Source organism: Prionailurus bengalensis, chromosome D1, assembly GCF_016509475.1.
Source record: "Prionailurus bengalensis isolate Pbe53 chromosome D1, Fcat_Pben_1.1_paternal_pri, whole genome shotgun sequence".
Taxonomy (NCBI): domain Eukaryota; kingdom Metazoa; phylum Chordata; class Mammalia; order Carnivora; family Felidae; genus Prionailurus; species Prionailurus bengalensis.
In genome coordinates this window covers 89,051,334-89,123,422 of record NC_057346.1, presented here as the reverse complement: position 1 = coordinate 89,123,422, position 72,089 = coordinate 89,051,334, and the positions used below count along the sequence as shown (strand labels likewise).

General features: G+C 44.6%; 1 protein-coding gene across 2 annotated transcripts; it reads right to left on the bottom strand.

Moving 5' to 3' along the window:
* Positions 1 to 27,179: 27,179 nt before the first annotated feature.
* EHF (ETS homologous factor) lies at positions 27,180 to 69,297 on the bottom strand. Of its 2 annotated transcripts, none has more exons than XM_043580923.1 (9): positions 69,136 to 69,297; positions 48,169 to 48,268; positions 44,182 to 44,427; positions 41,676 to 41,738; positions 38,973 to 39,041; positions 38,787 to 38,855; positions 33,162 to 33,224; positions 31,720 to 31,915; positions 27,180 to 31,630 (listed from the first exon to the last, which is right to left on the bottom strand). In XM_043580923.1, exons 2-9 carry the CDS (start codon positions 48,263 to 48,265, stop codon positions 31,531 to 31,533), a joined length of 903 nt encoding a protein of 300 aa, XP_043436858.1. In that variant the 5' UTR covers positions 48,266 to 48,268; positions 69,136 to 69,297; the 3' UTR covers positions 27,180 to 31,530. The 2 variants fall into 2 exon arrangements, with proteins under 2 accessions (XP_043436858.1, XP_043436859.1); XM_043580924.1 differs by having other exon boundaries at positions 33,162 to 33,221.
* Between the last annotated feature and the right edge of the window lie 2,792 nt (positions 69,298 to 72,089).

Genomic DNA, 72,089 nt, shown 5'->3' with positions numbered 1-72,089 from the left:
TCACGCGTTTCTTTTTTTTTTTACTTTTTAAAAATGTTTATTTATTTTTGAGAGAGACAGAGAGACAGAGAGAGGGAGACACAGAATCCGAAGCTGGATCCAGTCTCCGGGCTGTCAACAGCGAGCTGGACACGGGGCTCGAACTCACAAACTGCGAGATCATAACCTGAGCCGAAGTCAGACGCTTAACCGATTGAGCCACCCAGGCGTGCTCACCCATCATATTTTTAATATTCAATTTTTATTCTATATCTGTGAGGCAAGTAGTTTCATTCTTTGTGGATCTATCCCACCTTTATTGTGGCTTGTTTTCTCATGTACATTGGGATTTTATTTATATGAGCATAAAAACATTACCTATGGGTATTCTTTGTGGTTGGGTTTAAATGGCAATCCACCAGAGAGGATTAGTATTTGCTCCTGCCAGTTACTTGAGAGAACTAACTCGGGAACTACTTGTGATATTTGTTTGAGGTATTTTGTACCACATAGGGAGTATGAATTTGAGTCCAATTTCATATGAGGACTTGCTTATAGATACGAACTCTTAAGCAATTTTTCTCTCTACTCAAAGCCAAAACAGACACACCTCCTTCCTCACCAACCCTCTTACTTACTGAGTGGATTTTGTTTTCCTAGACATTGTTTAACTGACAGAATAGCTTTCGCAGGGTCTTAATTTTATGTACGAATCTCTGTTTTGACTTCCACCTTAAGCATTCTCAAGTCCTGTCCCTATCTTCAGATGTTACAAGTGCAGCTGTTAAAAACATAAAATAAGGGGCACCTGGGTGGCTCAGTGGGTTAAGTTTCTGACTTTGGCTCAGGTCATGATCTCATGGCTTGTGAGTTTGAGCCCCACATGGGGCTCTGTGCCGACTGCTCAGAGCCTGGAGCCTGCTTCGGATTCTGTGTCTCCCTCTCTCTCTGCACCAACCCCCCCCCCCCCCCGCTGGTGCTCTCTCTCTCAAAAATAAATAAACATTAAATTTAAAAAAACACAAAATAAAATAAGACAGAACATCAAGAGTGTCGATTATTGGAGAGGCTGCCATGCTTACTTCTGTCTGTGGGTTTGCAGTCCAACTTTAGATTTAGAATCTGAGAGGTTCTCTTCTTACAGTATCAGCTAGGCTCCTTAAAAGATTTGTTCTTTATAGCTTATCTAACATTTAAAATTTTCTCCTTTTTTTTAAGGAATATTTTACACTATTCCGTTCTCTGTATTGCTGGAAATCTAATATTTCTATAATGTCCTTCCCCCAGCTTTTCTCACCTAGAAACCCTCATTCATCCTTCAATTACTCACTGAGATGTCAGTTCTTCTGGGGAGGATTCACTGTCCCACTCACCTGCCAAAGCAGAATAAATGAGTCCATTGTCTTGTGTTCTCATATACTTGGAACATACCTCTAATAAAGATCTCCCACATTTTTATTATAGGTATTTTCTTATCTGCTTCCTCCTACTGTTCTGCAAGATCCTGGCAGAGTGTTTTAATCATCATTTTATGTTCCCTATTTAACACAGTGTCTAACACAAAATAAACAGTTAAATGGGTATTTATTCGAGTTTGAGTACGGAAATGAATAAGACATCATTGTTTATCAAATGAAGTCCAAACTCATTAGCATTCAGGTATTTCTACAATCTAACGGCAACCTCCTCTTCTAGCCTTATTGATCAATGCACTGTTAATTAATACACCAGTTATCTGTTGTCACTCATACATTTATTTGTTATGCAAGTATTTTTTGAGTGTCTATTATGTTGAAGACTCTATGCCGAATAGTGGAAATATCCCCATGAATAAGACAAATGTAATCTATGCCTTCATGAAATATGTTAGCAAAGGGGGGGGGGAGAGCGCAAATATTAAGTAATTATATGATTATTTAATTATATTATGATACGTGTTATGAAGGAAAGACAGAAGCCTTATGAGATGCTCTGCAAACTGTTGTGGTGTGCTGATGGGAACAGCATCCAGGGCATGTGGAACAACTCATCCTCTCATTTATTCTGTACAACAGTAGGGAACCAATCATTGTCCCCTGAACATGTCCACGATGATGCCCAGGCTCAACCAGTTTTCTCTGTCTGATCTCCACTTATCACTACTCGGCTATCCTCCACCACTTCTGTCTGTCAAAATGTCAAGATCCCACTTCTTTTCCAAAGGTTTGTCCATGAAGTCTCCCTTGGGCTGGAATTTATACTACTGCCTCCTCCCCCTCCCCCCCCCCCCCCCCCCGCCAACTTGGGATCTCATAATTCCACTGTCTGTGTATGTGAACTACGTGAAGGCAAGGGATATATTTTATTCAGCTTGGTAAGTTTCTGCTATGTAGAATCTCACTTTGGCCACAGTTTACTTCTGTGGCAAAGTTACAACCAGATTGTGCCAGACCAGAAACCGCAATGACGTCAGAAAAGAATTTCAAACTGGTTTACCAAGAGAAGAATTTTTGAAAAATCAATCATGCCAAACCACAGGTTCACAGGGTTTTGGACAGGTAGCCAAGACTCAGGACCTTAAGCTTCCCTAACGCTGTTAACCCACTGATTTGGCACAAAATAAAAAGCCCTGAACTACAAAACTTGATTTAGCCTTGTTGGGTAACACAAACTGTCTAAACTTTGCAGGTAGGGAGTTAGTATGGTATGGTTAACCCCTTCCCTGCTCTCTCTGTAAGGAATGGATCCCCAGGACTATCTGCTCCAAATCATGTTGGGTGTTTGGAGTGAAACACTCAGGTAGCTCAAAGCAAGAGTGAAAACGAAGACCCGCATACCATATTCCCAAATATTTAAAGTGTGTAAATTAAGTTCATATATATAGTTAAAAAATATGTTCCACTCTACTACCTTGACAAATATACCTTGAAAATAACATAGAAGACCAGGTTTTAATTTAGAATTCTCTAGCACATTGCAAGACGGTGGCCCAAGAGGAATTAGCCTCCACCATTCTCCAAGAATGCTTCTCCTTCTCTTCCCTTCTCTGACTCTATCCTGCACCAAAAGTGTCCTTCATACATATATGGATATCCTGGCCCATCTCCCACAAATTTGTCCCCATTGGCTTCCTCTCCTAGAGACACATCCATCCTCAGGAGACTAGATCCAAGGAAGAGGTCTATGCAGGCCCCAGAAGGAAGTCCAAGATCATTTGAGTATAGTATTATTGGGTCTAGAAGCATGGTCTTGAGGGAAGGATATGAGCTTCAGGTGAGCCCTTTCCTTTGGTCCCCGTCACCTTACAGAGAGAGTGATAGCCAGAGAATGGCCAAAGCGGAGTCTTCAAAAAGGATAAGCCTGGGTCAAGAGCCCCTCTCACTTGCATCTGAAAACACTGTCATGGAAAGGAACTGTGGTTTGTGTACTAAATAATAGTAACAAAAAAGTAATGCAGCTTCCAGCACTTCTATATGATATCCTCTGATGGCATGTGATGAGAAATACACAAGAAAATAACCAAGTGATGATGGAGGCAGAGATTGGAGAGATGCATCTATAAGTCAAAGGATTTCCAAAGATTGCCAGGAACCATCAGAAAGTAGGAAGAGACAAGGAAAGATTTCTTCTTTAGAGCCTTCAGAGAGCATGGCTCAGTTGACACCTTGATTTCAGACTTCCAGCCTCTGGAGCTGTGGGACAATAAATTTTTGTTGTTTTAAGCCACACTGTTTATGGTACTTTGTTACAGCTGCCCTGGAAAGCTAATACAATCCTTACACATAATTTTGTTATTTATTATATAAAGTCTAAAAACTTTGTGTCAGTCATGTGTTGTTTGATTTTTTTCACGATTGCTTTAGATATTCTAAGTCATTTACATTTCTATATACATTTTAGAATTGCCTCGTCAATTTCCACACAAAAAAACATTTGCTGGGATTGTGACTGGGATTGTACAGAATCTACAGATCACTTTGGGGAGGATTGTCTTAACAATAATGAGATTCCAGTCCATGAACATGGTATATAATTTCATGTACTTAATTTTTTTCATTTCTCTCAGCAGTGTTACATAGTTTTAGATGTAGTGTTCTTGTACATCTTTTGTTAAATTCAGTTCTAAGAATTTTATGTTCATGTTATCATTAATAAATTTAAAAAATGTTATTATCCAACTGTTTGTTCTTACTATATAAAACACTTTTTGTTTGTTTGGTATATAAACCTAGTATCTTGTGACTTTGCTAATCTAAAATGCAGTTTTCACAACTTCCATCCACTCTGTGTGCTTTTTATTTCTTTTTGTTGCATGTTACTATCAGTACATGAGTTCTAGGTACAGAATTCATTCTCTCAGATCAATGTGTCATCTTGAAAAATGGTGAATCTTTATGAGCTTACTTGCCTTTCCTGATGTCCTAAGATTATGCAGAGGCAGACAGGGACCTCTTTTCTCATTGGTGTTTCACATAACTTTCCTGAGACTGTCTTACACTGACCCATTTTGCTTCTTCCTAAATTGAATCATCATAGTAAAAACATCCCAAGAATGTGTCTGCTCACGTCCTTTCTTCAGAATTGCTTATTCAGGGCAGGGGTAACATTTAGAATAATGCTGAGCTGTTCAGGAATTTTTCTTTCTTTTCTTGCCTCTACCTCTTACATTTTATAATGTACGTTTTCTAATATGATATTATATTCTTATTTATAACTACTGATTTTTTTTTTGCTTCTTTTAAATCTCCTTTGTATTCATTTTGTTAAGTAATGGGAAGAGGATGATATTGCTTCATTTTTCTATCTTTATCAAGAAGTTCCGTGCTTAGCCTTTAGGGAAGAGATCTTGAATTCAACTACTGGAGTATAAAAAATAGTGTATATAAAAGAAATGGCTGCATGGAGACTGTGGGGAATGGGAGGCCCAGCGTTTGTCTAGAGGAAGCAATTACTACCCTGTATGTTCCTGTGAAATGTTTCCATGGGGGCATGTGGCTAGATCTCAGAATTTTTTAAGAGAAGCTAGAAATCATATTTTTTAAATGCAAAATCTCTCTATTTTTAAATGTTGGCAAATAACTCAAATCAAAAAAGAAATTCTGAGGGCAAAGATAAATATTTGCAACGCAGATGTAGATGTCAGACCACCAGCTTCCTTTGGAGAATCACTTCATGGAGGGCTCATTGGTGCTATTGTAAGTCAGAATAGAATTTTGACTCGAGTCATTCTGATGCAGTTCCACAAATGAGCAAGTCACTAGAAATATTGATTCCAAAAGCATTATAGTAATCATTTCAACCTAATGAGGAAAAATAACTTTTATAACCAGTTAAGCAATTACATAGGAGTGAGGGCAAAATTAAGACTGTTCTTTTCAGTAGCTTTTAATATTTTTAGTTACCTCCAGTGTTATGAAATTTTACCACACGTTTTAGACATTAAAGTACCAAGAGAAATTACATCACAGACTCTAAGAACTATTAAAGGATATGTTTCAGTAAGAAGGTAAGCAAATCCATAAAGAAGATACGAGAGTGATGATGAACACAAGACTGTAAGATATGCCAATAAATTTAACTAGCTGTTATTTTAAAATTGTGTTTTGCAGGAAACCTAGGTGGTGCAGTCAGTTGAGTGTCCAACTCTTGAATTCAGCCCAGGGTCATGGGTTTGAGCCCTGCTTTCAGTTCTGCACAGAATGTGGAGCCTGCTTGGGATTCTCTCTCTGTCTCTGTCTTTCTCTCTCTGTCTCTCTCTCCATCTGTCTCTCTCCCCTGCTTGCTCTCTAAATAAATAAATAAATAAATGAATAAACAAATCAATAGAATTGCATTTTGTGTGTTTTAGCAGGCCAAAGTAAAATTCAGTGAACACAAACAAGATAAGGAATTTGCAATAAATAAGTTTAATATGTGCTAAATTCTGAATCTCATGTATGAAAGGGTAGACATACAGTGTGTTGACTAACTTTAGAATTTATTAGAAAAAAACCTATGGTTACATATGTGTGACATGTTCAAATCCTATTCAACATATTTTTTGCTTCTTGTGAAGTTGACTTCCTTTTGGAATAACAATACTTCTCTGAGTTGTTGACATTAGGCTTGGCTATTTGACTTCTTCAGTCTTTGAAATATAATTGGGAATAATAAGTGTTATGGTCAATTGGAAGCTTTCAGAGCCAGTGTGTACTTCACCAGGATCTTTTTTCCTTTGCTTCAAGACTAGGCTTGCCAGATAAAGTGCAGGATATGCAATTAAATTTGAATTTCAGATAAATAAGAAACCATGTTTAGTATAAATATGTCCCAGACAATATTTGTGACATACTTACCCTCAAACTATTGCTCATTGTTTACCTGAAATTCAAACTTAACAGAGATAAATACTTCTTAAAAAAATCATCTCAAAATTAATCACAGGCTTCAATATACAATGCAAAACTATTAACCTTTTACAAAATAGCATACAAGAAAACCTAGATGACCTTGAATATGACAATTACTTTTTAGAGCATCAAAGATGGAATCCAAGGAAGAAATAATTCATAAACTGAACTGTGTTAAAATTAAAAACTTCAGCTCTGCAAAAGACACTGTCAACAGAATGAGAAGACAAGCCATGGAGTGGGAGAAAATATTTGCAAACGACACATCTGATAAAGAACTGTTACCTAAAATATACAAACAACTCTTACAACTCAAAAATAAGAGAACAAATAACCTGATTTAAAAATGGTACAAAAACCTTAACAAATACACCAAGGAAGATATGGCAAATAAACATGTGATAAGATGCTCCATATCATATGTCATCAGGGAAATACAAATTAAAACAAGATACTACTATGCACCTATTAGAATGGCCAAAGTTCAGAACACTGACAACACCAAATGCTGGTGAAGATGTGGAGGAACAGGAACTCTCATTCATTGCCAGTGGGAATCCAAAATTGTATAGCCACTTTGGAGAAGAGTTTGGTGTTTTCTTACCAAACTCAACATACTCCTAGCATGTGATCTAATAATCATGACACCAAGAATAAACCTTAAGGTAAACTATAGGCTTTGGGTGGTGACAATGTGTCAATGTAGGTTCCTTAGTTGGAACAAATGTACCGCTCTGGTGGGTGATATTGGTAGTAGAGAAGGCTGTGCATGGGGGGTGGGCAGGAAGTAGATAAGAAAACTCTGTCTTTCCTCTCAAGTTTGCTGTGGACCTAAAGCTGCTCTAAAAAACTTTGGTCTTTATTTTTTAAAAAGGCAAGCCATCTACTAAGTGTAAAAACATGCAACGTATGTAGCCAAAAACAGTCCATATCCAGAGTATATTAAAAATTCAAACAAAGCGATAAGAAAAATAATCAATTCAATGAAATAAGTCAAGAATATTAACAGGCATTTTTTCCAAGAAAGAACAACTGGGAAGATAATAAATACACGAAAGTGTGCTCAACCTCATTAACTTTTGTGGAATGTAAATTATAATAATAATGAGATATGATCTCCTATCCATTACATTTACAAAAATTCAGAATTATGGCAATGCCAAGTATTTGTGAGGACATAGCGGTAACACTCACGCCGTCTGGTAGGAAGCTCACCTGATATCACTGCTTTGGGTAAACATTTCGGCATTAATCTAGGAACACAGAAGACACCCATACTCCTAGTATAGCATGCGGGAGAAATTCTAACATGTGCTTGAGGAGGTATGTGCAAGACTGGTGATGGCAACTTTTTCGTGGGAGCAACAGTTTGGGAAATATTTAAATAGCCATAGAAGCATAATGGGTAAATGGTGATCTATGTACATAATGGAACCCTAGTCAGCACTTAAAATGAAGATGAGTGAGCGACATTGACCCATATGGGCAAAACGTAAGTTACAAAATGATCCAGACAGAGTAAGGCCATGTGCACAAAGTTTTTAAATGTGCAAAACTGCTACTTCCAGCTTAGGAATAGATACACAGAGAGCAAGAGTATAAAATTGAGCATGGGAATTCTGGAGAGTACTTATCTCTCTGGAACCAAGAAAGAAAATAGGACTAGGGGTAGGGCACACAGGGGTCTCCAACTGTTATTTGTTGTTGTAATCTTTTATTCCCAGCCCCCCCAAAAAAAAACCAAAAAAAAAAAAAAACCCACAACACTCTACACAATTATTTTTAAAAGTCAGAAGGAAAAGTAAAATCAAGATTTTTAAAAAGTTTATTCATTTATTGGTGGTGGGGGGGGGAGAGACAGGGAGAGAAGGAGAGTCCCAAGCAGGCTCCCCACTGTCCACTCAGAGCCTGACGCAGAGCTCGATCTCACATGACCTGAGCTGAAACCAAGGGTTAGACGCTTAACTAAATGAGCCATCGGCCCCCTTAAGATCATGATTTTTAACAGTGATTATCTCTGGGTGTATGGATTTGTCTTGGTGGTGGTGTTCTAGAATTTCTTTTTCTTTTCTCCTTTTGTTGTTGTTCAGAAGGGCGGTCTTTTCCTGAATATGAAATAATTAGGCTTTTTCTCTGAGTGTGTTGGACGTGTGTGTCTGGGCGTGCATGTGTGATACAGCACACAGTGCTTTAGTAATAACAATGACAGTAACAACTGGAGAAATGTTTTCTCCATCAATCAACAAGGACGTTCGATGGAAAAGTGATTTTTCTGGACTTTGCAGATGGTAATCTGACAAATGTCTTGGCATGTGTGGAATGACCTCACCCACGGTGGTTTCCAGGGTTTGGATGGGAACCAGTTTCTGGCTATTTCACCACCTTAGGAGAAGAAGGGTGAGGTGTTACTGCAGGGGCACCCGGTCAGCACTGCATCTACTGAGAGGCCCTGCCCAGCCATGCAATCTTTTCTGAAACTAATGAGATCAGCAGCTTTTGACGAAACCATGAGTCATCCCTATTGGTGAGGATTTCCAGGAGCCTGAGGAGCGGCTTGAAGGGCAGGCTTCACCAGATGTGCTCCCTTCCCCTCATGTCGAGCATGGCCTCCGGCCCATTACCAACGGTCACAAGGTCACCAACAGCCAAAAACACTCCTGGGCTTCAGGTAAGGACCTGTAAAATTAATGCGATCCCAATTAAAACGCCAGTTGGATTGTTTTTCAGGAACTTGATGTTCTAACATTTACATTGGCTCACGACTTACCAAACCATCATTGATTTTAAGACATATTGGAAGACCAATAATAAAAATGTGTGGTATTGGTTTAGAAACAGACAGATCAGGCAATGGAAGAGAAGTTGATGTCTGATAAAGACAAATAATAGATGACAGACTTATCGACAGATTCATAGACAAAGACACTTGTTTAATAAGTGGCATTGAGAAACTACAAAACAGATTATTGTGGGAAGAAAACTGAAGCTAGATACCTCTCTAACTCCGCAAACAAGGGTAGATGCCACATGGACTGAAAAACCAAATGGGACCAGTAAAACTATACAAGAAATAGAAAACTATGCAGAATATCTTTGTAACCTAAAAGTTAGAGAATGATGGAAGGATGGCAGGCAATAAAACTTCCAGAGTACAGACGCTATGGGGGGGAAAAAAAAGATGGATTGACTATAACAAAATTTAGAATTATTGTTCATAGAAGGACGCCATGAACGAAAATAATAGTAAGTGATAGAACTTAGAGTCTCGGAAACCAATATCTAAAATTTTCAAGGAAATTCAATAAAAGACAAGAGCCCTAATAAAAAAAAAATAATAGGCTAAGGGTATTAAAAGGCAATTTACAGGAGAGGAAACATAAAAGGTTCCTTAGTATTTGAAAGACTCAACATTAGTCTTGAACATTAGTCTCAACATTAGTATTTGAAAGACTCAACATTAGTGACCAGAGAAAGCAATTCAAGGCAAGATATCACTTTACTTCAAATACTTATTCCCAAAGAATCGGGACATAATGGCAAGACTGGACAACGGCGGTCTTGGTGAGGCCCAGGAGCCACAAGAATTCTTTGCGCACTGTGCCATTTCTCCAGCAATTCCATTCCTAGGTATATATCTCAGACGAATTCTTTACCCAGGCCCGTAAGAGCCCAGGTATGATAATGTTCACTGCAGTGTGATTGCAGTGGTGGTAAAGCCTTGGAGACAACCAACACATCCATGAGTAGAAGAGGAGAGGAGGTCAGCCGACTGCCCCTGGGGCATTGTGTAGCAATGAGAGGCAATGGATTACGTGTAAATACGGTACCATGGAGAGGCTTTTTAAAAATGTTTTACCCAGGATTGCAAGGGGAAAAAAGCAAAAAATAGAATGAGATATACAATTTATACAACATCAAAAACATACCCACAAAAACATATAGTTGAGGAATGTATATTTAGAAAAGACTTAGAGGTGCCTGGGTGGCTCAGTTGGTTAAGCGGAAGACTTCGGCTCAGGTTATGATCTCGCGGTTCGTGGGTTCGAGCCCTGCATTCAGCTCTGTGCTGACAGCTCAGAGCCTGAAGCTTGCTTCACATTCTATGTCTCCCTCTCTCTCTCTCTCTCTCTGCCCTCCTCTGTTCTCAGTCTGTCTCTGTCTCTCTCGAAAATAAATAAATATTAAAAATATAAATAAATAAAAAAATAAAACCAAAAAAGACCTAAATGTGTACCACAGCAACAAACACATTGAATGGAGTAGAATGGTTGCCCATAAAAGTGGAAATGAAAATAAAACATTAATGGCACAGTTTATTCTGGAAATCTGAGCACACACTCCATGAGGCATCACATCACAGATGCGTATGTAGGCATTGATGGACATGCATTAAGGGCTCTGCCTTCACCGCCATTTTCATCAGCGCTTTGCACTACGCATTGATAACTGAGGGACAGAAAGAGGAACATATTTATTGTATATAATACCAAGAAGCCATCTGTTATGTATATCTGCCTATGTTTCTAGATTTTAAGATGACCCTGTAGAAGAACAAAGTGCTGGGGGAAGAAAGGAACACTTCCCTTCTGCCCTTTTTCCCCCCTTCCCTCAAATCCCTCCCTTGTCATCGTTGAAACACTAAAATAACAGGCATGCTCAGGGGACAATCCGGGGACAATCGAGTCAATCATTTCGCCCACCTGATAGACTCGTATAAAGTCGTGGCAATTATGTTGAAGGAGAAGAGGAAGACAGAGCACTACAGAGGACATTGATGCACCTCGGCTAGGAAAACGAGTTCACAATCCAGCTCCGTTTCCCCCCAGTGAGTTGTTTTGCTGGTATCCTAGAGATTTGTCTCATCTGCTTTGCAGGTAGCGTTTAATTTAACAAATTCCACACCTCTACTAACCCTTCGGGAGTTCAGAATGATCATGGCTGACCACGGCAGGTCACACTTGAATAAAAATATATAATAAAATATTTTCTCAAAATTGTTTGGGTGAGGGTGTAGAGATTTATAGAGGTATAGTGAGTAATCCTGGCATAATACAACTAAATTTCATCTATGCTAATTGATTGCAAAGTGCTCCATTATTTTATGTTTCATTAAGTAAGAAAAAACGCTGTCGATTAAACTATGACATAATGGCATCCTTTAAAAAAAAAAAAAGACAACAATATGTGTTCAGCAGCCTGGCAAGCCAGGGTTTATATCCCAGCTCCTTCGGGTCCAACCGTGTGCCCGTGAACAAATGAACTAACCTCTCTAAGCTTCAGTGTCGGCTTTTGTAATAGGAACACAGTAATAGTACCCACTAAACAGGATTTATGGGGGGGATTAAATGTGACTGTGAATGTTAAGTGTCCAGGATTCTATCTAGCACATGCTTGCCCTCAATACTTAAAATATATATTAGCAACTTCAGGATTAACAAAAGGTGTGTAATAACATGGAATGTTCTCATGGTATAAGGATAATAAAAAACCGAGATACAAAATTACTATTCTTTAATCTCAACTGTCTTCAAAAGAAGTAAGGCATGGAAGAAATGCCACAAAGAAACAGACCAAAATGTTAACACGTTATTAACATATGTAACACACATTTGGGGCACACCTATGGATTATTCTTTTCTCTTTTCTGATTTTTCTGGCTTCCTAACTTCTCTATAATAGTCGTTTTAATGGAGAAAAAATATTTGATTATTTTTTGATTTACTCCTAGATGCTTCTTTCACACTTGAAAGCTTCTTTTCACACATCTGCCAGTGAATGCATAAACAAATGTACCTATTGTGAAGCCAAAAAATGTGCCTACAAAGCCTCTGTCCTAGGACGTCTCATTCGAGCCACAGAAGGCCACTGCTAATCAAGCACGGCCTCCCGTGATTCTTCCCCTGAATCCTCCCGGAGATTATAATCCTTCCCAATACAATCATCCAGCTCTCTCTTTCTCGTCAACTAAAATAGTACAGTGGGTGAAGTGTATCTGTGGTCTCATGTGTCATTCTTCCCCAGGATATTTACATGTTAACTACAAGCATATTTCATTACTAGATCAGAACTTCAGGCGAAAGCCAAAAAAACCCAAGGTGGAATTTTAGGTGCCCAATATTTGGGAGGGGAGATTTGGAAAGAAGAGCTTTTCAATCCCAAGAATTTAATTTTCCTTTACCAAAAGATGGCAGAAGTAATGGCAGAGTTCTGTGTCTTAAACCTACGACACAATTCCGGAGTTTCCTAAACAGTCATTATGTTGAATATTCTGCTACTTGTGCTGGTTCAGGCAATGTGTTCCAACCTTGATTTTGCCTCCAAGGGCCCATCCCTTTCTGTATCCCAGGCATCTGGCTCTTCGCAGGTTCTAAATCAGCTGGTTGTCTAATGCTCAATTTCTCTTGGCAAAGAGAAGACCTGTTTCTTTCCCAACAAAGACACGAATTCTCCTTGCTTTCAGGCCTTGTTCCCCACCTCTTCAGATCTACTCTACCAGGACGGCACAGTGCAGGTGATTTGCGCATAAACTAGTCCTCGCAACCATGTCTGAAGAGCCAGCTTCCAGGAGACAGAACGGGTGGTCAGGGCCATGCCATGCCCAGGCTTTGGAAGTGACTGGTGGGTGAGTCACGCAGCTGTGTCACTGCGTTTGTTTACAGGGACCAAAGCTACATTTGTGTCCAAGCTCGTAGATCCAGAGAAGAAACAATCTCATGAAAAAAACAAAGGCTCCTATTACTCCAAATTACCTGTAAGAGAGCGACAGGCTACGTGCTGGGGGACGTGGCATAGCCCTTAAAACTCCATTGAAATTCAGCTGCAGGGTTTCGTTTCCAGTATAGTGGATAGTTCACAAGGAGATGTTTCCCTATGAAAAGGTTGAAGCAACGGGGAGACTTTTGTCCTTCTCTATCCCCGGAGTGGGGATGGGAAGCAGTTTCAGGATAGCCTTTGGAGTTGTTGGTTGGTATGGCGGAAGGAACATATGACTTGGTTTAAGAAAACCTGCATTCAAGGGGCACTTGGGTGGCTCAGTCGGTTAAGCGTCCGACTTCGGCTCAGGTCATGATCTCGCAGTTCGTGAGTTCAAGCCCCACGTCAGGCTCTGTGCTAACAGCTCAGAGCCTGGAGTCCACTTCGCATTCCGTATGTGTCTCTCTCTGCCCTTCCCCCCAGGTCATACTCTCTCTCTCTCTCTCTCTCTCTCTCTTTCTCTCTCTCAAAAATAAATAAACAGTAACATACTAAAAAAAAAAAAAAATGAAAACCTGCATTCAAGTTCCACTTCTGTCACCTAATGACAGTATGATCTTGGGTGAGTCTTAATTCCCCTGAGCCTCAGTTTTACCATCTGGAAAATGGTGACCACAATGACAGGGTGTTGATAGGACTGACTGAGATATGGATCTCCTGGCATGCAATAAATGCTCAGTGAACATTTCATTCCTTATCCAGTTTTGTGAGCTATGGAAACTAGGGCTTGGAGAGATGCTACAATTTGCCAAGGGTCTCCCACATCAATGGTGAATGATACACATTGTCCTCCATCTGGGAGGTGGGAGAATTGGGATTCGAGTCCAGTTAGCTTTCGGATTTCAAATCTTATTTTCTGAAAATTCTTTTTGCCTTCCTGTCTGTCAATGCCAGCTGGTGAGGACTTGGTTGGAACTGAGGCTAAGGAGGGGCCAAGAGGGGAGAAATCCTAATAGGATGAGCCCGGGAGCTCCGTGGCAGTGTGGCCTGCCTCAGCCAGACAGCCAGGTGGAGGCAGCACATGGGAAGGGACAGCCAGGACCATGGTGCGTGGGAGTTCACCGCAGTCATCTGGTGCTGCTGACCCAACACCATGTCACTATAAAGTAATAACCATATAATGACAGCTCCCACTAACTGATTGCTTCTCAGGTAGCCAGTCACAGGCCAAGTATTCCTACCTCACACAGTTACCATAAAGATACGATAACGTAAACTGTCTAAAACACTTAGCAGAGCTTGTGGCATACAGTAAGTGCTCAATAAATGGTAGTTGCTGACACTATATACAAGGTCTCATTTCATCTTTGCAACAACTTGAAGCGATTATTACTACCTCTCTCTCTGTTTTACTAGCCAGGGTATGAAGGCTTAGGGGGACAAAAGAACGTGGCCACTGTCAAACAGCTGCAAAGGAAATCGGGACTCAAACTAGATATGTTGAGTCCAAAGCCTGCACTTTCAGCCTTTAGGATATGCTGGCTGTCAGCCTGCTAGTGGAAGTTGTGACCTGCTAAATAGTTTCAGTTTAACGTTGTCCAGGGTTCCCCTTTCCCATGAGACCTGAGCCCTGAAACTGAGCACAGCAGGAGGGCATAGAGGCTGCATTGAGCCAAAGGAGGTCTGGCTTCATACTCTTCATTGCCAGAAGCCTGAGAAGGAAGGAACTGGAGTGGGTTTTTGTAGTAGGGACCTTAGAGGTTACTTAATTGTTAAGGTCAATGGAGCCATTTGTTCCGGGTGGACTTGGTTTGCTTTGGAAAGCTTTGCTCAAATGAAATTTTATAGAAAGGCCCAAAGTGTAAAGTCAGCAAAAGTACAACCGGTCTGTTGAAAATGAGTGGAAGGCCCAGAGCCTCACCTCCTCCAAGGAGCCCTGATATAGTCACCTCATAATTCAAGATGGCGGCCATGCAGCTGGTGACTAAAGAACTATGCCGTCGGTATGTGGATAGAGACACTATGGGCAGTGGAAAGTGCACGGGGCCCTGAAGTCCCTGGTTCATATCTCATCTCTGCCCTTTCTGACGTGTGTGGTTTGGGCAAAGGAAATAATCTTTCGGAGCATGTTTCCTCCTGTGTAAAACACAGCTCTGATCCAACCCAAGAAGGTCGGTGAGGGAGAAAAACGCAGCAATAGATGAAAATGGCCTCAGACAGTAAACCACACGCAGAACAAGAGAAACAACTACTAGGTCTCCAGTCTGAATTTTAGCTTTGGTTTGTTTTGGTGGTTTGTTTTGTTTTGTCTTGTGAAAAGAGGAAGACATTTTTAAGGGTTAAAATGAATAAAGAGAACATATCCTAAAACCAGCATACATAATCACCAAGGCTGAGAAATGCACATCCTTGCTTTCATTCAACATTTACCTTGTTCCTAGAAGTGGGTGGTATTGACATGGAATTAACACTGTGACTATTACCTTGCCCTGGAGGAGCTTATAGTCATGTGTATGTATAATTGTACACACACACACACACACACACAGGAAATTTCCAAACTCTTTTCAGTGTGGCAAATTATGACAACACAACAGCTTGAGTCCTAGACTCTGGGAATCCCTGTCCTGGTTCTTGTTGAAGCAAGAGAAACACCAGAGGCTTCTCATATAGCTCAGGCTTTGCTAAGATCTCAACAGGCCTGTGTTTTTCCTTCATCTGGTTTGACCCTGGGATTTATTATCAACCTCTGCCTTGATTTTGCCCACAGCCTGGTATAACGGGGTGACCTGAAAAGCCTTTTTTCTTTCCCACAAGTGCTTCTTCCACCCTAGCCTACCTTCTGGAAAGAAACATGAAGATAAGAATGGAATAATCTTAAAATAATTTCGGAGCTCAAACATAAGCTTTCTTCGTTAATGTGTTGACACTGAATGTAATGAAAACAAGCCTGGAGGTAAGTAAGTATTCCCATAGCTTCTGGATGCATAATAAGCTCAGAATTATTTTCTCTTAAGGAAAACAGGCCCAGTCACTGCAGTGGAGAAGGACCAACCCAAGTCAAGGGACCCATAGTCTAACCAGCTTGCCCCATCTGGCTGAAACCAGGGGAAATACCATGATCGAGAAGCAAAAGATGACTCATTGGAAAGAAAGAGGCAAGTGTAGGATCTTGGGAAGGTTACTTAGTACACTGAACTTAGGATGAGAAACCAAATACAGTTGCATTAAATTATTCCACAAATATTAGTAAGCACAGATAAGGTGTGTATTGGTATCCATTGCCGCATTATTCTAAAACTCAGCATCTTAAAATAAGAAGCGTTTATCTTCTCACACAGTTTCTGAGGACCAGGACTAAGAGCTGCTGAGTTGGGTAGGTCTGGCTCATAATCTGAAATCCTGACTGGGGCCAAAGGATTCACTTCCAAGCTCCTTGAGGTGGCCATTGTCTGGAGACCTTAGTTCCTCACCATGTGGGTCTCTCTGTGAAGCTGCTCATGACATGGCGGCTGACTCCTTTTAGGCTGACTAATCTGAAAGAGAAAGAAAGAGAATGCCCAAGATGGAAGGCTTGATGTCTTCTGTAGTCTAACGTTAGAAGTGACATGCCGTTACTCTGCCATCGTCTATTGCTTCCACAGACCAAACCTGGTACGTCGGTGGAGCAGAATGTGCAAAGATGTGAATCCTGGGGAGTAGGGATCACTGGGACGCCATCTTAGAGACTGGTTACCACCAGGTGATACAATCCTCAATGCCTTTGCCCTTAGGCAGTGAACCAGACTATTACCCTCCTAATTTAGACGCTGTAGAATTCTAAGACTTTTTCGTCTTAACAAAGAAACTTTTTTGTTATTGTTCATCCAACAAGAGCAGAAAGGTAAAGATTTTAGATTAAATCTTGTGACATTGCAAGTATCCCTTTCATTTAGTCAGTGGTCACTCTGTGTCCGGCAATGTGCAGACTTTATACAGATTATTACTGGGCTCCAAGCATCTCAAGATCAAGGAGTTTTGTGTTCCCAGAGACAGAGGAAAGGACTGGTCTTATCAGGTCCCTTCCAGACTAGGATAGTTTTCTTTCTTCCCAAAGAGCTCCTTTTAGTATTCATTTTACTGTAGGTTTGCCGGTAGCTAATTATATTTATTTTTCTTGGTGTGAAAAGTCATTATTTGGTCTTAACATTTGAAAGATGTTTTTGATGGGTACACAATTTTAATTGGGAATTTTTTTCAGAACTTTGTCGAAGTTATTCCATTGTCTTCTGGCTTCCATTATTTCTTTAGAAAAGTCACATACCTAATTTTTTTCTCTGCTTACTTTTAAGGTTTTCGCTTTGTCTCTTGTCTTTGTTTTTAGAGCGTAGCAATGAAAGCCTGAGTGTGGTTTTCTTCTGTTTCTGTTTCTTCTCAGAGTTCACAGGAATCACTGAACAGGTGGGTTTCGTCCATTTTGGAAAATTCTTGCCTGTTACCTCTTTAATGTTGCTTTGGCTCACTTTCTCTTCTCACACTCTGCCACTCCAATTATACAGTTTTTAGGCCTATTTACTGCATCCATATATATTTTCTTTTGTCTAGTTTTTTCTAGGTTTTCATTATTTGGTCCTTGTAATGTATTGAAATATGTGTAAAAAAACTGTCGAGATTTTGAATGGTGTTATCTTTCTCCTGAAAGGCTCTGCTTTTCAGAGCCTAGGTCTCTTGCCATAAACAGTTTCAGAGTTTGGCATGTCATGAGGGGTGAGGAATCTGATGGAATGTTGTGATCAGTTCTCTAGCCTTCTCTTCTCATTGTTATTCTGATTCCTTAAGCATCTGCTTTTTGTCTCACCAGCCCCACAAGACTTTCAAAACCTCTATAGTTTCTCTGCTTCTTGGCTGCCTCCTATCTGGGCTTTTTGCCTCAAATCCAAAATTGAAAAATGACTTGCGATTAAAAAATCACTCAAATTGTCAACTCACCTTGCATGATTCCCTCTTTCTTGGGATTTTGTCCCCTCAAGTCCTGGTTGCCTTCAGGTCTTCCAACCTTTCTAGTCCTTCTGGTGGGAGCTGCTGAATTATAGTTGAAAGTAGAAGCCTATAGTGTTATTAAAAATTTGAAGAGTTGGACCATAATTTTATTTTTTTAAATAATTTTATTTTTATGAAGGGTAAGGATAGAAATATGCAGCTAGAGTTTGATTTGTAGATCTAGTGGGAAGATTTTGAAGATGTTAATGCCCAGTGATGGCATGACTGGAGCTGCATATTATCTAGAGTTTCCTGACACAGTGTATGGGATCAAATAGAGGTGAGAGAGGCAGAAAATTAAGAAACTGGCAATTTTGCCCCACTTTGTGTCCCTGCCTGAGAAATGACTCAATCTTTTAGACTCCTGTTCCTTGCTCTAGAAAAATCAGAAAAAGGTGTTCTTCCTGCAACAGTGAGCTTATGGGTGACATCCCCTCACAGAAGTGATAAAAGGTAGTTGAGGGATAAAAATAGAGGCTTTGAAGCCAGATTGACTTTAGTTTAAACACTATCTCTGCCACTAACTAATTGTATGAATTTGGTAAGTTCACTACATTTCTTTTTTTTTTTTAATTTTTTTAATGTTTATTCATTTTTGAAAGAGAGAGACAGAGCACAAGCAGGGGTGAGGCAGAGAGAGAGGGGGACCCAGAATCCGAAGCAGACTCCAGGCTCCCAGCTGTCAGCACAGAGCCCGACGCGGGGCTCGAACTCACGAACCGCGAGATCATGACCTGAGCCGAAGTCAGACGTTCAACCGACTGAGCCACCCGGGCACCCTAGTTCGCAACATTTCTGAACCTCATTTTTTAATCTGTACAATGAGAACACTAATAGCACATAGAGTCATTTTATAGATGAAATGGAATTTCAGGATCGTGATTGAGCCAGGATTCAGACTCAAGCAATCTGACTCCGGAGCCAAGTGTTTAAGTACTACAATATATTGCCTCTCTAAGAATCAGAGACTGTTGTTGAGTTTCCCCAAGTCAAACATTTCCAAAGGCAATATTTTCCATTGCACAGGTGAATTTGGAGGCAGTAGAGATCCCTGCATGGTCACCCAAGTCCTGCAGTTGTCCTGGCTCACAGTTTCAACCAGATCAGAGATCACTGGCTCCAAAGTTGGACTCTTTCAGGAGGTTGCAAAAGAGGACTTTGACCCGTAGATAGAAAACTACAGTCAGAATTTCCGATAAAAAGTTGTCACCTTCATTAGTATGAGTTAAGGTTTCTCTTACTCAGGATTCTGTCTGTACTTGTCCCAGGACTGGACTGTAACCAATGCCTTAAAATATTCCACAAGAGAATGAAACGAGCTTCATCTAATTGCCCGGATGATTCCTTTCCCCAATTTCCCCATTCCCCCACCAAGTTCTTCTTGTCTCCTTTGCATTTTCCCAGCACCAGGTAAGACCTTCCTATGAAGAAATAACTTATACCGTGACAGGCAAGTTGTCACTCCAAGGTTCTACTCCTCTTTAACCAGAATAAGGATGCTTGTAACCGGAGGAAAAAACTAAACTCTCAAAGACTAAGTCACGTGCTGTCTGTTCTCTGGCCTCTTAAGCTTTGTTGATGTCATTGCCTCTACAGGAATCCTCTTTCCACTAGCCCTTGTCAGCAGCTACCTTCACAATTGCGTTAACTAGTACTCTTCATTTTATAGTTAATAGAAAACTCAGAAATCTAAAATAGGGACTTGTGGTTCTTGTAACTGAAGCCCGGTGGTCGGAGGGCTTCGGTTGCAACCTGATCCAGGGTACATGATGTCATCAGGGGTCCAGTGCAGTTCTCTGAAATTTGGCTTGCTCTGCCCCTCCTCAGTGTACTGACTTTATCCTCAGGCTAACTTCCCCAGTGGAAGCAAAAAGAAAAAGAAAAAGAAAGTTGCATTGGTTCTATCATTCACACCCTCGCGTCACACAATCCCGAGGAAGAGAATTCTAGGTCTTCACTTTCCCAGAAAAAAGTGAGCTGAGACTCATTCTGAGTACACCAGCCTAGGTCATAAAGATAACCCTCATCAAGGATAGAGAATGCTCTGATTTGCTCAGCCTGGGTCATGTGCTCCATACCTGGAGTTCGAGTAAGAGCTAGTTTCCTCAGAACTATGTGGATTCCCTAGAACTACTAGAGAGAAGAATGTTTTCACAGGAGGGACCTACTAGAGAGAGAGAAGAAGGTAGACACAGGAGGAATCAATGGGAACCCATTACATTATGAATCCGGACCTCTGAGAAGTGAATCCAAAGAAAGAAAGAAATACAAAATGAAGAACCAAGGTGGAAGGTCTGGTGGCAAACACTTAACACATTGAAATTTATATCTGAGACTAAACAACTTTGGAAGCTGGGTTTTGATTTTATCAAAAATGATAAAATGATTGAATCCTCATATTTTCATATTTTCAATGGGACTCAGCAAATGAGGAAGTGGAGTATGAGGGACAGCACATGTTAATTTTATCATCTTTCAGAACAAGGAGTCAGCCAATAGTGTCTTAAGTGGAAACATGTACCCTCAGAAAGCATAATCACCCCAATGTCAATATTCTTTATGGTCATGAACTTAGAAGTTTCTGGTTTGAACTAATATGTTTCATATTAAGGAAACATTTATTTGAATTCAGAGATCCCTTCCATTTCTTTTTCTTCAAGTTGAGTTCAAGTCAAATTGAATGGTATGTTTTCATTGTTAAGCAGTATTTAAGGTCACGGTTTTATAAAATTCTTTCTGTCTACACACCCATTTTTTACTGAGTAGCTAATACATTAATATGGTTCAGATATAAGGTTTTACAGTGAAATCTTGCTTTCACCCGTATTCTCCACCTTAGTTCCAGCTCTCAATCTATCTTTCTATTTATTTTTTATTTTTTTGTTAACTTGTTTTACTTTTCATTTGTTTAGATTTATATCCAAATTAGGTAGCATATAGTGCAACAATGATTTCAGGAGTAGATTCCTTAGTGCCCCTTATCCATTTAGCCCATCCCCCCTCCCACAATCCCTCCCGTAACCTTCTGTTTGTTCTCCATATTTATGAGTCTCTTCTGTTTTGTCCCCCTCCCTGTTTTTATATTATTTTTGTTTCCCTTCCCTTATGTTCATCTGTCTTGTCTCTTAAAGTCCTCCTATGAGTGAAGTCATACGATTTTTGTCTTTCTCCACTAATTTCACTTAGCGTAATACCCTCCAGTTCGAAGGGGCACATGCACCCCCATGTTTCTGGCAGCGCTATCAACAATAGCCAAAGTATGGAAAGAGCCCAAATGTCCATCAATGGATGAATGGATAAGGAAGATGTGGTGTATATATCCATCTATCTTTTTATTATTCTAGAGACCTGGAATGGTGTCTACCAAATACATACACTGGTTATTTTGAGTGTTGGAATTTGAGGTATGTTTTTAACTTTCTGACCATTTATATATACAAACTAATGATTAGACACTTTTTAAAGTTGTCGTATTAAAAATGAAAATGCTGTCTCTCCTCCATTGGCCAGTTAAATCCCACTCTTGTAAAGGTTTTGCAGGTGGTTGGGACCAGAAATTACCTTTCTCTTCTCTATCACTCTGTATTCCTTATGTGGCACCACTCAACTCACACAGCACACACATATTCTCTGAGGCCAGCACTGTCTGTGTACATAGAACGTCTGCCTCACGCAGCAGCTCCTTGGGAGTCCAATCTGTTGTTCCACCATTAGCATTACTGGGACCCATCAGCTCGAGGAAAGGTGGTATCTCTTGTAGGTTTTGAATTTCAGACTATACTCAACGCCTCAGGGTCCTGTTTATTTTTGCACTTTTGGCAAATTTTACTTCCTGCTTCTGAGCAAGCCTACTCAAAGAAGGGACTTAACTCAGCAGTTGAAAGCTCAGGCGATGCTTCCCTTAGTAGCTCAGGAATTTATGTGATAGAAACATCATTGCTTGCGGGATGGGTTCACGTCCTAATTCTGCCATTCGGCAAATGGTCGAATCCTTCTGATCCTCAGTTTCCTCATCCAAAGGGAAAGACGGTAATAACGATATTACCTACCTCACAGGATTAAATGAGATCATATAAGCACAGTGTATGGGACTCTGCCCAGCATAGTAAGCGCTAAATAAATATACGCCACCACTGTCGTGCATGAGCCATTTCCCCAGGGAGCAGTCTCACCAGGCGAAGACACAGTTCTTGGATCCAGAAGGATGGCTTCTGCTGAAACTGGCTGCGTGAGTCCAGGGCTCCCGACTCTGCTGCTTTGTCACCGGCCACCTCCTACTTCCACAGTCCTACAGAACCGCCAGAGACACCTCCGTATTTACTTTAGCAACCCAACTCATCCCAGGGCAGACTCAAACATTTAAATAAAATTTGGACTAGACTCAAACTTATTTTCATAAATTCCTGGAACTTTCTATTTGGAAACGACTCTGGAGATGATCTAGTCCAACCAGCCAATTAATAAAGGAAGAAGGCAAAGCAAGAGAGTTTAAGACACTTCCTGAAGGGCCATGGCTGGTCGCTGGTGGAGCCATGACCAGAACCCAGGTCTCACCTTCCTGCATTTTCCCATCTTTGATTACACTACAATGTAATACCTGGTTATTTGGCTGTCTCCCCCGTAAAGCATAAGCTCCAGCTTAGAACTCCTGCTTGTTTATGAGGAAGCTGAGCTTCAAAGGGAGAGGTTAAGTCAATTGGCCAAGGTCATCTAGCTTGTAGGGGAAGGTATGAGATTTGGAACGGGGGTTGTTCTGGCTCAAAAGCCTATGCTTTTTACTCTGTTAACCTGTTTTCCAGTCCCCATGACTCAACGATGTCTCCTTCTTAAAGAAAACGTGGACATTGACGGAGACAATACAGCAAAGTAGAACTGGAAGTCAAGTGGGCTTTCACATGAATCTGCGATGTGAACTTGGACCACTTGATTTTGCCTTAAGTCAATCTGGTGCCGTGCCTGGTACCTTGGCTGTAATCGTCACGGAGTTGGAAACAAGTGAAGTATTTTTTCTTCTGCACCATGCTGCCACATCCTTTACTGCTTGCTTTCCCTCTCATGGGAAACCTCAATGGAAAGTCCAACATGGACCCAGAATCCTGTGTATTCCCATTCAGGTGAGACGTGTCCTCAGGTCAAACTTAAGAGATCACCTCTGTTTTCACAGCTTTGGCAGGGATCACCGACTCCATCAAGTGTGAATACACTGTTTGTTTTCCTTCTTCTCTTTCTATTTGCCATTGGAAAAGTCCATTAATGCTGAATGACATGACTAAACAGTCAAGGGGAGAACAGTTGATGTGTTAATAACTCTTAGGTAAATACCATTTGTTATTGTCACCAGTGAGGCTTTCAAAGAGGTGGCTCCATTCCTGGTCCAGGACCGTCCTCTTGTCAGCCCTCGATCTTTCAGCAACCTGGAAAGACAGGTTTGGAGTGGGAAGGAGTCCTAAAGGGACTGGTGAGCAAGAGGAAGGAAAGGTATGGGAAAGAAATGAAGACTCTGAAAGACACACAGAGAGTAGGAGAGAGGAAGGCACACACACACACACACACACACACAGTGAAGCTTAGGAGAGAAGTCAAAAAGCTGATGATTAATTGGATCTTTTACTAGATTCTATACTGTCCTGTGCTCCTTCCTCAGTGATGCCAGGAACCTCTGAATTTCTGGTGTCTTAGCAGCTCTAACTTGGTCTCGTCTGCTATTCCACTAATGTCTAGGATGTGTGGTTCTCCCTCCCAGATCTGGCTGGACTCCGGAAGGAAGATGATATTGGCCAGATTCAAAGAATCAGCATAAGAAAGTTGTCTGGCATCGCCATGGAGGCAGAGGAAAAGGAGCTTCCCTGAGGATGTCTCCGTGTTGGGGACGAAAGATCCCTGTGATTAGGAGACCCCAGGACCCGTGGGTGTAAGGATTCATGAATGGGAAAACAGGAAAACTGGCTTCCCCTCCTCGTTACAAGCTTGCATGACCTTGGGTCTGTGCATTATACTCTCTGTGTTCTTAGTATGGGATTTTGCAGCAAATATCTTCCAGCTTTGAGTGTAGGTAGGAATGGCGACGTTTTGAACTGAAATCTGCATGACCAGAAGCAGCCATCCACATGAAGCTCAAAAATGCATGTTAGGTAGCGGGAAGAGCTAAAGCAAACTCCCTGGGGGCAGCAATGGGTTTGACGCTGACCCTCAAGAGAGAGCATTTTCAGCGACTTTATGTGACCAGACGCCAGGTCATGCTAGTTCATAGAAGAGAATTTTCTTATAAGGACATAGCGAGCTGCTGGGTAAACTAATGATTCAAGAAGTGAGTCCTGAAAAGAAGAAGGAAATGGTGTTAGTGTCATTTGTAGCAGACAAATGACAAATGGCTGGAGTGCCAGCCGACAAATGGCTGGAGTGCCAGCCATTCCTATTTAAGGATCTTTCGTTTCCCTGCCCATTCCAGTGATCTTCCCTCAACGCCCGTATTCTCAACCAGAAAGCCACATCCTTGGAACACTCATACGAATGACTGTAGGGTATGTGTGGGGTTTGGAGATAAGAATAATAAAATCTTCCCACTCAAAAGCTCCACTGACAGCATCTAACTTGTTTGCACTCGCAGGTACTGTCACCATTCCAGCAACTGCAGAGATATTTGCTTTGGATCTTTATTTTTATTGTTCTCTACCATTCAGGGTCACCTTTAGTTTCTAAGGCTCAACGGATCTTATTTCACCCTGGGTTAGATTTGCTCGCCACCCTTTCCGCCTCTACCCGCTCCTCCTAGCGTCAGATTCTAGAGCACCGCTGTCCAATAGATCTTTCGCTGATTACGAAACTATTATTCCACATCTGCACTGTCCGGGGACCGTAGCCACTAGCCACGTGTGGCTGGGCAGCCCTTGGGATGTGGGTCATGTGCTTGAGGAACTAAGCTTTCACTTTATGTCATTTTAGCTCGTTGAAACTGAAATAACCACATGTGGCCAGCGCCTATAGGTTGGGACAGATAGTTCTAAAGAGTTGACATTCATGAGGGTTCACAGTTCTCAAAGAGGACTCTCGCTCTTTGGCAATCAGCAAGTTCTCTGTGATTGCTGAGAAATGCATCGATGCAAATAAAATAATGCCCAGGGCAGGGAGGGAATTTTTTCTCAATGAGAAAAAAATAGAATATATTCAGAGTGGGTCAAACGTGATGTGCATGAATGTTATCAGCACACTAATTTGGCCCAAACATCAAAACACCGCTTCTTCCAAGTCAGAGAAGTAATCTTTACATATTATCACGTTCCTGGGCATCTAAGGGTGCTGTTTTCATCAAGGCTTCTTTGATGAAAAGGGTCCATTTTATTTTATTTTTCAAATTACAAAGACTGTAATACTTTATTCAAGAATTTATTCTTTAAAATGTAGTTTATCGTCAAATTGGCTAATACACAGTGGGTAAAGCGTGCTCTTGGCTTTTGGGGTAGATTCCCATGGTTCATCGATTCCATACAACACCCAGTGCTCATCCCAACAAGTGCCCTCCTCAGCGCCCATCACCCACTTTCCCCTCTTCTCCAACCCCCATCAACCCTCAGTTTGTTCTCCATATTTAAGAGTCTCTTATGGTTTGCTTCCCTCCCTCTCTGTAACTATTTTTTCCCCCTTCCCTTTCCCTTCGGTTTTCTGTTCAGTTCCTCGAGATCCACATAGGAGTGAAAACATACGATATCTGTCTTTCTCTGACTGACTTATTTCACTCAGCATAATACCTTCCAGTTCCATCCATGTTTCTACAAATGGCAGGATTTCATTCTTTCTCATTGCCAAGTAGTATTCCGTTGTATGTATATACCACATCTTTATCCGTTCACCCGTTGATGGATATGTTTGGGAAATTGGGAACCTTTTTCCCCGCCTTATAGATTTACAGTGTGCACTGTCATAATAAAGATTCTAATAATTCCTACAGTAAATAAGTCTGTAGGACATTGCTTAACACAGTATTACTCCAACATATTTAACCACAAAACTGTGTGTGCGTGGGTTGTGTAATGGTAGGATCCCGATGAACTAGAGAATATTACGGCTTTACTGCTTATTACTAGCTGTGTGGCCTTAAGAAAGTCATGGAATCTTTATGATTTTCATTTCCTTCCTTTGAAAACTAGAGATCATACCTATATATCAGGGACTTACAGGAGGATGAAATGTAATAATGTATATACAGAACATATCGTGGATCTTCTCCAAATGGTCAGATATTCATTTCATGTTATTGTTTACAGAGTTAAACCAAATGGCTGAGGCTTTCTGGGCCCCAGGAGAAACTTGTTAGGAACCTCTAGAGTTCACTTACTGGCTTGAAGTATTTGTAAGTATTGTACTGGAAGCCCGGATGTGTGATCTTTTCTGCCTCCCTTTGTTCATCCTTCAGGAAGAATGTGTGCTCAGCATTGAGTGCCTCCCTGCAATTCATTCTCAACACAACACCCAGAGGGGTTCTTTTAACCCAGAAGTGGGAACATGTCACTTCTCTATAGCTCCCCACCTCGCTCGAAAGAGAAACTGGAGCCTTCATAACATCCTCCAAGTTCTATGTCATCTAACCTGCCAGTGCCTATTTGACATCATTTCCTACTATTGCTTATTTGGCTCTGGCAAAAAGACTTCCTTGCTGCTCCTTGAACATGTCAGGAACGTATGTCAGGAACCGCAGGACCTTTGCACTTGCTGGTCCCTTCTGTAAGGTATCATTCCTCCAGTTACGTGCATCACTCCTTCCATCTTGCAGGTCTTCACTGAAATGTGAGCTAAACTTACATACATCCCTACATACACCCCAGCATTTTCCACTCCTTTTTGTTCTATATTTCTTTACTACACATCTAATATTTGCCTGTTAGTATTTTGTTTCTTGTCTGTTTCCATTCCATGAAACATGAACTTCATGAGAGTAGAGATTTTGTCCCTTTCATTCTCTACCATAGCTTAGTGTCTAGGATAGTGCCTGGCACATCATAGATGCTCAACAAATGCTTATTAAATTAAATATATGCAAGAATTACATGCATTTTGTTGCTATGGACTAAGTGCATTTCCTCTAAGCCCAGTTTTGGATGGCTCCTTGAAGCATGAAACACACAATTACAGGCTGGTCTTGGGTTTTTATTAGTGTTTTCTGGGACCCATCAAACAAAAAACAATACTTTGAAAAATATAATTCTTTCATAAAACAAAAATACTCAGTGTTAATTTCACATAAAGGGCAAGATTTCTGATTAAAAAAAAATAGCGGCAGTAGGATTGTTTTTCACCAACTGTCAGCCCAGAAGCCAAAGGGGAAGAAAAGCAAGAATTATGCAGATACCTACAGAAAGATCAATCCCAATTAAGCTAACTGTGAGGGCTTATACATTTCAGGGGCTCATCAGGCACAGTCTTGGTGGGGTTTTACCAAGTGCTATCTTAATCCAGAAATGGAATCCTGAGAACCAGAGCTGAAGTTAATTCAGCTCAGATATCGTTGTTGTTGTGCTGTCCCTTTTTTCACACAGTATGTGTCCACGCAATAGGGTCCTATGGAACATCTGGTACATTTTGTCTAATTAAAGAAGCTCCTCACGTATATGGCTCCCTGTGCACTTAGTAGGCACTCAACAGTAACTATAGAAGAATAACATAATTGCCTTTCCCTCTCACTATTTTACCTTCTCCTATATTTTATACATTTGAAAAACAGCACATTTGCACAATTAAAGTCTAACATGCATGACTAACCTTATCAAAAGATCCCTCAGCATTTTTCAAAAAGACAAAATATATATATATATATATATATATTTATATATAAACCAACCCCCATATACTAAAATTCAGAACCGCTTTACACTTAAATAGCAATTTACATCGTATAAACACATTCATAATCTTCATTGGTTAAAACAGGTCAAAGGTCCATTACTGGCTTCTTGTACTAAATAAGGCTCACAGCTCCTAATCAGGCAACAGAATTCTCCTCTGATGTATGTTGGCTTGTGGAACCAAACAACTTGTCTGTTTGGTTTCATTTCAGCACAAGGAGGAAGGCAAAGTAAAAAGTCTCACAGTAGAATGTTCATCTAATAGATACCATGTCCTTGAAGTTGTGGCCATTGTGCTCCTATTCCAGTGAAGAAACGATTCACATCCCAATTATGGATATGGAGACATCTTCCAGAAGACATTCGCTCATTAAGTCAACAAATGTTTGCTGAGGACCTATCTCATGCTAGGTGCTGGGAAATATGGGTAAGATATAGTCCCTGCCCTCAAAGAGCTTACAGTCTAGAAAGACAAGGACTTTAAGGAAGGACCGGCATGTTCAAAGGAAAACTCATCACCTGGGTCTGCCCTGGTCAGAAGGCAAGTTCAAGAAGCCGCAGGTGTAGGTCTCTGGGATCCAAGGCCTAGCTCAAATTTCATCAAGTCAAATATCCAGGAGTCTCAGATTATCTAAGTCTGGCCAAGTCTTAGCAACACATTTCCTGCCTCGGATTCCCATGAAAATGACAAATTAGAGCCCAAGCCTTGAGAATTCAAGAGACCAGGTGTGATAACCATGTAAGCATCCAACACAGATAAGCGTCTTGAGTGAGAAGCTACGAGTCCCCAAGAGAAGGTGGGGGCGGGGGGGGGAGGGTGCTTCACCCGATGCTGGCTTCTCTCTGGGATTTTGCTCTCCCTTGCGACACTGTGGTGGGAAGTATCCCGTTCACACCCTAAGTTGGCATGGCCCAATTGCCATGAGTTCTCCAAGTCACGAACAGCACATAGAAAATGCATCAACTCAAGCCAAGACAATAGAGAGATATGCTAAGAACTTAATACTCCAGCCTATTTAAGCAGGAACCAGGTGCCAAGAAACCGTCACTTTCGGCAAATAACACAATCTGTTAATTATCTGCAGAACTGTTCCAGTCGGTACTCCCCAGATTTACTTACTACCTACCAGAAAGTGCTCTTGATGGAGATGGTGCAGAAAGAGCCAAGGCCAATTTGGAGGAGTGTGAGCAACGTACAGGTTTGGGGAAGGGTGAACTCCGGGAAGGATCTAGCCACTTTAGGTGAAGAGCAGGCAAAGCCAGGGGGGAAAAGGCAGAGAGCACGTGAGCAGATGCCCCTAACGACGCCGCATGGTTCAGATGCACGCAGACGTGCAAACATTCATGCGTTTACACCAATTCAGATATTTGGATGCTTAATTCATTCCATGTGAAAAGTGCTAACATGCTGGAAAGGCCTCACAGTTCTTTCGCTTCACTTGGAAAAGCACCTTGTGTTTTTTTACGCAGGCATGTTTCAGGTCTGTGTTGCTCGTTGTTATTTCCCTCAGTTTCCTCAGTAACTGTTATTTGACAACGTACGTGCAGGTGACCGAGGCAGGCGGCAATAAAAATGGACTTGGTTGTAACTTCAGAAGATCTTCTCCCTAAGCCGGGCCTCCAAGGTCACCGTCCATAACAGCTCTCATCATAATCAGGACAAATTCTTAATTCTTACTTCCTACCTTCTGAATACATTACAAACACTTCACAACCTTCGACTATGAATCACTCGCCTTCCCTGGGTGAGACACGGTGGTAGGTGGTCCATTAGCTGATGAAACCCATTGTCTTCACCCCCACATTTTTGCTCAAGGTAGAGAGGCAAAAGGGGGGGGGGGGGAGAAAGCCAAGGACACGGGAAACCAAAACGAAAAGGTGCAAAAGGGATCTGAGTGTTTAAAGTCACTTCCAAAGTGTCCCCAGGCTCACGTTCCTCCCAGACTGCAGGGCCCAGGGCTAAGTCTCCAGGCACCTCTCAACAATTCCACCGAAGAAATCCCCAACTTCTTACTAACCATAACTCCGGAGCTGAGCTCTCTGTTTCCCTTCCCTCTTCCTTTCTTTTCTGTCTTTCCTTTTCAAAGCAAACAAAAATATCCCTCTGGACACGAATCTAGGCGACATATCCTTCACTTCGGGATGAGTCGAGATGAGACAAGAAAGAGATTATCCGAAAGGGGAATGATGATAAGAATTAACATGTGCAAAGATTTTCCCTGGAACTCTCTCTCTTTCTCTCTCTCTCTCTCTCATTTCCTCCCTTCTTCTTCTCTCTCTCTCTCTCTCTCTTTCTTTTCTCAGCATTTCCTGGTGCAATTTAATTTTTACTCTTCTTTTTCATTCTAGTGAAATGTCTTCTATTATAGTTCTTTGCTACATTACTACGTTTAGTTTGCCATCTGACTTTGGCTCTCATCTGGGGTTCTGAAAACTCCCTCTAGATGTCCCATTCCTGAATTCCCATCGTCCCTAACATTTTAAAAATTAAACATTGGTTGACTTTGCAGTCTTGCTTTTACTTCACTCTAGGGACTAAAAGATCTGCACATAGCTTTGTCCTGAGAGTAAATCACCACCTTCATCTTGACTGGTTACATCAGTGGTTCTCAGCCAAGGACAATTTTGCCCTGCAAGGGATACCTGGCAATTTCTGAAGATGTCACAACTTTGGGGATGGGAGTGCTATTGGCAATTAGTGGCTAAAGGTCATGGCTACTGCTAAACATCCTACAATGCACAAAACAGCCCAATAACGCACAACAAAGAATTACTCAGGGGCTATAGGGCTCCAAGAGCAAACTCATCACCACCTCCTTTTTCCCATTTATTTTGGAGCAATTGGGATAAAAACAACCAAGGCTAGACCCTCTCTTAAATATCTAGAAGTGAGCAGAGGTGGCAACTGAAGTTTCCACCCCCCCCCCACCCGCCAATCATCCAAGCAAGGGGGAGAGAGAAAAACAGCCTTGGCATCAGGTAAATCATTGTTGAATGAGTAGAAAGCCCCCACCATTATTCTTCTCGCTGATTTAAGCATCGCAAGTCCTGTGATTATGCAGTGATTATAGTCCACTTGGACTTCAGAAGGCTTCATGCTCCACTCACCGGCTCCCAAAGCCCAGGTTAAACTTCCCAGCATCCTCTGGTTCATCCTGGCAATCTGAGACCTCGGGGTCCATGCTAACAACCACACCCACCTCTCTTGATGAGGCCACGTGGATGCGTAAGCACAGAAGACACATCACCTTTCCCTAATCATTTTGCACATAAAAACATTTAATGCCCTCTAATATTTTTTTCTTTCTTTTAGCAGGAAGCACAAGGCTACCAGTCCTGTTCTTCTTGCAGTGGAAAAGAACTTCAATAGAGGCAAAAATAAATCACGGCCACATACAAGCGTCTTATTTCACAGAAAACTGTGTACGTTTGTTCCCCATATAGGACATACTTCAAAGTAACAAAATAATTTTATCGACTGTAGTGTTCCTTCTTCCCATTAGAAGCGGATGCTGTTCCCCCTCATGGTACATAAATATCAGAGAAAAGTAGTCTTTGAAATACGCATGTGCAGGATTTCTTGGTTTGCTATTGTCTGGGGTATGTGTTGGCTTGAGTTCCAAGTGTTGGCAGATTCAGTTTTCATTTTCTCTCCATCCACGTGCGTTTTTCCCAAATTTATAGACCAGTCTTCGTCCATCTACACGCTCCAGAATTTCTCTCTTGTAGTAATATCTGTAACAAAGGACATCGCATGAGGTGGCTGGCCAGACCCAGACCGCCGAGGAAACAACCGGTCACGGTTGGGACTGGAAACTCCTCACCTCATCGCTCGGCTGAGTTTTTCGTAGGTCATGCTGTTGTTGTTCTTCTTTTTTCCCCACAGCTGAGCCACAGCCTCCGATTTCAAGAACCTGAAGATGCCCTCAGACCGGTCTTCCCACTTGATTAGCCCCGGATTCTTGTCTGGGTTCAGGAGGATGTCACGGATGAATTCCCATAAGTGAGTCCCTCGTGGATCTGAGGAGAGGTTGGAAAAGGAGTGTATCAACGGCCTAAGTCACGGCCAAGAAGGGGCAGAGGAGGCACAGAGTTGTGACATTTTCTAGCAAGTAGGACACATTCCATTTTCCCCTACCCACCAGCAAAGCCAGACACGGGAGGACCAAATATCGGATCGAAACAAAAGGCATTTGAGAATGAACTAGCACAGGGCTTTAGCTTATAAATCAGGAGTCTGAGACACAGAGAATGTAAGTGACTTGACCGAGGTCACCCAATTAACCAGTGTCAAAGCTAAGACGGAGGCATAGGTCTCAGCCCTCCAATGCCAGGGAGAGTCTCTTCGAATTACCGTGGACAAATTGTTCAGGATTCATTTTAAACTGTTATTTCCCTGAAGAGCGAATTTCAACCACTTTCGTTTAGGACCTCAGCCCAAGTAAACCGCTCTCACCTGGCAACTGTGCTTTAGTCAAATGCGCATCGACGGGGCTCTGGAACTTTGACTCCTAGAATATATTGGGGCAAGGTCTTGTGGGAGTTGAGGGGGCCAATATGAAAACGAAGCAGCTCCTATAATAAGATTAGCAACCAAATCCCACTTGACTCCCACTAGACCTGGGCCGCACAATTCCTCCCGCCATTTGAGGTGCTGTGTTCATTCGATTCCGTGGAGTGATGTGGAGGACAGATAGTGAAGAGGTCCGATTCCCTATCACTTGTACATCACACCGTCTTGATTTCTTTCTGGGCCCTCTCCTCCATGTCTCTGATATTTCCTGTATCTTCGTGAGGTTTGATTATTGGGGGAAATGCAACTTCCAAAGAGCTCTGCTGCATCTTAAGAGCAAACAGTCACCTCTTGGATCAGTAACTTGACAGAGGTAGGGAGTCAACAGTCAACAAAAGGGAAAAAAAAAATCTCAGCTGTTTCTTCCCACCCTTCTTCTCTTCCCACCCATTTTTCTGGAACGGGGGGAGTCACTAACCTCATGACTGCAAGAAGTGGTTATTCCCTTGGTATCTCAGTTTTCGAGCATATAGAACAGCACGAGGAGGAACTCTCTGGGGGGTGGGGGGGGGGTCTCTATTTGAGAAACTGCTTACCCGGGCAAGCGACGTCCCTACTCTCTCGCCTACACAGGCGGAGGTAGAAAAGTGGAGGCAACAGGCAGAGGCAATATTTGCCTAAAACTTAGCGGCCTCTAATTATGACCAGCGTGAAAGGAAGGGCCAAGAGCCATCTGAAAGCCCGCCAACTTACTGTGCTTTTTGGTGTGGGACTTTGCAGGGTGGTCTTGGTCCTTTTTTATCTCAGGTGACTCTGCTAAAGGAAAAAACAAGAACTGTTTAATTTACCTCTTTCCTACAATCGTGATTTCCATTCATTCATCCACTCATTTAACCAATATTTTTTGAGCACCTAGTACATGCCTGGCACTGTTTGTATATGCGGTATATGAGCAAAACAAAACAGAGATGATAAAAACTATCCCCCGCGGATAAGGGGACCAGGAGGGTGTGAGGGAAACAGCCATGCAGAGAGCTTATGGAAGAACCTGCTATGAATAAGAATAGTAAGTGCAAAGGCCCTGAGGTCAGTATGTGTTTGGTACATTCACAGAATAGAAGGAAGCCAGTGCAACTGTGACAAAGGGGTAAAGGTTCAGGCTTGATGGGACTCTTTGTGGATTTTAGCTTTTATACTCAGATAAGAAGCCATTGAAGGATTTAGGTCATTGAAGTAAGTTGAGTGTGTGTGTGTGTGTGTGTGTGTGTGTGTTTCTTTTTTTACATAATATAAAACGTAAACATTTATAACAAAGAAAATGGCTTTTAAGCCAGAGGAGTGCCCTTTTTTGGCATGCAAAGTTACATTTTAATCAGCCTGACAAAGAGACCATTGACTGGCCTGAGCTCAGTACAGAGGGCCACCAGTGGACTATGGAAACACAGATTAGTTTAACAAATGACTCATTATGGTAACCCTTGAGAGTATCGCCAAAGAGAAGAAGGCAGAGGCAGATCTGTGAAACGAAACTTCTTAAAAAGAAAACTAAATGGTCTAGCAGTGCATGTATGCATGGGTATGTGGAGTGTGTGTGTGTGTGTGTGTGTGTGTGTGTGAGAGAGAGAGAGAGAGAGAGAGAGAGAGAGATTGGGCCCCTCAGGTATTTGGAGGACCAAAGCAGATCTCACCAAAACTCTCTGAATCAGAAATCCACAATTTTAATACAGAGCAGTCTCTAAATGCAAGCCAATCCTGTTAAGGAACTGGGCCAGTAAAATGCATCTCTTCTGTGGGCATTACATCGGGGCTCCCCAAGCTAGGGTTCACTGACCCCTGTGTGGCCTTCAAGGGCATTTCAGACTGACTGAAACTGTATGCAAAGGGAGAGGGTTCTTGACATTCATTTAATTGTCAAGAGTGTCACCATTCAAAGAGTTGGAATAACCATTAGCTCCTAATTACAATGGTTAAGAAGCATAGCTACTGTTTATTGAGCACTTACTATGTACCTGTGCTAAGCTTTTTACCTGAATGACCTTATTTACTTCACTCCATGACCCTATGAGGTGGGTACAGATTATAGCTGTGGTGGAGCTAAGGCACAGAGAGGTCAGATGGCTTGTGTAAAGTCGCACAGCCTGCGAGGAGAGTCAGGACGTGAACACAAACAGTTTGAATGCAGAGGCTTCATCCCAACCACCACTCGGTGCCATTTCCAAAGATGGTGGCACAGCACAGATTTCACAGATGTCTTCCCTGCTGAGAATCAGGGTCAGTTCTATAATGCTCTAGCTGGGGGGGAGAAGCAATTCCGACTTGAGGATTCTGTATTTTCCGGCATGCATGGACACGTCCACCTATAGGAGCAGCCGGCCTGTCACGACTCAGCGTTCCGAGCAGTTTCTCTGTAAGCCATGGTGGGTGGACGGGGATTTCACCGGCTCTGGTTAGCAGAGAAGCCTCTCACTCTGGTTAAGACTCTCTCCCCAGGTGTTGCCGGCAAGAGGGCCTGCACCTGACTTGGGTTTCTCTGAAATCTGGAAGGGCAAATTCACAGGAAATGTGAGGAGACTCCAGTCTCCCTCCCTGTAGGTTTCAGGGTGAGGTTGCAACATCCCATCAGGATGTGACAGTATTGCGACAGGCCTGGCACCCACCCCGGTTTCCAAGTGATACATCACTCTGACAGGGCCGTGTTGTTCTGCAGACAAAGAGTGGCATTTACCCAGGAGGCCACAAGCAAAGTTCATTTTCCAATGGCATCCAAGAGGGATATGGGGCCATTATTTCAGAGCCAGGGTTGAACTCAGAAAAACCCAAGTGTTTCTTGGCTTATTGGCCTCAATAATAATATTGGCCTAAATAATATTCAGGGGTTCCAAGCTGACATAGAGTCAATTACTTCGGGGGGAAGGTAACTTAGCGAATAAGATGGAAACCTTAGACCCTCTCCCCAGAAAAAATGCACATATGTGCATACTCAGGGAGAATCTGTGAACAACTTTAGGGGTTTAGGCTCACTTAGCAGTCCGTGGACTCTAGACTTAAAGACCCCAGACCAGACGGACCATGAGGGAGTTTCCTCTGTGAGATGTCAGCCATTTACCGAGACTGGACCTCTATCGAGCTTCAAGAAAAACTAAAATCAAAGAATAAAATAACTCTCCTTGGGGCGCCTGGGTGGCGCAGTCGGTTAAGTGTCCGACTTCAGCCAGGTCACGATCTCGCGGCCCGTGAGTTCGAGCCCCGCGTCGGGCTCTGGGCTGACGGCTCGGAGCCTGGAGCCTGTTTCCAAGTCTGTGTCTCCCTCTCTCTCTGCCCCTCCCCCGTTCATGCTCTGTCTCTCTCTGTCCCCAAAATAAATAAATGTTGAAAAAAAAATTAAAAAAAAAAAGAATAAAATAACTCTCCTAATAAAAGTGTTCCCATCATAAATAATACGGAGGACTGACTACACAGCCAAAGGCAAAAGGAAACTCGAGATTTCTTCCAGCCTCCTCTTCCTGTCCCTGGTGTGTGTGTGGACAAGCTGTGGAATCACCAACCTGCCTTGGCACTAAAGTCTTTTGATCTGAAAGCTCACTTTATTTTTTTTATTTTTTTTATTTTTTTTTTTCAACGTTTTATTTATTTTTGGGACAGAGAGAGACAGAGCATGAACGGGGGAGGGGCAGAGAGAGAGGGAGACACAGAATCGGAAACAGGCTCCAGGCTCCGAGCCGTCAGCCCAGAGCCCGACGCGGGGCTCGAACTCACGGGCCGCGAGATCGTGACCTGGCTGAAGTCGGACGCTTAACCCACTGCGCCACCCAGGCGCCCCTGAAAGCTCACTTTAATACGATGGCCTCTCCCCCTGTGTCTTCCCCTCACCCCAAAATAAAAGTCAAAACCTTTGAAGTTAGCCATGTGGTTGAGTGATTCACTCGTATAAAATAATGGCTCGCTCTGGGGAAGTTGTCCAGCTTGGCTTTCTCTCGCTCTGCTCCCAGGTACCTCGGGCCAAGGTCCAGTCTGGGCAAGGGCAGCGCCAAGCCACAGGTGTGTGACGCAAGTTCCAGAGCATGACTTCAGCTAAGTCGCTTCGCAAGAAGTGAAGATTAGAAGCATTTGCATGTGATTCAGCTGTGAGCCATTTCTTTACGGGATATCCAAATGTCAGTGTTATAAGAGACCGCGCCACCCTAGCTCTAGGCTCAACAAGTCAGTGAATAAACACATCAAGCCCGAGTTGGCATGATTGGCTCGAGGACTATCGGGCAGATCAGGAACACTGGCAGCAGCCATTTGGTGAAATGGGCAGATGACAGAGAAATGAAAACAAAGCCTGCTTCCCCACCTGCGTTTATCACAGAGGGCATCAGTTTATGTTGGGCCTCGCCTTCGCTTGGCTTGTAACTGGCATTAAAACATAGAAAGATATTTACCTGCACCCGATTTAATGGGAACTGAAAATCTAAAGACTCAGACAAATGACAAAGGTCTTTTTACAGGGGTTCAGCAGAGTCTAAACCTTTCTGGAAGGAGTGGCCCCATCACACAAGGCTGCAATTCACTATCCCACTGGAGGGCCGTTCCTCCAAAGAATCTCCCAAGCCCAGACACTGAGCCGATTCTTGCAGTAATGATTCTTGTAGAGGTCCCGGATCGTTTCACTGTGGTTCCATCATAGGATGGGAACCGCGGACGGGGGAATCCAGGATCAATGGAGGCAAAGGTGTGCAGATCTGCAAAGTCCATTTTTCAGGATGATTCAAAGGTGGGATAAGGGGACAGTGAGTTCCCGGTTACTGCAAATGTGAAAGCAGAAAGGGCCCCTTATTGGTTCTGAGACTCTAGAAGATAAGGCAGGAGACAGAAGAGAGAAGCCTGGCCAGGCTGTGAGGGCAGGGGAGCTATGACATGGCTTTTATGTTTCCCAGGTGCCCGAAGACCTAACAACCTCTGAGCTTAGGAAGTGGTTTGTGCAAGTTTATTCTCAGCTGCCATCTTTCGCCATAAGCCAGAGACCCAACCGGAAGGACGCAGGAGGCGCCACCTTGCAAAGCGTGAGAGGGAGTCAGAGTGCTACCGGATGGTTTCCTCAGCTCTGAAATCCTGGGTCTGGACTGGGTGGCAATGACTGCTGCAGAAATTTCCCCCCAATTGTTTCTGTTCCCCCAGAATGGCGAACCCACTGCAGAGCCTTTCCAGCGTCTGATCTATTTCCTAAGTTACACAAATCCTTCCGGTGACACATAACACTCTGGGCCATTAGGGGAGGGGCAAGTAGGGAAACGAATTGGCCTTCATTCTTCACTTCAGTTCCAGATGCATTTACGCCGGCTCCCAGCTCTGTTTCATTCACGGGGTTTGACCCGAAAACAGAACCTCAAATCTTGTTACTTCAGTTCTCAGACACAGTGAACAAAAGCAAAAAAAAAAAAAAAAAAAAAAAAAAAAAAAAAAAAAAAAAAGGAGGGGGAGGTCAGGGGAGGAGAGGCCGTTTGATTCCAAGTTCTTCATTTAAATCCCAATTCTTAAGATGCCCCGAATTCAATTCCAGGAAAAGAGCAATTGACTCCTGACAAGTCTAAGCTCCGAACCTCACAGACCCAAGCAGAGCTACGGGTTCGTACCCAGGTCAAGGGACAACATGGAACCCTCTGTTCACCTCCCCAGTTCTCACATGGCACCTGCCAATGTCCCTGTTTGTGAGGGGAGGGAGAGAGAATCTGAAAGCGCCTCTCCAGACTCCCAACAAACCAACCCCCTCAGTGGAACTTTGACCGAGAGCTAAGGGGAGCCCCCCAGTTGCAGCCAATTTTAAGCAAACACAACTAATGTGAACATAGTTCATCTAAAGTGCAGGTGGTCTGACTAATCTGAGCCATCAGGGGCAGACTTAAAAACTGACCTGTGAAAACCAGGGTTCTAGAAATGTCCAACTGCCACCCTTCTACTCAGAGACCATCAGCAAAGGTTCGCTGATCTCTGAAGGCCACTTTTAGATATCCTTCCCCTAAAGTCAGATATAGTTTGTTGAAAATTAGATATGGCCTTCTTCCCCCATAACTATGCCCAAGTCTGAATAGTTTTATCAGATAGTTTCCCAAGAGCAAGTCCGTGTTGAAAAGAGAGGTTTTTGTTGTCACGAGAGGGTGACTTGGTTTCACAGGAGACAAACACTTTTCCTAGAGGCTTCCCTGGTGTCATTTTCGAGGTACAAATATTGGCTGGCAAGCAAGCCTCTTTAAAAGAGCAAGTCTTTTCCTTTCCTAGTCTTTTAACGAGAAAGACTCCATCCAGCGAAGTGGAAACCTAGGATGTGGGTGATTCTCATTCGCTCTCAGTAAGGACTTGCAGGTGGCACACTTGGGCCCTGAGGTCAGGACAACTTACCGACAGGAAGGTGACCGGTGGTTGTCATGGAGATCTGGGCCCGGCAGAAAGTCTTGCTGTCCAACAGATCTGCGGCAATGAAAAGACAAAGGACATCAGGCGCCCCCACCTTACAATGTAACTTCGTGGCTGTTAGAAAACAGGGTAAAAATGTCAAAGGCCTTTAAGTGTCAGGGAGTTAGTTACCTACTGTGCTACCATAGCTGGTGTCATATAAATAGTTTTCTTCTTTCCAGGTGCTCATGACGGAAGGGTCTACAAAAGACGGAAAAGGGGAATGGTCAGCAAGCATCTTCCCCTGGGTGATGAGTTTGCCTTTTCTAACTCCCTGCTCCTCAGAGAGGGGCAGGACAGAGTGGGTGGTCCTCACAGAGAAAGGGTAAGATTCTGTTTCTGCCACATGTAACTCCCTTTTCTTCCAGGGTCCTGGGGGAAATGGGCTTTATCACGGCCCCAGCCAGATGTTCTATACCTGCTGCGTCTTTGGGGACACGAGACAAGTTACCGCAGTGAGACCCGGTCCCAGACCATCGCTTTGGCTTCCTGGGAACTTTCCCAGTCTGCACGCGGCAGGGGCTGGGCTCGGGAGCCTGGCATTGTCTTGCATTCTACTAGATAAAATTCACATTAGGAAAAGAAATTGTTGGCGACAAATAATTCCTAATTAATGAGCGTCTTTTCCTAGAAATCTCTTCCTGGGAGAATTAATGTTTCCTTGCAGGAAGTCTAGCTAGTCTTATCACGGTGTCTTTGTGGCTGAAATTCTGGAAGTCCCCCTCCAGTTGGATGAGAGCTCCCTCCCCCCAGGATTTCTCCAATTATCTTAAGGGGCAACATAAAATTCTCAAAACAAAATAGAGAAGGAGAAGAGCGCGTCACCTAATCAAGCAAACAACTTTGGAGAGTGAGGCCCCATTGCCTCATCTTGGAAAAGAAGCGTGCTTCTTCCCCCCACCCCCACCCCCACCCCCACCCCCACCCCTGCAGTGTGCTGGGTAAGCATGTCTGACTCTTCAGATTTCAGATTTGAAGGAAACTCCCGCCCACCTACCCCAAATGGAGCCCAACTCCTACACAACCCCCACGTCTGGGCTGATCGCCAACAGAAGCATTTTCTTTCCTGGCCAAGAGCTGTGAGACCTGGCAGGAGCTCTCACCTTGTCCCCACCAGGAATGTCCTGCTTTTCCCTCTTCACCGATGGAGGCTGCCCTCAGCTCCCCTCCTGTCTGGGTTCTGAATTTCAGGGTCAGGGTGGTAAGCCACCGGCCGAGTTTCATTTTGTTTTTATAGCATAGATGGTATAAAACCTGACTCACTGGCTAAGTCCTCCTGTTTACGCCATAGGGATTTAGCTGGTATTTTAGCTAATAGCTACGTGTTTGGCCACCCCAAGCCCAGTCTCCTGGGGTCACACCCTCTCTCCTTGTTGGGTCACCTCAGACACCTGTTGTTGTCTCTGAAAACAAATTGAACCGAAAAGTTTTGGGGGGTGTTGCCCCCTCTTGAGCCTCTTCTCCCCTCCTCCTAGGGTGGACCTTCTTCTCCACCCTTTGGCTTAGCTTTTCTGAACTGGCAACACAAGAATGTCTGGATGGTCAAGGAGGAATTATCAAGTTATTTGGGCCCTCTCCAGTACCAGCTGGCTCCTCCAGTGGGGCTGTCAGGTCCTGGTGGGAGTAGGGGCAGAACCCCAGCCTCTGGGACAAGTCCAGTGTCTGCCTCTAGGGCAATCAGGCCCAGAGGCACAGACCATCTGGGGAACCCAAGCGCTGGTCTCTGGGGGAGCAGGGGAGGGCAAGGCTAGGAAAACCTAATTAACATGCTTAGCAGCTATTGTTTTCTCTTTACTAATGGGAGACTAGCCTCAAATAAAGAGAGCAAATAACGTGTGGGGTCAATTTCAGCCCCTAGGGACTCACAAACCACCCCAGGTCAAATCCCGTCCTCCGTGACTAGCGTGCAACCCTCAGGGAGGCCTGTGGCAAACTCATCCCACAATCTCACTGACGTGCCTGTAGGGAGTGACCCTGGAGCAGCGGCAGCCGCCCGATTTTATGGTGGCCAGTAGACTTTGGGGGACTTGCATAGGTCTCCCTAGATGGAGAGGTCATAGGCCAAAGGCCAATATGCAAGGAGCTCTGATTGGTGCCAGGCCCTGGGGCGCAGTTTCTCAAGGCAGCTCCTGCCTGCCCTCTGCAAGTCCTACAGACCGGCAGAAAGTCCCCAGGAGAAAGATGTGGGACAGAGAAAGGAGGGTTGACTGGTCCGGGGAAGAACAAAAGTAAATGTAGATACTATGAGATTGCACAGCCTACTCAGAGCCTAGAATATTGTCTTTTGTCTAAAAATGCACCTGAGGCAGGAGTTGGGTTCTGCAGCTGCTCTTAGACGTCCCCCCAGGGCCTTCCAGAAGCTACAGTATCTACAAGAGCATGTCTGTATGTTCCTCCTTTTTGTGAAATATACCCCCATCTAAAGAGGAGCGGGGAGGAGACACTGGCCTTTGTCTCTTCTCTCCCCTTGCTTCTTCTAACTCGGCTCAGCCCAGTGCCCTGACTCTCTTCCTACGAGAAGGAGGCCCACCTAGGCTCTGCATTTTTCCTTGCCCTTGGACCAGAGCCTGCATGGTGCCTTGACCAGTAGTGGGAAGCAGAGAAGTGTGGGCAGCACCAGTCTAGATCAGAAATAGATGGCAGTCACTGGTCCCAAAGGCAAAGAACGAGGTTCATGGTGGAGTGGCCCGCTGGAGGCGGCCAGGGAAGAGGCATCCTTGGGTTTCCTGCCATCACACTGGATCTGTCTGCTCCCACGCTCTCCTGACTCCCTCCAACTGTCCTCCCCGGGGGCTTTGCCTCCCGAGTTGGCTCCCTTTGTCTGGGGCTACTCACCAGTTTGTTCCGTCTTGACAATGACATTGTGTGTGGACTGGAACAGGTCACTGCTGCACTGGCCTGTGAAGGACAGATTGGGAAAGTCTGAGCCGGCTCACGTGGAGCCAAAACTTAAACAAGCCACAAAAGCTTAAACAAGGATAGAGCTGGCTTCTTGGAAGACCTTACACCAGTCCTGCCACCTGTCCGCCTCTGTTGGCTTACGCGAGGGCGCTTCCCTCTCAGCACCTACAAACTTGAGCCTGGAGTCCCGTCCCAGAAAATCAGTAGCTAGGGCATCTACATCGGATGGAATTATTTGGCCTTGTCCAGGGACGCCATCCAGTATGATGGAAATAGAACTTCAGAAGTCAGCGGGCCAGTTTTCCCACTAATAGCTGCGAGGCACTTCGCCTTTCTGGGTCTTGCTTTTGTCATCTGTAAATTTAGGGGATTAAACTAGATAAAGTCGTTAGATGGCCTCTAAGGTGCTTTCCCCTACGAAGATATGATACAAAATGAAAACAAAAATAGGCTAGAAACCATTTTGACTGGCTTGATTCTTCTTTGATCTTAAATGTAATGAAACCCATTTGATTAGAGTCAATCTACGAGGTATGTCCACATAAATGAATACCAAAAATAAACGTATACACACACACACACACGCGCGCGCGCGCGCGCGCGTGAATGAGTTGAGTATGTGTGTCCTCTCCAGACAGATTTTAAGTATCTCAAGAGAAGAAGTCATACCTTTAACCTCTCTGACCTTTGGGTTTCCCGTCTGTAAAATGGGTGCAATGTTTAGTTTTTGTCATAAGGTCATTAAATGAATCAATTCACTTAGAGTGTCCGGTATAAATAAACACTCAAAGAATAGAAGTTAATATAATGTCTACAAAAAGGCGAACAAGGGAACAAAGGGAAGAAATCTGGTGATCAGGCACTCAGAGGCACCAACAGAATGCAGTGGGACCAGACAAGTCATAGGAGGTCAAAGATGGCCGCAGCACCTTCGCTCTCTGCCTCCCAAGCCTGTCTGCCTTAGGTTCCAATCAGGGCAAAGCTTTAAAGGAGTGGATTTAATTGCAGGTAGGGAGGTAAATATTTTTAAATCTCCAAGTGTAAGTCTGCTCCTTCTGAAGATTCCCGAGGGTTATTTATAGAGCCTTGTTTGGTCTGGTTCTAGTAAAAGAAAAATGAGCAACCGTCTGTGTGAGGTACTTGGGAAGAAGGGAGTGCCCGGGAGCTGGATGAGGTCATCCAAAATGGCCACCCCAGCTGCCAGCTTTGAGGCCAGACCCTGGGTCCTCCTCAGTGTTGGTAACGGCTGTCACAGTCTGACTCTGCTTCAGAGCCCTGGAACTGACGCCTTCCCAAAGTTACAGCTACCTGCCCAAACATAGGTTCTGCTAAGACAGACATGCCCGTTCTGATGTGGACAGGCCAGCTCGCAATTCCTACAAGTTACTGCCTTCCAAGATGCCCACGGTTCTCAGAAGAGCTAGGTTTTTACTGGTATTATCAGGAGACCCTTATGTCAGTGTCAAAGACATTCTGCAAGGTGACTTGTCTGCCCTAGCGTGTCTGATGAGCCAGTATGGAAGGTGTGTGAATAAACTATCACTGATACACAGTGTGCTAAAGGGTAGCCTGCCTGTGTTCTAGGCAAGGCTTCGAGAAAGACACATCTGGGGCGCTAGGGTGGCCCTGACTCCGTAAATCGCTGCAGAAATTGGGGCGCCTGGGTGGCGCAGTCGGTTAAGCGTCCGACTTCAGCCAGGTCACGATCTCGCGGTCCGGGAGTTCGAGCCCCGCGTCAGGCTCTGGGCTGATGGCTCGGAGCCTGGAGCCTGTTTCCGATTCTGTGTCTCCCTCTCTCTCTGCCCCTCCCCCGTTCATGCTCTGTGTCTCTCTGTCCCAAAAATAAATAAAAAACGTTGAAAAAAAAAATTAAAAAAAAAAAATCGCTGCAGAAACATCCCACAACATGCGCAGACCATTAGTTCTAACCCCACTTCTCCCCCTTTTTCTGAGTTTCAGACCTTTTAAGAATCTGTTGAAATACCGCGAGCCATCTCGTCCCCAAAACGCAAACATAGACCTAATTCTGCGTTTCTTCTTAACCCCCGTAGGTCCCATCTTAAGAGCCTAGGTCCAGAAGTTTCAAAAAAAGAAAAAGTATCCATGATGATCTTAACAAGCAAGTGATCGGGAATTAAGCTATCGAAACCTGCTTGCGAGGGAAAGAAGAAAAGGTTTTCTGATAGCGAGTCTGTGAATATCCAGTTTAAAAATTAACCAGAAGGAGAAATGAAATGATCTTGGGTTTATATGGGATTAGACACACCTGGAACCCTAGACTTTGTGCCTATTCTCTCGCCTCCTTTCTCCGTCCCTCCCTCGGGACCCAGTCATTTGGAGGTGAGACCGTCCTCTGATGTCCCTGACAAGGAGCCCTGCCAGCTGCGGGGTCCCTGCTCTCTGCAGCCGGCTCCCAGAGGGGTAGACAAGAGATAGTCACCATTCCATTTGAGATGCTGCAGGTTGCTGTAGAGGAGCTGGCCCGCCGTGCCCGCCGCCCGGGTGAACTCCTGCAAACTCATGCTGCAGAGATGCTCGCCGTTGACGTCGAACTCCTGGAAAGGGATGCAGCTGGCATCGAGCTGGTTGGTGTCCAGAAGGTGCTGGAGCCACTCCCACACCTGGTACTTGGTCCAGTACTGAGGATGGACCTCATGCCACTGGCCTCCGAAAAACCCGCTGGAAACTGCAAAACAGGAGGCGGTCCCGTGAGCGCCCCGTGGTTCTTCCCGGACATCATCTCGGACACGAGATGCACCGCCGGCTGCCAGGCGTCAGCACCGCTACGGTCAGGGGACGGCAGCGTGGGGGCTGGGGCACGAGACGGGCCCTGGAGAGGAGGCTCTCAGAAACCCGGTCCCTTCCTCAGTTGTGGCGGGGGCTGATCGTCAGCCTCCCTGCCAGTTCGTGTCCTCCCTAGTATAACACTTACCCCTGGGCACTTCGTGAGCACACAGACTTGACCTGAAGTACTCTGAGATCGTGAGGTCATTCCCACCTCCTGCAAAGTGCCATGAAAGCTAAAGTGTCGCCACAGTGTCAGCAACCTAACAGCCTCTTGTCCACACCCACACGGTTCCCTTCCTCTCTTTTCTCTTTCTCTCTCCCACTTTTTCCTCTCTGTTACACACACACACACACACACACACACACACAAATTCAGACCATTTCAACCAAAAATGAAGCCTGAGAATAAGGTTCTTTTCTCTCTGATACCTTTGCTTCTCCCCAGAGTGGTCCAGACTACCCATCTGCTAACGGTGCTGATATAACCCTGCCCCCCATGGATTATTACAGCCTCTATGACGTCACTTTCCTACTCAGCTACCCTCAGTGGCTTCCCATTATTCACTGAAATTAAGTGCAAAACTGACAAGTCCAGCACTGGGGCTCTTCAGTAACTATTCTTCAAGTGATCTATCACTTCTGAAGGTGTTCCTTGAGCCTGGTTAGTATCCTGCCAATCACTCCCTGTTGAAGTCCTACCCAGCCTGCAGATTCTGGCCACCCCATAAAAGCCATCACAGATCCCCCCAGCTTACTGCAAGGGCTTGATGTCCCCTGAGTCTCCAGGAGATGTGCTTGGCATTTCTCCTGATGGCTGTTGTCATGTTCTGCTTTTCTTCACAAATCTCTAAGTTCTGCCTCATCCTTCTTTACAAATTGTAAACTCAAGGTCATGGACTCTGTCTAACTCATCTGTGTATCTCCTACCGAAAGAGACTCAGAGACTAGGCCATCGTAGGTGGTCTCTCTCCATTTCCTTGGTGGAATTTGTTGCTGAAGAAGAAATCACGTAGGACTCTAGAAGAGTTTGAGGTGCATTCACAAGATGGTTAAATTAAATACCAGTGAAGAAGTAAAATTCATCAAAGGCAACAAATATCACTGACCTGGATGTGGGCTAACCTACTGCATCTGTGAGTCTCTTGTCTCACTCAAGAGAACCTCACAGAGTCACCCCAAAGTCCTGGTCCTTGGTAGGGGGGGGTGTGTGTTAATGGAGAGGGTTTCTTTCTATTTCTTTGGTGGAATTTGTGCCTGGAGACATGGTAATAGGGCTGAGATCTTACAGTCCCCTTGAAAACAGAGGTCAAGGGGAGGAGCTCTCATCCAAGAAAAATGAGGGGCAGGAACAAGGGGAAAACACTGTTGTAGCCCACCAAGGTGAAGGGGGGGAGTCCGACTGAACATGGCACACAGATACTCCCACAAACTGAATGATGGACCAACACGGGAAAGCACAGCGCAAGAAAACCATCTCTAATTTGTTTCTTCAAAGGCATGCTAGGTGAGTACTTCTCAAACTTTAATATGATTGTCAATCACCAGGGAATGTTGTTCAAATGCAGATCCAAATTCCATAGATCTAGGGCGAGGCCTGAGTTTCTGCATTCCTAACAAGCTTCCACAAGATGATGATGATGATGATGGTGATGGTGATGATGGTCTGTGGATACAGTTTGAGTGACAAGCAGCTAAAGAGCTCCAAGGGTTTGATTCCCTTAATGCCGGTTGCCTAGCCCTCAACCCCTCAGAAAGGCTGAAGGGGGAATGTTTCCACTTTTGCTTACCCCCTCTGAATTCATCCCCTGCTTCCAGACCTCAGAAGCGTTAAGAGCAAGAGATAGAGGTCATTTAGGTACAAAGGTGACTGCCATGGGTCATATCTACACTCATAGTATGTGCTTCACTCTTTACCTGTCATGGCCAGACAAAAGCAGCCCTAAACCCTCCACTGGGGCCCTGAAGGGGAAGCCAATTGTGATGGGGAACAAGGACAAGGATTGGAACAATCTAGTCCCAAAATTTAATTACACAAAAATATTCCCAAATATACAAACATGCAGAGCTTACACTGGCTCTTTCCACATCCCTCCAATTTTTTGGTGTCTCACAAAAACAGCTGTTTCGGGATGAGGTATATTTTTGTGGCTCCCTGAGTCTTTGATCTTTTTTTCCCCAAGATAATTACTCTGCTGTGACAGTATAGCTCTGAGTTTACAAATAAGAGAAATAACTCTCAATAACCCGACAACAGGCCTCTCCGTTTCCTCTCCCAACTCCTAGAATAAAGGATAGTTCTTGATATTGTATCCTATTAGAACTTGGGAGAACCAGAGAGTTTTGTCTAAAGATGGGTTCTCCTCATCTGCCAGGGGATTCATCCGATTCCTCAAGTTTTAGGAGAATCCCTGAAAATCCCATAAGTTCAACTCTTGTCTATTATTCAACTGACCCCTGTCAATCATGACCAGGGACTGGGACTTCTTTGGGGCCCCTGAGTTCTATTCCCTGCTAAAAACACTGCCCCAGCTTTCTCCAAAGCACACAGGAGGAATGCTGTCCTAATCCGGGGTCCAGACTGGGGATGCCAAAGACTTTCCAGGCTGAAGAAACTTCCTACCCTATTTGGAATCCTCCTTTGAGGTCCTCACGAGGAATCTGAGGCCTGCATCAGAAAATGCCACTGCCCGGAAAGCGCAGCAGTTCTGTGGACAGGTGGCCAAATGAGGGAAGGTCACCTGACCATGCTTCCCAACCCTGTTTGACTGGGGTTCCAAACTGAAAGGGGTGGAGCTGCACTTCGATCAACCGCTCATTGGAGAACACAAGCCTTCCATTATCCTCCTGTTCTGCTTCTCCGGCTGTGCTGGCCGCCGACAGCCCATTTCCACATCTCCGGAGGAGCAAGAGCAGCAGATTCTCTTGCAAGGAGACTAGCAGCCAGTTTGGGGCAGGAGAGGAGCCTGGAGCTCCTTAAACCCGCCGCAGTCTGATGCACGGCAGTCTGCCTTCACGGTGGAGGGTGGGGCCTGATTCAGCTACGTCTTCATCCAGTTCACTTCTACAGTAAGCCGTGGGCTTGATCCCCAAACCCTCCGGAAGCCGCATCAGCAGGCCCTCCCTCTTCGAATCAATCGGCTCCAAATGAAAGCCCCAAAGGGAGACACGTGGTCCCACAAATCTCTCCCCTTACGAAGGCTGGTCACGGAAGATGAAATAGAATAAGCTGCTGTAACCCTGTCTTCCTTAAGTTCCACGCTGCCACACAGCGCGCGCGCGCACACACACACACACACACACACACACACACACACACACCCTTTCCTCTGCTATCCTATCCTGATATCCCAGCCAAACACTGTTAAAAGCTTCCCTTTGGGCATATCTTCTACCACCCTCTCTGCCAGGCTGCCTTGAATATTGGGAGGAAACAATGGAATATCTGGAGCCGGCTTCTGTCTGGAGCCCCAAGAGCCTATGGGGACCTCCAGCACGCAGTTTGCTCCATTTCCCCTCGTCCCCACACCCCTGCTGAATAAAACCTGCGTTTTTCAAACATTAAGTTGAGAAACGAAGCGTAATTAAAACAGAGGAAAAAGCCCCACGGGGCGTGATACTGACGCCCACTCGGTCCCCTTACCATTGCACGTGGGGTAGCTGTCTGTCCAGGTTGGCTGCTGGTGGAGGAGATTGTTGCTGGGGTTGAGATTCATTACACCACTTCCTTCCAGAATCATGATCTGTAAGGGGATCAAACAGTTCATTCGGTCAGTGCCTCTCGGACAAACGTCATTTGGGAGCGCAGATCATAGAGTTAATTCAGGAATTAAAAAAAAAAAAAAAAAAAAAGAATTTGTCCTGCCATCCACTGCCTCCAAAGCACGTTACCACAGCCCTTTCAGTAAAAGCAAAACTCAGTGGCAATTAAAAATTTCCAGGTTCAACTTTCATATGCATGAGGCAAGTTTTTACAGCCACCCATTCATAAATGAATAATCTCTGATCAGGAATGAAGCAGAAGGAAAATGCAATACCTGCTCACAGGGCGAGTCTGGCCAGCAGCCATGATTTTTTTTTTTTTTTTTTTTTTTTTTTTTTTTTTTTTTTTTTACAAAAGTGAAAATGCCAAAGAGATTTCATGTAAAGTGAAATTGCAATCAATAAAAATCCAAGCCGGTGGCGGCATAGACCCGGCACCTGCACAGGCCCTCGGATCTGAAATCAGACGTTCACAAGTCCCAACACAGCTGAGCAGCCCTGCACTCGAACACCTAACCGAGTTTCCTCAGTGTAGATACCTGCCACAGCCCGTGTCCACATGTCAAAGAACTTCAGACGTAGGTACTTAGAGCTCCTCCAGTATTTGGCGCCATGATAATGTCAGGAATCCCAGTAAAAATTCTGACGAGCTTTCTCTCTCCTTTTAGAGCCCTGAAGAATACCACGGGCTTGGAAACTGACCCGAACGTGGCTCTCTCAGTCTCCTTTTCTCAGCAAAGGACACAGGAGAAGAGCCTTTCTCTCAGGGGGAACTGTTTGGGTTTTTTAAACAACATAAATATTCTACACTTTAGAACAACGCGTCTCACCCCTTCGGCGTTTATAATATTCCCTATTCTCAAGTCGGACGCTCTCTTCCTTTTAGACTCAAGCCCTAGAAGTAGGTTCAGTCACTCAAAAGAAGAGCGGCCTGTTCCAGAAGGCAATTGAGCATGACCCAGGGCCTGTAAAGATAACTTGCTCTTTCTAAAATGTTGGGGTGAGGAGAGGAGGTAGCCTCATAGCAGTGACTCATGGAAATTTTTCTGCCTGTTTTAGGGAAATCATATCCTTGGGTGTCACCAACGTCCCCCAGATTGAAATCGCTCCAGTAGAGAGCTTCCAGCCCCCAAACCCCTTCCTCCAACTTAGCTCCTACTCCTCCGGTTCTAGGTAGGGATTCATAGGGGAGAAGAGGGGTCTGGAAGAGGCATAAAAATTTCATTCGCATATTGATTCACTCAACAAATATTTACCAGCCATACAATGGGCTGGGTACTATTCCAGGCACCAGGGACAGAGCTGCGACTAGGAGTCAAGCTAGGCCAAACAGGAACATTCGTGATGATTATTAACATCATCATGGCTGTTTGGTAAATAACTAGGCCTGAATCCAGCCTAAGTAGAAGGTAGCAAAAGAAATATAGAAGAGAATGGTGAGCACCACAGTAGACCAGGGGCCGGGAGGTGGGCAGAGCTGGGATCTGTGTGGTGGCACCATATATATGAGGTTCAAAGCCAGAAGGAACAGGCTTGATTCCAAGCTCTACCCCTTACCGGCCGGTTAGTATTGACTCAGACAAGTCACTGACATCTCGGAACCTGTTTCCTCACAGGCAGCACGCAGATCACCAGACCTACTATGTGCGCTGGCTGGAGATTAAGTGAGTTTCTATACCTGGAGCGGTTGGCACAGATTAAGACACGGCTATATGGCAGGTGTTATGAGGAGGAGAGTCACTCCCCCCCTGGTAACCCAAACCAGAAACAGTCTTGGGCCTCAGTTTCCCTGTGCAAAAATTTTAAAAAGGTGACTGAATCGATTCTTATGTCCCCTTCCAGAAACCTCTTTGCTTCTCTCTCTCAGAGAAGGCAAGCCCTCTTCTTCTTTTCCCATTGAGCTTTCTAGAGCAGTTGCCCTCAGCTAAGAAATCCGATGGGCGACTTCAGGGCAAAAGAAACCTGCAGGCCCCCAAAGGGGCAGCTGGGGGAGGGAAGGGCACGGCCAGGTCTCCTGTTTGCTCAAGGCTGGGCTTGTTCCTCGCCAGCATTTGCTCAACCACAAGCAGTAGAAAGGTTACTGTTTAACCCTGAAAGAGCCGAAGCTCAGGGCCCAGCCCATCTGCAAGGAGGGATCGGCCCTGCAGGGCTGGGGTGGGGGAAGTCTTCCCTGAAATTCTTTCACAAGGGTTTGCCTGCAAGGCTGTTTCAAAGTGGCTGTTCCGTGGGACCCAGATGTGCCCTGGGCCAATCACCAGCTAGCTACTTCTCAGCCAGCTCAGGGTTTCTGTTCACCACTTACTTCCCCCAAATCTAGAAGGCAGATTGATGTGAGGGCTGAGCAACCGGGCTTTAGATCTGGGGAGAGTTGGGCTCAGATCCAGGGTCCCCTGCTGTGTGGGACTTTGAGCAAGTTCCACGTCTGTCTAGCCAGAAACTTTCTGATCTTCACTTTCCCCACCTATAAATTGAGAACAGTCGCAAACTCACAGGGCTGAGAGAATCAAATGAGGTTGTGCATGTGGAAAGCTTAGCAATTAGTAAAAAGGGATCCCATAAATACCACGGGACGACGCAGGCCAGTTCTCCACTTGTGACCAAGTGCCCACGGCCCCTTTCCTTGGGACAGGCATCTTTTCTGTCTGCAATCCCCTGACTGCATCCAGAACTATTCAACCCACAGGGAAGCCTTTAGGATAAGGAGGCCACAGCTGCCCCATTACCACCTGCCCCCCTCCCGCCCCAAGAGGCTCCTCTACCCATGAGCACTGCTGCTCCTTGCTGGTACCCCCTTTGCTAGGGAAAGCAGCCAGAACAGAAAGGGGCCCTTTTTTTTTTTTTTTTTTTTTTTTTACGGGGCACAGTAAATGGTTACTACTCATAAAAGAGTTTATGTGTCTTAACCCTTACTGAGTCAGAGTTCACTTGAGCTCACCCAGGCTTATGAGGGAAGAAGGTCAGCGTCTCCAACCCATCATGGCACGCTGCCTGGGCAGCGCCCTGGAGGTGGGCACAGAGGGCCCGGGGCTAGCATAGCTGAAGGACTTTCCCCAAGTTCTATTCCCTCTGAGGCCCAGTTCCTCGGGTGGAAAATGAGGACATTTGCCCCCCACCGACAGCCTCCCAAGAGTCTTGAGAAGATCAAATGAGATAATAGATAATAAACGTGTCTTGAGAACTGTAAAAAAGCATTATTATAACCAACTCACCCACACTCCCATATACTAATATAGACTTTCTATGGTACATGGTGATTACTTTATGGGGTATAAAAAGAAATCCTTTTAATTACAAAGTAGGGGGATTATTTAATGCTCCTCTTTAAGCTTCCCAGTTTACCTTCAGCATAGCTTTTATTATTTCTTTAAGAAAATGTATCATGTAGATACAGGTAGAGACTCTGGAACCTTGGAGGTGTGGGTTAGAATCCAGACTCCCCATCCGAGGCCATGCTAACCTTTCCGAACTCAATTTCTTCTCTGGCCTCAAAGGCGGCATGGAGGGGAATGCTGATGTCCTGTGTTGAAGGATAAATAACCCAATGGAGTTAAAGCTGTCCGGTCTGGCACAGTACACGTGGCCTCAATGAAAAATCAGTTCCTTTCCCCTTCTTTAAGTATCAGTTCTGAAGATGTTTCTCGAACATAGTTAACTTCTTCCGAGGTTGGAAAAAGTAAGTTCAGAGCCTAAATAAGAATGACGCCACCTTTCAAGTCAAAAGCACGTGGAGAACAGAACCTACCTCTCTTCATCTCTAGCTCAAGGGGGGGGGGGGGGGGGGGGGGGATTCCGGCAACTATTCTCAGCCAAGTGCTCTGGGTGAAAAGCAGATTTTCTCAAGTCTGCCTGACTGACATCCTGGGCTGGGAATGTTCTATGGCTGCCCTGGGCATTGTAGGGTGTTGGCTGCATCATCCCTGGGCTGTAGCCACTAGATGCCAGATGCAACCCCTTCCAGCCTCCCCCCCCCCCGCCCCCACTCTCAAAATATCCCCTGGGGCCAAATAACCCCCAGTTGAGAACACTACTTAAAAGAGAGCCCGTGGAGGCCGGCCGCTGCAGCTCAGGCTTTGATCATGCTGGTGTGGCGACCTTGGGCTGTCCCCTAGCTTTTCTGAACTGCTGTGCCCTCTCCTGGGAAAAGGGCCTGGCATTTGTACCGCAAGCATAGGTTTGCTAGAGGATTAAAAAAGATAAGGGGCTTTAAAGCCCCTAGGGCAGTGCTGGGTACAAATAAAGAGTAATTACCTCATACACACACACACACACACACACACGCACGCACGCCTGCACGCGCAAGCACACAACCTGTGAATTCTATTTCAAACCCAAAGTGGAATGAAATGCGGATTACCCAGAGGGTTTTTCCATCTGCATTCTCTTATCCCTCCCTTCATGAGCAACAACTGGAGAGAATGGTATTTGACTCTGTGCCCCAGTGATTGCCCAGACTTCCACATCTACTCAAGAAATCACCCTCTGTGCAGCAGCTCCTTTCTTTCTTCTTTTCTTTTTTCTTTTTCTTCCTTCCCTTCCTTTCCTTCCTTCCTCTTCCTTCCTTCTTCCTTTCCCTTCTCCTTCCTTCCTTCTTTCCCTCTCCCTCCCTCTCTCTCTTTCTAAAATGTTTTTATTTTTAAGTAATCTCTACACCCAACACAGGTCTCAAACTCACAACCCCGAGATCAAGAGTTGCATGCTCCACCCACTGAGGCAGCCCGGCGCCCCCTGCGCAGCATTTTCTAAGACTGACACTTCTGGAGACAGAAGTCCGCTCTATATTTGAAGAGGAAGAGCCAGGCACGCTACCCAGTAGACCCTGTACAGATGAGTACTTCATGCCAGGCTTCCAGCCCGGACCTATTCAACCTTAGGCATCAACTGCCCTGTAAATGATGAGCCACTCGCATTTGGTCAATCCAAAACCCATTTCTGCAGAGAGATAACACTGCACTGTGCCAGGGTGGCCACAGCCCACATTGATGGGGGAGAGACAGGCCACTTTCTCCTTCCCACTTTGTCAATGGGAAGATGCAGGTGAAACGCAAACCCCCACGGTGCCCCAGTTGCTAAGGACTAGGACCACTTCTGTGCCAGTCGGATGTGCAGACAAGCCACTATCTTCCCCCGGTCCTCCTCCAGGCTTTCATCAAAGGCTAGGTTCCTATCTGGTACCAGCTTGACTGATGTGTGGGTTAAATGAGAATGTTTCCAAAGTTCTCACATATTATCTCGCACATGGCAAGTGCCCCCAAAATGTCAGCTATTGTTATAAGTTCTGCCCATGAGTCTCTCGTTAAACTGTGTTGATCACCTTTGAGGACATTCTTGGGGTCAGGGTAGATCCTTCAGAGGCAGGATAGTGTAATGGTTGGGAGCTCTCACCTCTGGAGTCAGACAAACGTGGTTCGAATCCTGGCTTTGCCAATTTACTAATGGGGCAACTTTGGACAAGTTATTCAGCTTCTTTGGGCCCTAATTTTCTCGTTTATAAAATGAGATGATATGAAAAGGGTTGTTGAAAGACAAAATGAGATGATGCCTGTAAAATCCTTGGAAAAGTGTTTGACACATAGTAAGTACTTGATAGATGCCAGGTGGTGTTTATAATTATTATTATTCTTTATCATGTGACTACTGTTATTTTACTGCATCTCCAAGGAGGAAATTGAGAGCCAAGTTCATTTCAAGCAAGGCTTGTAACTTCTACCATCCATACAATGCTTTGCAATCCCAGGTTGCCAGCATAGTCAAGTCGAGGCTGGATCTCCGGCCTCCCCACCTCCTGTTTTGGACTGCTCTATGGATGCGCCATCAGGCTGAGCTATGACCAGCATCTCTCAGCCTCTGCTCGCAGAAGCTGTGCTCTGCCCCTCCGGGCATGGTCCCTGCTCAGGGACTGAAAGCCATCCCTCCTGTTCCTCCTTCCTCCTACCGGACACACCCTGCTGCCGGGAGCAGTGGGACAGCACAACCCCACCAGCTCTTCGTTACCGCCTTGGCATCGTACTTTCACACACCAGTTGGCTTGCAGGTCCAGAGGAGAAGGGCAAGAGCTCCTGGAAGACTGTGGCCAGAGGGCTTCTCTATCCTACAGGGTCCCTTGGCCCAAGGAATGCTCGATTACTGCAAATCTAGGATTTGAGTCTCATAGGGACAGAAAAGCAAGGGGAAGGAGGCACGGCTGGGACTCTGGCAGGGAGCTGGAGCCATATACCTTAGAACCTAGAAGGTTCTGCCCAGTCTTGGGGCTCCTAAGAAGACCAAGTACTGCTCAACTGATTTCTCTTCCTTTTGTTTTCTTACATGTTTATTATTTATTTTGAGAGAGAGAGAGAGAGAGAGAGAGAGAGAGAGAGAATCCTAACCAGGCTCCATGCTGTGAGTGCAGAGCCTGACGTGGGGCTCAATCTCACGAAACGTGAGATCATGACCTGAGCTGAAATCAAGAGTTGGGTGTTCAACTGACTGAGCTGCTCAGGTGCCACTCTCTCTTCTTAAATATACATAGAGAACCTGCTAACAGAGACAAACATGACCTAGTTTGGGCATGCTCATCTGGAGGGATATAGGTCTTTCGATCCATGGTTTGGCTACTGAGATCTCGGACCGAACACTGTAAAATAAATAAATAAATAAGTAAATAAATAAATAAATAAATAACAACAACTATAGTATAGCCCTTAGGGCTTAGTGAACATTTAAAATGTGCCAACTCTATGATGATACATGCGTTACATGTGTTACATGCATTATCTCAGTCAGTACTCACAATAACTCTATAAGGTATTATGTCACCTAACAGATGGCCTATCTGAGGCTCAGAGAGGTCAGGTAACTTGTTCATGGTCACACAGGTTAGCAAGAATTGGAGCCAAAAGAGAATGGAAACTCGGACCGTCCAGCAATAAATCTCTGGGAACTTAGCCACTTTCTGCTGACAAGCGCGTGTTTGGCCAGAAGACAGAGTTGCTTTCAACCCCTCCTCACCCCTCCCCCCTTTCCATACAGAGTAACAGCATTCTCCCTGTGCCATCTGGGGCCTCACACCTTTATTGAGCTTCTCCAAGGTTATAAAATTCTCTGGTCCATCCAATCATGCCAGGACCCCCAGTGAGTCTCTGTCTTCTCTCTTGCCAGTATATCAGAGAGAGCCTTCAGAATGAAAGAATAGAAAGCTGCTTTCATTTTGCCACTTCTACAAGATGCTCAGGTAGGAATGTGTTAGTAGCCTGAAAACTGGGCCATGATAGCCCTATAGCCATTAAAACAGATCTATGCATATATACGTATCTATGCGCACACGCACATGTATATACGTGGATACGTGGATACATGCCATCTATATGAACATGTATACACATATAATATAAATACTCTTTCTATGACTCAGTAAAGTAATTTGTATTTTATATTTTGGAAATAAACTAGCCCATAATTATTTTCTTCCTCTGAATGAGACCTCAGGACAAAAAACATGGTTTGCTCCTGCTGTGAGGGTGAAAACACACTGGGAGCAATCAGAGTCACAGAGTAGATCCGAAGCAGGGCTCGGCCTGCATTCCCTGTCCCCAGCCCCAGAGGACTGAAGAGTCAAAGTCATGGTCTGCCCTCTTCCCAACTCCTTTATTCATTCAACCACATCATCCCCGAACTGCCACAGAATTGGCTGCCTCGTGGGTATTTTTACTCCTCAAGCCAGAGGAGCAATTAGGCATTTTAAATAATTACTTTTGTGATGACGGCGATATTCAGACCATTCTCGGTCCTTAATCAAAGTTACCAGCAGGTGAATTCACAGCATTTGCCCTGAGGATATTCCACCAGCTTCCTGACTTCCTGTTTCAATATGACTGTCATTTCAAAAGAACTACTCCCGAAGAGGAGAAAAGAAAATTCATGTACGTGTGAAATTTAACTGAATGTAAGACAGGCAATAATTCATGTTTTCCAAATGAATCAAAATGTGAATCAAGCTTGGGGAATGTATTTGATCCTCTTGGGATTACCTCACAGGTAATTTCATACCCTCATAATGTGTTTTGAAATAGACATTTCACGTTCCCAGGGGCAATATCTGAAGCATTATTCCTGTGCTTTCAAGCGTTTTCATGAGTGATGATGCAGTGTTGGGAAGCCAAGTGTTGAGCCATTATACATACACTTTACTAACTGTAAGCCATTTGGAAATATACATATCATGCTGATCTTTATCATTCTTGGTGCCAGACTCATACAAGAGGCAGATACTGACAGAGGACAGGCACCAAAGTTGATTAAAAGATTGCCTTATATGACCTCCTGGGCCTTTATCAATCCCTTTCAGATATGGCAAACTAAGAATAGGGCAAGCTTTGAATCTTCAAAGGTCATAGAGCCTTTGGAAACTAGGGCTCTCTTCTCCCAAAAATGCACATTCACACCTCGCTTTGCATATATTTTTGTGGGTTCCAGGCCCTCTAAAGACCACTGACTCCTACAGATCCCTGTATGCTATGGATCTTTAAGAAATCTCTCTTGGGACGCCTGGGTGGCGCAGTGGGTTAAGCGTCCGACTTCAGCCAGGTCACGATCTCACGGTCCGTGAGTTCAAGCCCCGCGTCAGGCTCTGGGCTGATGGCTCAGAGCCTGGAGCCTGTTTCCGATTCTGTGTCTCCCTCTCTCTCTGCCCCTCCCCCGTTCATGCTCTGTCTCTCTCTGTCCCAAAAATAAATAAACGTTGAAAAAAAAAAATTAAAAAGAAATCTCTCTTATACCCGTGGTAGATTGAAATTTAAAGAAACCTTTGTAGTGGAGTCAGGGCCACGAGACATAAGTTTATTCTGACACATGAGAGAAAGCCTGAGAGACTCTATTCTTACCCTCTTACTTGGCCCGGACGTTACCCTGTTTCCCTACGGTGATAACAGGAAGAGCCCCACCAACCCCCTCCATCGGCAGTTGAAGTAGGAACAAGGCTTCATTCATTCTGGACCTCTGTTTGGCAACGCAGTAAAGAATTCACCATTTTCCCCACACCCTGAACATCAGTATCTGTCTCCCTGCTAATCCCCTTTCTCCAGTCTAAAACCAAATGATCATAAAATAGAGAGGAAACTGTATAGCAGAAGAAAAACAGGCCTCACTTCCTATTACAACCACAGGTGTCTCCAGGTCTTTGGAAAGACCCAGGTGTGGAGACTAGAGCATCCACGGCTACTCCTAGGACGCTTATTTTCCAACCAGGCTGAAGAGGTCACACAGGTGTCCCTCAAAGTTTGGTCTATAGACCACCCGTATCATCATCACCTAAGGAGGGCTTAAACTTAAAAGTTTTCTTGGGTCCCACCCCAAACCTCTGAATCAGAATCTTCATTTTTAAGAAGCTCCCTTCACCAATCTTTTTTTTTTTTTTTTTCAACGTTTATTTATTTTTGGGACAGAGAGACAGAGCATGAACGGGGAGGGACAGAGAGAGAGGGAGACACAGAATCGGAAACAGGCTCCAGGCTCTGAGCCATCAGCCCAGAGCCCGACGCGGGGCTCGAACTCCCGGACCGCGAGATCGTGACCTGGCTGAAGTCGGACGCTTAACCGACTGTGCCACCCAGGCGCCCCCCTTCACCAATCTTTAAGCAATATTACGGTTTAGAACTTCTGGTCCTAGCCTCACCTACTTGTCTCCCCTCAAATTTTCACAACGAGATAGCTAAGTCCGGGAGATATTATCCTTAAAGGGAACACCTCGGAGTGGAAATCCTCTCAAAGTCAGAGATAACGCCTGCAGTCCAGAGAACTCAAGCTCCAAGCCATCTGTGGAGAGTCTATCACATTATTTGCTAACTTGAAATAAAGCAGGCCCTAATGCTCAGTCCTACTGAATTGTTAAATCCAACAGTGCTCAGCTATTCACAAGTATGAGCCTTTGAAGACCTGAACCAACAAACCTTGCCTCAGAACATAGCCTTTGCAGAGGATTTAGATGACGATCGCTTCCATCACAAACTCTCATGGCTAGCTTACCCAACCCACTCCCCATCTTAGGCTTTCAAAAGATTACTCAACCACCCTAGATTTGAGGCTTCATACCCAAGAAAATTGCTGTCTTAGCCTTCAGTGGCAAGAAATGGTCATCAAGAAATGCTTGTCTTGCTAATATAAATATTTACTCATCCCCTTCAGTTAATATACATTTATGGAATGTCTACTAGGTGCTGGGCACTCTGCTAGGTGCTGGGGACACAAAAATGAACAGAACATAGACGCTGCCCTCCCCTGATGGACTATTCAGCAAAGACACCACTTCCGAAACAATGGTAGCTCTTTCCAAAGTCGTCTGAGCTCATTCCCCACCTCCTGTTGGGGAGAGAGTGAAGCCAGAGCAGAGGGAGCCAGGCAGCCTGCTGGCGTTTGGAAACAACCAACCTTGGAAAGAACCGTGACTACATTTAAAAGCAGGACGGATTCTCTCTGGCAACCCCATGCCCTTGCCTTCACAGGACACCCGTACTAAGATATCGAACTGGCAGACAGGATAATGCCCCCGACTGTCACAAAGCAGCCTCAGCCAAAACCGATCTCCACTCGGGAGAGAATAAGGTAGTTAGTTGTCTGGCTGGCTGATTGTCCGTCCCCAAGACAATGGCACGTTTCTGTGTGGGAGGGTTAGGAGCAAGCTGTTAACATAAAACCCACCATAAACAGAGCTGTTAATTCAGTTGCTGGCAGGGTCTTCTGTTATCTTCTGAATACCTCCCAGAGGGTATAAGCCCTACCTTTTCATTTGAGTTGGCAGCAGAGTTATTTTTTTGCACCTGTTGCTCTGCTCCAATAACAACGCAGTTAAGCATTGATTTGTTGGAAAATAAACAGAAAAAGGCAAAGAAAGGCATCTGCCCGAACAGCCTGAGCTGGTTTGACTGAGCATTCATGCCAATTTGTTTTTCCTATAAAAACCAAAGAAAAACCTGTGCTTTCAGTTTGGATGCTCCCTTCCCACTCCCTCAGAAGAAAAGGAGGTATCGAATAGACTGGCCAGAGCTGGCAGGGCCACGAAGCCAGAAGACTGGCTTCCAGTCTTTTTTTTTTTTCCATTGGCTGGCTCTGCGAAGGCACTGAGGGGTGTCCAAGATCTGCAGAATGACACGGCCTGCCTCCAGTCAGCCCAGGTTAAGATCATGAATCAGATTAAGAGGGGCAGAGAAGGGGCTGCCAGGATACGATCAAAACCCAAACCCCGCTCTTCCCAATGGTTGACTTCCGAAAGTCAACACGGCTCAGGGAGGAGGTGTGGTCTCCAGGTTACTCCTAAAGCCGAGACTCTGCGTGTCGAGTCTCAGTCCAGCCTCTCCCACAGATTTCCTCGGTCCAGCCCTGGGCAATAAGCAGAATTTGAAAACCTCTGGTCCCTGGACCATAGTTTTTCCATCAGGGAAACGAGGCTATCCATACCTACCTCGAAGGTGGGCTGTGTAGACTCACTCATGTCCCGCCAAGTGACTTGAGGTCCCACGTCCAATGTGGAAAGGACCCGAGACGTTGAGGATGTGATTTCCGCATTAATTCAAGCATGATTGCACTCCCATTTCTCATCACTCTGTCAATATCACATGATGAGCTCAAGCCCAAAAGGGCCACAAAGAGCTAAACAAATCACTCAAATGTAGATCACAACAACACTAATTAAGCAATGGCATCACTACCCAGCCTTCAACGTACACAATCAGAGAAGGCTCTCAGTGTCTCTTTCGAAGCCTTGAGAAGCAAGCACAGGACGTGGGCAATGTGTGATGTTCCCCTCGATTACCACCTACCCCCGGCTTTCTCTCAGCCATTCGGTCTTCATCATCACCAGACCACCGGCTCAATGGGGGAGTCACGGCAGCAGGTGGGGCCTCAGAAATGCCGCTTCTCAGGGAGCGTTAAGAGCTGGGTGTTCTGACAGGGGAGGGACATGGCTGGCTGAGCATTCCCCAGCATTCTTGTCATGAGCAGGGCGGGAGTGGAGTGCCTCCGAACCAAACTGGGCAGCCAGAAAAATAAAAGATTTAACAACACCCTCAGTTGACTGAAAAAAAAAAAAAAAAAAAAAAAAAAAGAAGACCGACTGTGCAGGAATGTGGGAAGGGTGGAGAGAGGTTAAGAGGTGGGGATGGGAGCCAGGGAGGGGTTGGGATGCACAGGAACAATGGATTTGACCGTGTCGAGATTCGAGTTTCTTTCCAGGAAAAAACCAAGATGCTGCAGCCAAAGGAAGATCGATAGCCACTAAATGGAATCTCTCAGACTAATTACAAAACAACAACCAAAACTATGAGAGCGACGATAGTTTCTATTTATCGAGCAGTCCTGACGTGCTAGGAGTTGAGCTAGACTTTAAATGATCTCGTTCAGTCCTTGCCATAACCCCGGACGTTGGTACTAATAATTATCCCCATTTCACAGCTGAGGAGGCACAAGAGGGTAGGCAACTTGCCCGGGGACACAGGGCTAGTAAATGCGGGACTGGGTATATTTCAAACAATGTAGGGGGCCGGGAGCGGGGTTCTGGGAATGACAGGAAATGCAACAGAATTCTCTGTAACTTTGAAAACGGATCCTTTGTATTTCTGAAGCGGAAGAGGGTGTCTTTTAGGACCTCACGCTTTTATTTGGGAAATTGAGATTCTTTAAGGACAGCTCCCATAATTTTTCCCCTAAATGTGGATAGGAGGCACACCAATCAGCCTGGTGGCCTACTACGAAACGTGCCTTTGGTGTCCATCAGCCCAGATGCTACAGACACAGCAGCACATGGCCCCTCAAACCCATCTGTCAAACTTTAGTCTGGCTTCTCGTCGAAAGCCCCGCATTGACTCAGGGGTTGGGCTTGGCTGCTCGAAGCCACCTCAGACTTATTAGCCATGATAAAAGAGCGGTCGTTAACAACAAGGAAAAAAACACTGTTGAAAAATTAAGGGGAAATTATGGCTCCTTTGGAAGAGCACCTTATGCCTGAGCCGTCACACGTAGGTCCTGACGACAGACCTGCTGTGTTGTAGACATCACACCAATGAAAGAAAGGATGTGGATGTGTCATTTAGAGCCTGAATCCCATCACTCTGACAAACGAACCTAGGAAAGATCCCCCATCTCCCACCAGGTCCGTGATCCTGGGACAGTTCGTAAAAACAGAGCTGTAAAATGCAGACAGAACCTCATAAAGCTTACTCCATGATCATCTTTGAACTTGAGAAGCAAATGCTATTTGAATTTCCTCGCAGACTAGGGGATCTCCTCTTTAGAAGTAGGGCTTTCTTTTCCCACAGATAACCATTAAATGACGGTGGGCAAGAAAGCCAAGTTCATTCATAGCACCTTCCTACAAGAATGACAGGCTCTCGGCACACCGGGGCTCATTTTCCCTCGCAGAGCACACTTTGGAAAGTAAAAAAATGAAGACAGCTCATCAGCAAACCTAGGCAGCTCCCTACCAGAAAGGCAGGGAACCAGGTGCCTTCCAGCCTGTTACTCAGACATTCCTCCAGTTGCTTCAGAGGAAAGAAATCTTTGATGTTCAAAAAGAAAAAAAAAAAAAGAAAAAAATCATAAAACTCACCAACTCAGAAACTACAGCCTCCCTCTGTGACAGGCCTCAGCTTTCCACCAAAGGTCAGCTAGATGAGTAAGGAGGAACAGGGGGATCTCCACAGTAGAGTCCCAGCTTCCGGGTATCAGGAGTTGTCACACATTACAACATCGTCACATCCAGAGACGGACCGAGCTACATAATTCGCAGGGCTTGGCGCAAAAGGAAAATGCAGAGCCCCTTGTTCAAACTGTATGGATTTCAGAGCATGAAACCAAGCACAGGGCCTTTCTAAATGTGGAGCCCTGTGTTACTGCACAGGTTGTATACTGAGGACATTGGCCCTGTCCAGGGGGTCAGTCCCATTCCCTGTCTTCACCTGCATCAATACTCAATCAACATGGGGAGAAGAGGGAAATCTTTTGTCATTGCCCCAGGGATGACCTCCTGGAGCATTTGGTAGTATTAAGTAAAATATGACATTGAACATGCCTTAATAACACCTAGCTTATGGCCGGCACCCAACAAATGTTAGCTGTTATTACTATTACTATTATTAATTATGATTAATCATTATTTTCATTATGCCAAGGTCCCTCCACAACTCCAAAGCTACCCATAGGCAAAAGCAAAGAGTGGGAAGAACATATACCCCTGTTTTTACAGAGACCATCTATTAGCTGAAGTCATTCAGAAATCATTTCACTGGCCCTGTGCAAGAGAATGATCTAAATTAAGGGTTCCTAGCCTTTTACTTGTATCCATAGACCCATTTTTCAGTCTGGGATTGACCTATGGACCCCTCCTCAAAATAATGCTTTTAAATGACAAACTAAAATAGCAAGATTAGAAAGGAAGCTTATATTGAAATACAACGATCGGCTTTTTAAATACTTTTACAATTAACGTGATATAATAATAATATATATGCTTCTTAACACATTAAATAAGAATATCTAGTGCAGGTCAAACACCCTCCATGGCATCAAAATCATAATGAACATCGATATTTTGAGGCATCTGCAACAGGTGTAATGTATATAAAAATGTCTGTAATTTCTCTTGGTGACAGTCAGTTACAGCTAACACTACTGTAGAATTTTGCCTACATTTACATTGAAAGAAAATGTCAGATTTTAGTTAGATGATTAAAAACAAAAATATCATTTTTTTTTCCACATCCAGGTTGACAAACTACCTGTATTTTCTCCATGTACACCAGGAGCCTCTTGGATCCCAGGTTAGAGTCTTGCTGTTTTATTAACAGCAAACACTTCTTGTTCGACTCAAATAGCCTCTAGATACCGTTTCCACAAGACTACAAGTGTCATCTGAACAATTTACCAAGAGGCAGACCCCTGTTGGGTCTGGCAATGGTATCTTGGCAATTGTTTTCAAAGCCTCCAGAACACCCAGGGTGGCGGTTAGTACACATCTGGAGGTAATATCAAGAATTTTAGGGGTGGGCAATGGTCTATGAGGTTGCAGCTAGTCAAGTGAACTGCCTTGTGGGGGATCAGCTTCTTCTGGAGGCCCCTTCTATGGCAGGTATCAAGACACACGGATAGGAACATGCTGTGTGCCCGCACCAAGCCTTGCTTGGAACTCCCACAGGCGGTGGCGTGTGGCCAGCTTAGGACAAGCTCCATCTGGAGGCCCCCCATTAACATGGTTCACTCCATGTCCCTGCTTCCTGCCTTCTCCAGTGAAAACCTTACGGCATTTATTTCCATGGGCTAAGTGCAAAACCAATGTTGATCACTTTGAAAACAAGATCCCGGAATTATCCATCCACTCTCACCCAGTCAAGAGTCTTTGAGAACACCCCTGTTGAGGACTTAGCCTCAATTTCCATTCCACAAATTACTAATTATTTACTTACAAGCATTTGTCCAGGGTTTTTAGATGGGGGGGGGGGGTGGCGGCTCTAATTTAATCCTCACAATAGCCATGTGCAGATGTTATTAACCTCATTTTCCAGAAAGGAAACTTAGAGTCTAGAGCTTGCATAACTCACCCAGAGTCACTCAGCTACTCAGTGGCAGGGTCACATTTGAACCCAGGTACTCTGGCGCTACACCTGGTGTTCTCTGTGCCACATTCCAGCTGCTTCCAGGGAACAAAAAACTCACAGCCTCCTGCCCGTTCTGATACACAAGTGGTCAAAGTCTACTCTTCATCAGTGTTCCTCAACCCACAGCCTTCTGGCTGGTGGAGTTAAGTTGGGTGAAAGATGAGCTAAGTGCTGTCTGCGTTTCTAAGTGAACACAACTGAGACAGAGGCTGAACTTGGGGCCAAATCTAAAGCCCCTTTCAAAGACAAAACAAGTCTTGTGAGTAGTCACCATGAAGACAGTGGCGAAAATAGCCTTCACCTTCCAGATCTCACTTACCATGTCCACCAAAATATATCATTTGCCCTATTGAGGGAGGTTTGTTTTGAAAGGTTCCTAAGAGGGATCCCAAAATAATCTCCACAAGACAGCCATATTCTCCAAGCTCCATTGTCATACACAAAAAATGGAAGACCCCCTTCGTATTCCAAGAAAGAGCCAATAGACTGTTAGAAGAAATTTGTATCAAGCTGAGAAAGGGCTGGCAGGGTGATGGAAATTTCTCATATCACGGTTGGGCCAATAAGGGCCCAGCCCCCAAGATTGTTCATTTTGTGTCCATGACATAGAGTGAGGTGGAAGGGACAAAAGATGCAATTTTAAGTTCACCACAATCACATCAACTTCAAAAAAAAATGCATCGAGACAGGGTCATACAAAAGTAAAAATACGTAGCTATGTTAAAATAATGGGCTTAATCAAGTGGTCTATTAAGCGTAATAATCAAAATATTATAGAAGGCACTTCATTCTTTTTATTTTTGGCTTCGTTTTCCTCCGAAAACATGTTCAAATGCCCCCATGCTGGCCATATTTTAAATAAATAGGCAGATACTCTTAATAGTGTTGAAGGTGCTTCTGAGAAGGACAGAGAAGGAGGCTCTAAGGACAAGGGTGTGTGGAAAGATCGGAAGAGAAGAGGTAATGTGAATCCGATGAACCAGAACAGGGGGCCCAGCCCATAAAACAAACCAAAGACAGAGTGTGGTTAGGTGCTAGTGAAATCAATTTTCAAAGGGGCATTTTACAGGGTGTCTCTTTTAAAACAAGGCTAATTAAAACCCCTGGAGCCTCTTTAAATGGGCCACTCCGCTTGACCCTGTTGGAAGCTCCGGCTGCTCCAGAGTCATGCTGAGGCCCTCTGAGAGCACCAAGTCTCCAGGTTGGCTGCCCGGTGGCTGGGCCGGCCACACTCCCCTTCTGATTACCTCTTGGGTCTTCCTCTAGAACAAGTGAGTCCATATCCATCCAATCTACCCAATCATCCATGGGCAATCAGTCAAGCAAGCTGATCAGCACCACACAAATGGAGTAGACTCCACGGGTGCCTGAATGTTCGCCTTTCAGCAGGCCACGTTGGTGTTTTACAGAAGATACCATTAGAGTCCCTGCTTGTGTCCACTGGCTGCCACAAAACACCTGGTTTTCATCCACTTCTATACTCCCACCAACTTTGGACACATGAGGCGAATCGATAAAGACGGGACGTTGCCACGGGAACGGATACTAACACCCTTCATAAAGACTCCAGGAATCCGATCTTAATACCTCCACCAGGCATATCCCTCAGCCAAAGTTCTGAAGACCTTAAGGAAGCCATTGAAGGGCTCCTACTGCCTTCCTTTCTCATCTCATCCTTAGGAGGGCAGCTCCCACCCCTTCTCAGCTGCTGCCACTCAAGCTAAACCAGCTGACCACTAGGCTTACCTGCTTTCTCCCGGTCATCAGCATCTGAGGGTGGAAATGCATCTTAAAGACAATCGGGTTCAAACTCCTTTGTTTGAATGAGGAAATGGAAGCCCAGAAAGCTGGAGCGTGCTGGTCTGGGCACACAGCTTTGCCAGGACTAGACAACCAGGTCTCCTGACTTCCAGTCCTGTATACTGCCTTGTACCCACTGTGCCCCAATCATTCAAAAGCGTAAGTCTGAAATTCTTCAGGGAAGATTCTTAAAGAAATATCCTATCCGCCACCCCCCCACCCACCCACCCCGCCCCGCCGAAGTCCAATTAACTTTTTGTCAAATAACTCTGAGGGATCTGTGGACATTTCTATTCCAGCACATCTCGGCTTCCTGACATCAATGCCATTTGGCCTGAACATACCTCTCATCCTAGTATTAGCTGCTGCGGGAGCCATTCTCCCCACTGCACTGTTTCCTGCATAACCTAAGAGTCTGGCCCTTTAAAACCCTGTTCAATTGAAACAAACAGAATAGTCACCTATTTCTAGCAAGAGCCTGCACCTTAAAACAGATCATATAATTTAAAATCATGCTATTAAAAATTAGAGGGGCGCCTGGGTGGCTCAGTTGGTTAAGCGTCCGACTTCGGCTCAGGTCATGATCTCACAGTTCGTGAGTTCGAGCCCCGCGTCGGGCTCTGTGCGGACAGCTCAGAGCCTGGAGCCTGCTTCAGGTTCTGTTTCTCCCTCTCTCTCTGCCCCTCCCCTGCTCATGCTCTGTCTCTCTCTGTCTCAAAAAATAAATAAACATTAAAAAAAATTTTTTTTAATTCGATAAGAAAACATTAAGAAAAATTTAGTATCTTCCTCATCTCCTCAGTTATTCAGCAACAGATTTAAGAGAACACTGGCAAGATATGGCTGCCTTCCTGCCTCTGTCTTCAGATGACAATCCCCCCCCCCCCCCCACCACGGACTCAGTTTACCCGAGCCGAAAGCCACCGCACTTCATCGGTTACTCAGGAACAAAGCCAGGGTGAGAACTCTTGGTCTCTAAACATAGAGCCTGAAGTGGAGTCAATGCCTCCCCACCAGGGCCCCACCCACAACAGAAATGACTGTCGCTTCCATTTTACCAGAAAGAGCTGTCAACAAAAGAAACAGGCTGAAACAGCGGCAAAAAGGTGTCACTGAAAATCAGGTTCCAAGTTTGTATTTGGTCCCTTAAAATTGTGGCACTGCTTCTCAAGTGCGCTGGCAGGTTCTGCCGTGGCATTCTTGGTATCCACCCCACCCCATCTCCCACAGGTCTTTGAAAATCACATCTGTTAGAAAGGGTGTGGGGATGCCTCCGCCTGGAGAAAGGGGAACAGACTGGCTTTTTACTGATTTGTATAAACCTCTCTGTCTATGCTTGCTTTCACATCAGGCAAGGTTGTCACACTGGGCTTTCAGAAGAGCGAGGGGGTCTGAAAAACACAGCCCAGTGCTAAAATTCCCTAATTTAGGGGATCGGGGAAGGACGAGGAGGAAATAAAATATTACAAGATTGCAGAGAGCTAAATTGTCCTTCCTGAAAGTGAACTTTGGCCCAGAGCACTCACGTTTGGACCTAGGACCTGATAGGAGTTCCTTCCAGTTTCCAATGAGTTAATTGGATGCATTATCTCAGCCTCTCGAGGGGTCAAAAAGATATTGAAAGAGGATCTGGGTAAATTGACGGGGGCATAAACACAGAACTATAAGTGTGAGTGTAGGACTTTTCAGAGGTTCAGAAAGGCCCCAGGCGTTTCCATTTGGGGAGCTCACGATATATTAAAAAATGGAAAAAAATAATGAAAACAACATCGTTTGAATTTAACAACTAGATGCTTTTTAACACAAAAGAACAAATATAATTGAATTTTAGATCTTCCATACATATGAGGCCTGAATCAAATTCATTGCCCTGCCCACGGTCACCCTAGAAAGGGCCTGGCTAACACTGCCATCTTGAACAACAACGCGAGAGAACTCACGGCAGCGTTACTCCCTCCAAGTTACCTTCTTTTAAAATGCCTCCGCAAAATACTTCGGACACATGCAGAAGGATTGTCTCCATTATATTTGTAATTTTTTCAAATGTGATCACAGACTTCCAAAAGACCCTCATTTCCTGTTCCCATTGCTTTTAAAAGCTGTCCACATCAGCCATTAGCAGTTGGTGTAGACAAGATGTGACCCTACACAACTTTGTGTTATAAGAACATGGAATGGATGAATTATTTCACAGCCTCGGAATTCTAGATCTCATAAAGAGGACAAGCGAAGAAGCCTTCCGCAACTCCACATACAGTTATTAAAATTATTCTTGAAATCTTTTAAGAGCCTTTTTCTGGTAGGGTCTCTAGCCCACGAGACGTTTCCTAATGACTTCGTCTTTCCTATTGGAAATTAGCGCTTCCCTCGACCTCGTGGAATTAGCACATGACCACTCGTGATCCCCGGCTACCCGTTTACACACAGAAAGGCTCTATCTGAACACATCCTCACACCCATGCCTACAGAACCAATTCCTGAATTAGACCTTCCATCGGAAAGTTCTCAATCCAGTCACTTACTTACACTTACGCTGGGAATATACTAAATCCGCTCAAAGACAGATGGTGAAAATGTTACTTCCCAACACCATGTTGTCATGTACCAACAAGATTAATTCCCCATTGTTCCCAGGTCCATCCACACTGAGGCCAACACTTCTCCATGGTGTCCAAACAATATTAAAAGAGTCCCTGTTTTGGAAGGCATTTGGTGCTGCTGACTCACAACTGCCTGTCTGGTCTCAGTAGCCCATTATGGCACAAACAAAGGGTTAATCTGTCCCCTGGCAATATGGCAAAACTCTTTGCCAATTTTTTTTTTCTGGACAGAGCCATTTTTAGGTGTACATTTCTCCCCAGTGCCCTTGCCAACCTGGACTGCCCGACCACTTTCTCCAGTGTGGGTGTGTGCGCCATTGCCCGTTCCCAGCCATTTTCCAACAACAGAACGTATTACAGACAAATCTGCCTTTCCCTACAACCAATGAGTCAGAAAAATTACCGACAGAAGACCTCTCTCAAAAGTGAGGATGCGTGCTCCGAGCCCCAACAGCTATTTAACCGACCAGCTTTTCATTGAGCTATATCAGGGTCACCTGTCCCTAGCTTCCTTTTTGTTTCAGAACTCAGCCCAGGGAAATGGCTTTGTCACGCAGAGGGAACCCAAGGGGCTTTTAAATCCACAGTGATTGGGAGTCCGAACTCAATGCAGCCAATTCACAGATAATATCCAAAGAAGCCCGGCTGCCTTCCAAAATAAAATTCTAATAAGACCCAGTGAGGTGAGCGCAGGTGAGGCGAGCTTCACTTCCTGCCAGCTGCCTCCGGGAGTCTGTTTTATTTTCATCTGTCTGCTTCAAGGCAGGCTTCTCTTTCCACTCAGGTGTTTGAACTCCAGATTCAAAAGAAGGTTTAAAAATAAAGACTTACCTCATTTACCTAACGATTCTGGGTGGGAAATCCAATAGCTGTGGCTAATGGAGGGGAGGCAGCATGTAGCACTCACACCAGCTCCTACAGGGATAGGGAACCAGGGGTGATATCACGTCTGAGCCCTCATCGGAGTGGAGATAAATGCATATGACAATAATTTTAAATCATTTTGTAGGATGTTAAGCAATAAGCCACCAACCGGGAATTCCCTAAGTCACTTCCCCCTCTGCTGATTGGCCGCCGGGCTCTTTAAAAAAATAAAATAAAGGATTACAAACATCGGCTCATTTGCATTTGGCCAACTCACACGTTAGTGTTCAAACAAAACAGGTCTAACCAGGTTATGCCTGTGTCTCAAGAACAGAGAGACAACCTGTTAATGGATGAGGAATTGATTTGGTGACTGTTCTTTTCAGCTTAGAGGCTGTTTCAGGTGAAAAGCACCACGCTGGCTCCCCCAGAACACCATCGGGAAGGGTGCACGTAAAAGCAAACTAAGCAGAAGTTCAAATCTGGAGGAAATGATGGGGGGGGGCCCTCTTAAACACCTGTCTTGTGTACTAATCTGTATTTAGTCCACTCTCCTTTGGCATCAAGATCAGTGCCCTGGCTGTGCAGGTACCAGATTCTGAAGCGGCTCTCTCCAGGTGCCATGACTGTCTCTTTGACAGTGACCCTTGGCAATTTCCATGGACTTTGAAAAACCAATCTCTTCCCTGGCCCCAGATAAGAGCTTTGGGAAGTTTGAAGGGAGAGTCCTGAGAGAGAGGGTTGAATCTGAGTTGTTCAGGTGGGACAGTCAACTCTCGACAATGCAAGAGCTGACTATCCAGTTGGTGGATTATCCAGGTTCTTATTCTTTCTTGATACTTACATGATCTTTTTTTACTATATTATTGACGCTCCCCGGACGTCTCCCTAGGAGCTAGAGAGAAAAAGACCAGGATGCTGAAACTGGAAATGAAAGAGAGCAGTTTGGACAAGAAAAAGCGGAATCCCGGAGAGGAGCTATAGATTTCAAGTGTCCTCGCGGCCCTGTCTCCCTGGGCCAAGGGCCTGCTTCACTGGGTCACAAATGTACTTCCACTGTGTAAGTGAGTGATGGCCCTGGCAAGGAAAAATACCATCCCCTAACCATTAACTTTCTCTCCTGAGCCTTCCTGGACACTGACACTGACCTGGCATGAGCTAAGCGTCCAAGCAAATTTCTTCAACTCATCAGAACGCCCCTTTGTGGGAAAGAAAAGGGAAATTGAGTTTTGGCAAAGGCACAAAGATTTTGTGATCAAAACCAAGAAGTTCCTTGTATAAAAAAGAAAGTCTGCACGTGGGCAAAGACGGAATAGAACAAAAAGTACGCCGCGGTGGTCCTACTCAGGTGAAATGGTGAGTGAGTGGTAGCCATATTCCTTTCTCGCCCGTGTACCTAGTTCACATAACACGAATGCAGAGGTTTTTGAATATGGGAAAAACTCAGTGGGAGAGCAGGGGTGGACTGGGGAGGGTCATGGAACTCAGGCGGGTCTCAAAGGTCTTAAAGGTTTGGGGAGTGCAATTTAGGCAGGCCCTGAAAAGCCCCTTGGCCTCCTAGCCTTCACCAAACTTGCCACTGTCCCCTATTGTCAACCTGTGCATTTCCCAAGGGCCCTGTTAAAATTCAAATGTCTGATAAAAACAGTAAATGTCATTACTGCCCATTATCACATTAGCCCCAATTAGTCTATCAGCTCCAGATCTGAGAGCAGGGCCCTGAGGGAATAGGCTGGTGACGTTTTGCTCAAGAGATGAATCAGGAGCAGTCTGAAGTAGCACCACCACCCACTACAGGGTATTTGCATGGGTGCCTGTGTGTGTGTGTGTGTGTGTGTGTGCGCACACGTTAGGGGAGGTGGTTACTGTGGGCTGTTATTAGTACCAGTGTGACTCCAGGAAGTAAACTTGGCCTTCTTTACAATTTTGCCTGAGATTAACCTGAGACAGTGGTGGGGTAGGTGGCAGGCAGAGGTTGTGTGGTCAAGAGGTGGTGGCACATTCCAAAAGCAAGCCCCAAAATGATGTGGCTCTCCGGTCCAGTCCCAACTACTTAGAATTTACAGTCCCTTTCGTTTCTGGCTGAAGAGTTCCGGTTACGTCTCCATTCCTTTATCCACTCTTCTGCCTATTTTAGATCAAAGGACTGCTCCATTAAGGCATTCCTGACCAGGGTCATTTGGGAATGGCGGTGGAAGGGGATGGAGGGATGTCACTTCATACTCACAAGCCATTTTATTTGTGGAGTCTCTATGTATATAAAGTACCTGACAACGTGTCTGGGACTTAGTGGGTTCTTATTAAGTATTGGTTCTTTTCTTTACTTGGGTCTTAGTCAAAACTTCTAGAAGAAAAACAAAAACAAAAACAACACCTCCCCGTTCAAAAAAAAAAAAAAAAAAAAAAAAAAAAAGAAAAGAAAAGAAAAAGAAAAGAAAGGAAGCTAGATTTTTAGGCATGTTAAGTCCACAGAGAAATTCCTTCAATCTATGGTCAGCTTCAACAAGACAGCACTTGCATCAAAGAAGATGAATGATAGATGATGGATTGATGATTAGATAGATAGATAGATGAATGATAGATAGATAGAAAAAAATGATAGAAGTCCCGATTTTTAACTGAGAATGCTAAAAATTGGATTTAATGCTGAGACCTTCTATTGCAAGAGTTTCAAATATATTGAGCATGTCTCTCACAGACAAGAAATTTAAAAGTGTAAACACAAAACATCAAGTGCACCAGAGCTCTTATATGGATACAACATTTGTTTCCTAAAAGTCATAACCTTCTTGAGGAAGAATCAGCCAAGGGTCTCACTGTCACGTCAGACCTTCAATCCTAGCACAGATTCCATTCATTCCGTGCTCCCGGGACTCCCTGGGAGACTGACGAAGACGTGGGGATGTGAATGAAGTGATGAG

Excerpts from the sequence above, each read along its gene's own strand:
- EHF (XM_043580923.1), bottom strand. The coding sequence starts at position 48,265 with ATGATTCTGGAAGGAAGTGGTGTAATGAATCTCAACCCCAGCAACAAT. Across the intron at positions 44,428-48,168 it reads CAGCTACCCCACGTGCAATG|TTTCCAGCGGGTTTTTCGGA; the intron begins GTAAGGGGACCG and ends CCTGTTTTGCAG. Across the intron at positions 38,856-38,972 it reads CAGCTATGGTAGCACAGTAG|ATCTGTTGGACAGCAAGACT; the intron begins GTAACTAACTCC and ends TCATTGCCGCAG.